The sequence below is a fragment of the Pelodiscus sinensis genome, chromosome 5, assembly GCF_052426305.1.
Source record: "Pelodiscus sinensis isolate ZL-2025 chromosome 5, ASM5242630v1, whole genome shotgun sequence".
In the NCBI taxonomy this organism is placed as follows: domain Eukaryota; kingdom Metazoa; phylum Chordata; order Testudines; family Trionychidae; genus Pelodiscus; species Pelodiscus sinensis.
Window position 1 is genome coordinate 132268373 of NC_143056.1, and position 70874 is coordinate 132339246.

At 45.7% G+C, this 70874-nt stretch overlaps 9 protein-coding genes across 9 annotated transcripts; all 9 read right to left on the minus strand.

Annotated features, from left to right (window-relative positions):
- Window positions 1-3419: 3419 nt before the first annotated feature.
- Window positions 3420-4367, minus strand: LOC102457742 (olfactory receptor 5AR1-like). Its single transcript, XM_006111811.4, has one exon. The coding sequence runs from the start codon at window positions 4356-4358 to the stop codon at window positions 3420-3422; it is 939 nt and encodes a 312-aa protein (XP_006111873.3). The 5' UTR covers window positions 4359-4367.
- A 6622-nt stretch (window positions 4368-10989) lies between these two features.
- LOC112546410 (olfactory receptor-like protein OLF2) lies at window positions 10990-11928 on the minus strand. The gene has a single exon (XM_025186648.3). The coding sequence runs from the start codon at window positions 11926-11928 to the stop codon at window positions 10990-10992; it is 939 nt and encodes a 312-aa protein (XP_025042433.3).
- A 5856-nt stretch (window positions 11929-17784) lies between these two features.
- LOC102457233 (olfactory receptor-like protein OLF2) lies at window positions 17785-18723 on the minus strand. The gene has a single exon (XM_014575524.3). The coding sequence runs from the start codon at window positions 18721-18723 to the stop codon at window positions 17785-17787; it is 939 nt and encodes a 312-aa protein (XP_014431010.3).
- A 5056-nt stretch (window positions 18724-23779) lies between these two features.
- LOC149524404 (olfactory receptor-like protein OLF2) lies at window positions 23780-24718 on the minus strand. The gene has a single exon (XM_089778849.1). It carries the CDS (start codon window positions 24716-24718, stop codon window positions 23780-23782), a length of 939 nt encoding a protein of 312 aa, XP_089634975.1.
- Window positions 24719-33717: 8999 nt separating this feature from the next.
- LOC142829329 (olfactory receptor 5AR1-like) lies at window positions 33718-34656 on the minus strand. The gene has a single exon (XM_075928819.2). The coding sequence runs from the start codon at window positions 34654-34656 to the stop codon at window positions 33718-33720; it is 939 nt and encodes a 312-aa protein (XP_075784934.2).
- Window positions 34657-41830: 7174 nt separating this feature from the next.
- Window positions 41831-42769, minus strand: LOC149524405 (olfactory receptor 5AR1-like). Its single transcript, XM_089778850.1, has one exon. It carries the CDS (start codon window positions 42767-42769, stop codon window positions 41831-41833), a length of 939 nt encoding a protein of 312 aa, XP_089634976.1.
- Window positions 42770-47505: 4736 nt separating this feature from the next.
- Window positions 47506-48444, minus strand: LOC102452339 (olfactory receptor-like protein OLF2). The gene has a single exon (XM_025189875.3). It carries the CDS (start codon window positions 48442-48444, stop codon window positions 47506-47508), a length of 939 nt encoding a protein of 312 aa, XP_025045660.3.
- Window positions 48445-62034: 13590 nt separating this feature from the next.
- LOC142829330 (olfactory receptor-like protein OLF2) lies at window positions 62035-62973 on the minus strand. The gene has a single exon (XM_075928820.2). It carries the CDS (start codon window positions 62971-62973, stop codon window positions 62035-62037), a length of 939 nt encoding a protein of 312 aa, XP_075784935.2.
- Window positions 62974-69816: 6843 nt separating this feature from the next.
- Window positions 69817-70755, minus strand: LOC102451610 (olfactory receptor 8U9-like). The gene has a single exon (XM_006133571.3). It carries the CDS (start codon window positions 70753-70755, stop codon window positions 69817-69819), a length of 939 nt encoding a protein of 312 aa, XP_006133633.3.
- Between the last annotated feature and the right edge of the window lie 119 nt (window positions 70756-70874).

The window sequence follows — 70874 nt, forward strand, 5'->3', positions numbered from 1 at the left end:
GATTTTCTAAATTGCTCAGCATGTGCCCTGTGGGGATTCTCAGGGCTTGTCCGCACTGTGCTAAGTCTGGTGGATGTGGACAGATATACTCAGTGGTGTAACCATCACACGGACACTGACCATTAGACCAGGTCCCCTGCCTGTGTACATGGAGGTCTCTCTATTGGAGTCACTGGCCAGATCCCCAGCTGGTGTAAATCAGGACAGCTCCATTGGAGCCAAAGGACCAGGTCTTCAATGGCTTTGAACCTGAGCACATTTCCAACCATGAGCAGGGAAACAGGCCAATAGTCATGGTGGATTAGATACCACTTAGAAATCCACCCAGCCTTGATTTGATAATTGAGTTGCTCTACCTGTAATTAGAGAGTATGGTTCAAGGTTGTGTATTCTCAGAAAGTCGTACTAAAAATCAGGAATCAATGGAAAATCGGTGTACATTTTGTGTAATTCAAATCTGTGTAATTCAAATTAGCACTGTAGTGTAGACATACCCGTAGTCTCTAAGGTGCCACAGAACTTCTCGTTGTTTACGCAGTTTCAGACCACCCCTCTGATACTGTCTAGATGGGTTCCCCTAGTAACCAGTCTATAGAATCATACTTCTTTTTTTGGACCTTTTATTCTTGCTGGCTGTGTCTACACTGCACCCCTTTTCCGGAAAAGGGATGTAGATGAGACAAGTCGGAATTGCAAATGAAGCGGGGGATTTAAATATCCCCCGCTTCATTTGTATAAACATGGCTGCCGCTTTTTTCCTGCTCGGGGCTTTGCCCGAAAAAAGCGCCAATCTAGACGGGGATCTTTCGGAAAATAAAGCCTTTTCCGAAAGGTCCCTTATTCCTGATTTTAAGAGGAATAAGGGACCTTTTGGAAAAGGCTAATTTTCCGAAAGATCCTTGTCTAGACTGGCGCTTTTTTCCAGCAAAGCCCCGAGCCGGAAAAAAGCGGCAGCCATGTTCATGCAAATGGAGCGGGGAAAATGTAAATCCCCGCTGCATTTGCAATTCCGACTTGTCTAATCTGCATCCCTTTTCCGGAAAAGGGGTGCAGTGTAGACACAGCCCCTATGTTTTATTAACAATGGGGAGACTGAGGCCCAAAAGGGGAGACTGAGGCCATATCAACATCACTGGCTAAATGGAGACTACTAGAATAAACATAGCAATATTTATTAACCTGCATGTTGAAGACATGCTTAGTCAATGGGAGAGCACTTACCCATCAATGGCTGTTCTTCCCTTCCCTTGGACTATGTGTTCCATCACGTATTCTTATTGAGGCTGGTCTACACTGATGGTATCAAGTGATTGAATTTGTACTACTTCTGGTACACAACCTTCCCATTAACACAGCAGGGTGGAGTCTGTTGTAAGTCAAACTGAGTTATATCTGCATGAAGTGATATAACTTACATAGACTTAAAGTATTGGCAGTGCTGGTGGCTGAGAAAGATCCAGGACAAAAAAAAAGGGCAGTGTCCAGAAATGTCTCAAAATGAGGGGTCAGTTCTGAGTCCGGTTCTGATTAATATTGTCATCAGTGCTACAGAGACTGGTCCGATAAAGGATGCAGATGACACCCAGCTGGGAGAAGTTACAAGTGTCCACAAACTGTCGAAATGATCATAGGGAAATAGGATGAAATTCAAGAAGGACAAATGGAAAGTACTTCTCTGGGAAGGAACACACACAAAAAGGAAAATTACTGTTTAGGAAGGAGCAGTGCAGAAAGGAATCTAGGGGTCATAGTGGCTCACAGAGTATATTGAGTCAACACTGTAACACTGATGCAAAAAACAAAGAAAGCAAAAATCTTCCATTCTTGGATGTGTTAGTCGGAGTGCTGTAAGCAAGATAGAAGAAGCAATGCTTTCACTCTATGCCATGCTGATCATGACTGAACTGGTACATTGTGGAAACCTGTGGAAAAATTGGCAAAGTTCAACAAAGGGTAACAAAATTGATTAAAGGTCTGCGAAACATGACCTACGAGGAAAGACTGGAAGTATTGGGTTTACTTTGTATGTAGGGGTAAATTGAGGCAGCCCATGGTATCTTGCTGAGAACTGAGAACTCAAATCTTAAATCTGAGGCCTGGGAATTAACAGCACGGGCACCTACCATGACCCTGGTATCCCTGGCAACCACATTCCAAGAGTGCCTCACTCTGATAAGACTGGTATCAGAGAAACAGTGAGGGAGTTTTCACTGTCCGCTTTATTCTGCGCCAACCCAAGGCAATATCACCCCCCACAGTAGACGCATCATATTTCCGTCCGACATGCTTTTGTTTATGTTAGCTTATTTTGTTTGTTAGAAATAATTACCGGTATTATTGATAAGATGTTTAATTGGTGATGTGCAGAGATGCTGTGTAACCTTTGTAGTTCATTGGCTTATGTGCTCATCATGTTTCCACCACTAGACCTATCAAATCACTTTCACTCCGTCTATCTGTTGCCTATATAATCTAATGTATGTTTTGATTTAACTAGTGCTAACCAGGTTAACCCCTGGGTGGTACTCCACCAGCGGTGGTGTACAATAAATCCTCAGCTTGTTTTCACCTGCACCCAGTGTGTCTGGAATTATTCCCTACAGAAGGTTTGGAGGGGACATGATGAGAAATTTCAAATATGTCAACGGTGTTACAAAGAATAGGGAAAACATTAGTGGTGTAACAAAAGGCAATGGGTTAAGTGGGTTAGGGTTAGGGTTAAGGTAGGTTTAGGTCAGACATTAGGGAAAACATCATCACGGTAACTAAACAGTAGGGAGGTTGTGGAATTTTCTATACTGGGGCAGGTTAGACGACACACCTGTCTCACAGTTGTGGAATCTCCATCATTGGAGATCTGTAAGAGCATGTTCAATGAACACCTGTTCGGGAAAGTCGAGTTAATGCTTGGTGCTGGGCAGTTACCTGGGCTAGATGACCTCTTCCAGTTCTACGATTCTATGAGTCTGGGAGAAAGAAAGAACTCGTAGCGAACCTACTACTGTGGCATAATTATCTGGTGCCTGGATGACTGAACTTGCTTTTTAACAGATGTTGTGGAGAAAACTCACTGTTTCCATACTATTGACTATTCATTTCAGTGAAAACTGCCACACAGCAGGCACCCATACCGTGCCATCTCTTGGGAATGTTACTCCTGCTCTTACTTGTTTTGCTGTGCCCTTAGCTTACAATAAAGCTCATTGCCATGCAAATCACCTTTCTCCTCCTTGCATATGGACAGAAACCAAGTAACAATCTCTACAACCACCCCACAGAGCACATGCAGAGTCGCAGAGTATCAGGAGAGTGTGAAAACGCCCTTTGGTACAGCTATAAACATCACATACTTCATACTTGCAACTACATCATAAAGCCAACTCCAGTGCCACAAACAGTTTGGACTGAGATAAAAGGATTCAAGAATGGGTCAGGAGTTTATTCATGGCTTTCCTCAGGGCGCCCTTCACCTCCTGGTTTCTGAGGCTATAGATGAGAGGGTTCAACATGGGGATCACCAGTGTGTAAAACACAGAAGCTATTTTGTCAGTGTCTATGGAGTAGCTGGAGGTGGGTCGGAGGTACATAAAGAGGAGGGTACCATGAAACATGCCCACTGTAGTCAAGTGGGAAGTGCAGGTGGAGAAGGCTTTTCTCCGGCCCTTAGCAGAGCGGATCCTCAGGATTGTGAAGATGATACAGACATAAGAGAGGACAATGGTCACAATGCTTGTCGCTACAGTATAGCATGCACAGGCAAATATCAAAATCTCAATGATGTGGGTGTCAGAGCAGGACAGAGCCAGCAGTGGGGGACTGTCACAGAAGAAATGATTGATGACGTTGGAGTGGCAGAATGACAGCTGGAATATATAATACGTGCCTGTCGTTGCATCTGCCAATGCCACCCCATACACCCCAGCCACCAGCAGGTTACAAAGCCGGCTGGACATGGTGACCGTATAGAGCAGTGGGTTACAGATGGCCACATAACGGTCATACGCCATCACAGCCAGCAAGAGACATTCAAGATCTGAAAAAGCGATGAAGAAATACATTTGCACAGCGCAGGCAGTGTACGAAATGCTTTTCCTCTCTGCTAAGAAATTCTGCAGCATTTGGGGGGCAATTGTCAAGGAATAGCAGAGATCACAGAAAGACAAATTCCAAAGGAAAAAGTACATGGGGGTGTGGAGTCTTGGGTCGGTCTTGATTAACAAGATCATCCCCCCGTTCCCCACCAGGGTGATAACAAAAATCAGTAGGAACAACACAAACAGGGGGACCTGCAACTCCGGACGATCTGTCAGTCCGGAGAGAATGAACTCGGTCACTTCTGAGTGATTTCCCTCTTCCATCTCCTCTGAGTTGAGAGCAGGCAGCTACAGGGATGTGGGTAGGTGGATGGCTCTATAGAAAAGTCTCTTCTCTCTACTGAAGTAAGTGATGAAAAATGGGTACCAGTATGATCTGAAAGAAAGGCTTGGTCCACAGAGCCAGATGTTCTCATGTGGTCATTCCAGTTGTTCCGTACAATGCACACACTATAGAAATACAATGACACGCAGGTTAACCATACTGCACACACAGACACTCCTCTTCACTAATCCGAGCAGCAAACAGTGAGTTGTGCCTCCACTGTAGGAGAATCAGGTGAAACGATCTCAGTTGGATGAGATTAATGCTTAGATCAAGAAGGGCTGAGATTAATGTGTGTCAATCTCTCTGCTCTCTTTAGGCAAGGGGAGATCTGTGGCTCAGCATCTCAGCTTGGGGTAAAGCTTGTGTGTTGTACTCATGACACTTTTTGGCACCTAAAAATGTCATGTTCTTTAGTCCTTAGGAAAGCCCAGAGAAACCACTTCCTTCAGTGACTCTTTTAATTGCCTGTTTTTCCAAATGCCGAGGTTTTTCCTTCAGTTGGAGGGGTTGGATCCGGGCTCAGGTATTTAGTGTTGAGGATCTTCAATACAATAGATGTGGATCATCATGGTTTCTCTATGGGTGTGTGGCTGTGATGTAGGACAACAGCACAGACCTGCTCAGAAGACACAGACGTAGTGATGTTTTTCCATTGACAGAAACTGCCAGTTTGTTGCATTCAGGATGTTTTATACTGAGATCTGCTATCTATGGAATATTATTCCTGAAGCAACTGGGAATACCCGAGCTCAGAAAGACCCAACACCTCATTAATGAGCTCAGGGAATCAAAGCCACCATCGGGGTAACTCATGACCTGGGGATTAATCTGGCCCATTCTTTACTGCTATTGTTATTAAATGATGCCATTTGTGTCCAAGATATTGAGTTCTAGGCTAGGGATTTTTGGCATCCCACTGAACGATGTTACTGTGCAATCGAGGGGCCATTCCCACAAATTTGTTATGATTGTGCTGCCTAAAGAAGGTTATTTATGTGGTTAAAAATCTGTGGTGTGCTACACAGGCAGTGGTTCTCTCACATTTTACGGGTCATATATTTAAATGGCTAATCTGGTTTTGTCTTGTATTTCTGAGGATGTAGCCTGTGGAGGGACTTGGTTTCTTTGTGTGAACTCTTTGTGGTTTATTTTTTTTCTGTGTGATCTTTTATAAATACACTTGTCAATGTAGCATCTGAAAACTAGAATTGGTTTGTTGGTATCCTCCTGATAAATCATGTAAATACAGTACGTGAGGTGAGAAGAGGAAACTGCATGTTATTATTAACCCACGTTACAAATTGTTGTTATCAAACAGGTCTGTCTGAAACCAATGGCAAATTCTGTATCGAAATAATAAATAGCATCATCGAGGAGGAAGGGAAATAAGGAAGCTCAAAAATATGAGGAAAAAGGAGCCTTAAAGATTTTTTCTCATAGACATTTTGTTTCCTGCTAAAACCAGCTGGTAACGTGTCTGAAAGGGGGGACAGGAGTATAAAAGGAAGGACCGGATATCTGGAGACCCCTTCTCCCTCTCTCTTCACTGACTCTGAAAGGGAAGAGACACAGCAGTCACTGCACCACCACTAACGTACAGAGAAACCAGAGCGGAGTCGCGCAGACAGAGGTAGAAATGGTTTTCTTCTCTGCTAACATGTCTGCTAGCAGCTTGCTGGAGGAAATCTGGGCTATGAAAATAACTCCCAGCTATGGATCTGGGCTCTACCTCTGGCAAGTTCAGGTACAGGGGTATCACGTGCTGCCTTTTAATACAACCACACAGAGCACTAACCTCCAGGTCACAAGGGCTAGTGACACTGAACGGTTAGTTACACCCAACCATACCCCTCTCATTCAGTGCTTCATTGCCCAGGGAAACTGAGGCACACACACAGCGTCACTGCAGAGTAGCACAGGACAGTAGGCCTCACACAGAAAATGACAGGTGCAAATCTTCTGCAGAAGTGGAGGTTCCTAACTATTTTGATAGTGGTGTCATTTATGAAACAATCCATCCCGTTTATTGACGGCAGAGAGAAAGATTTTCAGTGATTACCAATAATGAGACTTAAAGATCAGAATTGGTTACAAAGAATAGAAAGGTAAAATGTCAGTAACACCTCACTGAAGAGCCTACATGAATTCAAAACAAAGATTTGTTTCACCACCTGCTCTTTCTAGGGAGGCCCAGCTCAGCCGTTCCCTTGCTCCCCCCGGAGCAGGGAGCCGGCACTGTTGCTGACGCCTCACTGGCCCACCCTACCCATACTGGAGCATGGAGAAGCTGGAGGCCGGGGGATCTTGTGGGGAACACTTCACAGGAGGCTTCTGGGGGATGCGAGCAACGGGAGGCATGTTACACATGTTCTTCAAAGTAAGAATAAGACCCTCCGGAAAAGGGCGCTTTTTCCGGAGGATCGGGGCCAGTCTAGACGCTCTTTTCCGGCTTTTTTAAAAGCCGGAAAAAAGCGGCGGCCATTTTTATTTAAATGCCGCGGGGGATATTTAAATCCCCCGCGGATTTCCCTACGACGACTCTTGAAATTTACATGCCCCTTACGGAAGAGGGGCCAGTGTAGACGTAGCCATATAGAATCAGGATAAGACAAGCTTTCATTTGAAACCTCGTATTCCCCCTTTGTACCAACTTTTGGGGCAAACACTCCCAGCCCCTCTTGGGTGCAGCAGTGATCTGACTGCTCCCCTTAAAATCCAGTAACGTGACACCCATTTCCCCACTACCCTGGCCAGAGACCCCTGGCCAAAATCCCACCCTAACCCCAGCCTGCTGACCAGACACCGGCCCCCCGGGCAAAATCCCTCTGCTCTATGTCCCCTGCCCGGACACCTCCAACTCCCTGGCCAAAATCCCCTCTGTCCCAAGCTCCCTTCCAAATCCTCCCTACCTCTAGCCCTCTGGACAGACACGCAATCCCCCATCTGCTCCCTGGCCACAATTCCCCGTCCCAGCCAGGCATCCCCGGGACGGGCAGCCTGAACCCTGGCCATACGCTGCACCTTCACTCCCTCCTGCACCCCACCTTCTCCCACCTAGATCCTGCACTCCAACCCCATCCCATTCACTGGCAGCCCTGCCCCACACACTGAACTTCTCATTTGGCCCCATCCCAGAACTTAGGGCTGGCCCATAATATCCACTAACCCCAGAACCCCAGAAGAGTAAATCTGGACCGAGACTTTGAACCTCAGTCCTCCCTGCCCCATCCCCCGCTATGGGTCTAGAGCTGCAGGGGAGTGAGGCCCCCGAATCAAAAAAGGTTCCCTGTTCCTACCATAAATCAAGACAATGTTCAAACCTTGTGTTGGACATTTTCTTTAAATATAGCCTGGCCAACAAGCCCCCAATTGAAGCTTGCCTCCATAAGACTGTAGCATCATAACACTCCTGCTCCACTGCATGCACCAACCCTGAGGCCATCATACAACTGAACCCCCTGCCCGGGACCCCTGACCTCCGTCATCCCCAGTTCCCTGCCATAACACTTCTGCACCTTCACACAGGCCAACTTTGTGCCATGAATCCATCATACACCCAATCTCCTACCCCAGCCCGGACTCCTGAAGCCCACTGCCATAAGATTGACAGGCGACAGCTTGAATGCACACATGGTGTTTGATTTGACGAGTCATGATGTAAACTTCAAAGAAATGTGCAAAAAGATACAGCAGCAGAAGTCCCATTAAATAAAGTCAGTGAGTACAATGTTGCAGTTATGCTCTAATTAATTATGTTAACAATCAATAATATTAAGTTGTACATTTTCAGTCATGCAAATGGGCATTCTTATACGACTCTTTGTTGACCTCTTGCTCTGAATTTTGATGTATTTTGGCTTTTGGTTTGACATGGTTGCCAACCCCTTCTTTAGATGGTGTTGATGCCATGAGCAGGCAGAAAAGGAAGAAGGGGACTCCACTAATGGGCAGAAAGAATTTAAGATTAATTTTTTGCTGTTTTTCCATATGGGCACTGAATTAGTGAATACTTTGATATATTCTGCTTCCAAATAGTTGGAACGAGAAGAGACAATTTCAGTTTGTACGTACTGTAGTTCTTCAGGGACGGCTGGTTAACGTTTATTCCTGAGGTGTCCTCACAGGTCTTTGGCTTCATTTACTATTATAAACAGAAGGCTACTTGTGTGTGTTCCAAGTGATGTGGCCGGTGTGGACTTGTGCACTTAGTCTCCACAGCAGACCCCAAGAGAGCCCCCAAGAACGACAAACCAGATAAGATTCAAAGGCGACAAGCAAGGTTTATTGCAGAGCATAGTTGTCAGTAGACTGTACAGAACCACTACAGACAATATTTGCCACAATGGAATGACTCATTGCCCAGTGCCGCTATGTCATTCAAAGACTGTCTTCCCCATCCCCCCGCCCCTGAAGACACCACATTATCTACAGGTAAAACAAGTCACACCTTACTGCTGATGTATCAGGTTGCTACCCTCTGAAGTTGTCAGGTTACCACCCTCTGATGCTACTTAGATACCACCCATCACCCTGTACCTCGTGGTATGATTAGATCATCTCTATTCATCAGTCATTTTAGACCCTTTCTGGAACCTGAGTCTGTATCTGTGGGGAGTGGGTACTAAGGTCTTTTTAAATAAGATAGTGTTACCACGTGCTTTCCACTTATGACCAGTACCAATTATTGTTTTGCGGGCGGTACCTAGCACCAATTAGTGTTACGTGCTCTCAGCCCTGTTCATGCCAAGTTCTGTGAGCTGGGGCCTGCCTCTTGCTCACAGCTTATCTCTGCTATTTGTTAGCCATGTTTTGCCCATTGTTAACTAGTCCTCAGGCCTCAAACGAGTCCTGTGCTGCGTGGTCGTATGGTTTAGGCCCTCATCTTACTACACATAACAGAAGTGGGTTTTTTGTTTTGCTTTTGTTTTTGCTGTTTCACACAATTCCTGCAGAAGGAAATATTTTAATTTTTCATTCTGAATGTGGAAAATAAAACGGTAGTAGCAAAAACATATGGTAATTTAAAAATGTTGAATTTACAATGCATAGAATTACATGGAAGTTCGGGAGTGAAGTATCTACTTTACTATAAGAATCAACAAATATGGGAACAACATATCAATTCAGTAATGTTGTCTATAGTAGCTAAGATCACCCAGTCTAGGAGTTCTGAGTGTCTCCTCCCTTAACCCTTTCGTTCTAAGATATAGAAAGGGCCTTGAAATCAGTTTGTTAGATTGTGAACATGAGGTACAATGACCCCGAGGCAAGTGATTCTGGAAACGGGTGGATTTCTTCTGGAATACTAATGTATAATTAAAAGCGATGCAGCTTTGGTTGACCTGAAATGATTCATACACATGTTACACATTCTATGATAGCTTTGTCCCGAAACCATGGCAGACATACGCAGAGGATAGGTGAGGATTTAAAGCAGCCAAACTTAGTCAATGGTGGGGAGTATCCTCTCTCTTTAATGCTTTTTCCCCATTAAGAGGAATCTCAGGTCTGACATGGGTGATCAACTTTCACTTCCTGCTTCTGTCTGCTTCTGTCTAGCCCATCAAAGTCTGAACTTCCCATCCCACAAAGACTGTTCCATCATGGATTGTCATCAGGGCTGGTCTACATTGATGTTCTCAGGTGATTGAATTTGCACAGCTTCTGTTATGCAACTCTCCCATTCGCACGGCGTGGGGGGGGAATCTGTTTTAAGTCAAATTGAATAATATCTGTATACAGTGGTGTAACTTAGGGTACGGCTAAGCTGCCACTTTATTTTATTTTTCAATTTGTTGGAAGAGGCCTTTCTGACATTTTGCCAATTATCTGGTGTCTCTATGATTGAACTTTCTTTTTAACTTATTTTTTGGAGAAAACTCATTCTTTCCACGCTATTGTCTATTCAGTTAAGTGCAGACTGTCACAGTCACCCACACTGTGGTCTCTCTTGGGAATATTATTCTTGCTCTTACATATTTTGGTCTAAGCGACGAGGAGTCCTGTGGCACCTTATAGACTAACTGAAGTGTAGGAGCATAAGCTTTCGTGGGCAAAGACCCACTTCGTCAGATGCAGGTAGTAGAAATTTCCACAGGCAGGAATAAATATGCAGGCCAGGATCAGGCTGGAGATGATGAGGTGGATCCAATCAATTGATTGGATCCACTTCATCATCTCCAGCCTGATCCTGGCCTGCATATTTATTCCTGCCTCTGGAAATTTCCATTACCTGCATCTGACGAAGTGGGTCTTTGCCCACGAAAGCTTATGCTCCTACACTTCAGTTAGTCTATAAGGTGCCACAGGACTCCTCGTCGCTTTTGCAGATTCAGACTAACACGGCTACCCCTCTGATATTTTGGGCTGCCGCTCCGCCTTGCATATGGACACAAACCAAGTGACAATCTCTACAATCACCCCACAGAGCACATAAAGAGCCACAGAGCCTCAGGAGGCTGTGAAAACACCCTTTGGTTCAGCTATAAAAATCACACACATCACACTTGCCACTACATCATAGAACCAACCCAAGTGCATGAAAAGTTTGGACTGGGTTAAAAAGATTCAAGAATGGGTCCGAAATTTATTCATGGCTTTCCTCAGGGCGCCCTTCACCTCTGTGTTCCTCAGGCTGTAGACGAGGGGGTTCAACATGGGGATCACCAGCGTGTAGAATACTGAGGTTATTTTGTCTCTGTCCATGGAGTAGCTGGAGGTGGGTCGGAAATACATAAAGAGAAGGATGCCATGAAACATGCCCACTGCAGTCAAGTGGGAAGCGCAGGTGGAAAAGGCTTTGCGCAAACCCTTGACAGAGTGGATCCGCACGACGGTGGAGATGACACAGATATAGGAAAGAAGAATGATCACAACACTGATCACTACAGTGTAGCACATCGAGGCAAACAGCACTATCTCAGTGATGCGGGTGTCAGAGCAGGAGAGCACCAGCAGCGGAGGGGTGTCACAGAAGAAATGATTGATGACGTTGGAGCGGCAGTATGACAGCCGAAATGTATAATACGTTCCTGTCGTTGCATCTGCCAATGCCACCCCATACACTCCAGCCACCAGCAGGTTACAAAGCCGCCTGGACATAGTGACTGTATAGAGCAGTGGGTTAGAGATGGCCACATAACGGTCATACGCCATCACAGCCAGCAAGAAACACTCAACATCTATAAAAAGGTAACAAAAATACAATTGCATAGCACAGGCAGTGCGAGAAATGCTTTTCCTCTTGGCTAAGAAATTCTGCAGTATTTTAGGAGCAATCACTGAGGAATAGCAAAGATCACAGAAAGACAAGTAACTGAGGAAAAAGTACATAGGGGTGTGGAGTCGGGGGTCAGTCTTGATTAATAAGGTCATCCCCCCATTTCCCACCATGGTGACGATATAAATCAATAGGAACACCCCAAAAAGAGGGACCTGCAGCTCTGGACGGTCTGTCAGTCCTGAGAGAATGAACTCAGTCACCTCTGAGTGATTTCCCTCTTCCATCTCCTCTGAGCTGAGACCAGGCTGCTAAAGGTATGTGGGCAGGTGGATGGCTCTGCAAAGCTGTCCCTCTGTGTAACCAAGTAAGTGATGAAAAATGGATGCCACTATGGCCTGAAAGAGGTGCTTAGTCCACAAAGCCAGATATTCACAGAGGATCATTCCAGTTTTCCGCACTGTACAAGTGCAAGGACACACAGGTTAACCATACAACACGCGGGAACACTCCTGTTCACTAATCTGAGCAGCAAACAGTGACTTGTGACTCTGCGGTAAGAGAATCCGGGTGAAACCATCTCAGTCGGATGAGATTATTACTGAGCTCAAGAAGGGCTGAGATTAATGTGTGTCAATCTCCCACTCCTCTTTAAGCAAGGGGAGCTCTGCAGCTCAGAATGTTGGTTTGGTTGAAGCTTGTGTGTTGTGCTAATGACATTTTTGGCACTTAAAAAAGGCACATTCTCTAATCCTTAGGAAAACCCAGAAAAAGCACTTCCTTCATTGAGTTTGTAATTGCCTGTATTTCCCAAACACCAGGGTTTTTCCTTTAGTATGAGGGGTTGTATCTGGGCTCAGATATTTAGTGTGGAGGATCGTCAGTTCAATACCAGCCAATCTCCGTGGTGTATCTGCGGTGGTGTGTCTTTGATGCAGGACAACAGCACGTACCTGCTGAGAAGAGACACACATGGTGGTGTTTCCCCTTCGACAGAAACAGCCAGTTGGGTGCGTCCATGAAGTTTTATACTGAGATCTGCGATCTATGGAACATTAGTCCTGAAGCACCTGGGAATACCCGAGCTCAGAGAGACCCAACACCTCATTAATGAGCTCAGGGAATCAAAGCCACCATTGGGGTAACTCATGACCTGGGGATTAATTTGGCCCATTCTTTACTGCCTTTGTTATTAAATGATGCCATTTGTGTTCAAGATATTGAGTACCAAGCTAGGGATCTATGGCATCCCACTGCTTTCTGTTCCAGAAGGAATACTGTCACATTCCAATGTAATCCGAACGATGTTACTGTGCAATCGAGGGGCCATTCCCACAAATTTGTTATGATCGTGCTGCCTAAAGAAGGTTATATATGTGGTTAAAAATGTGTGGTGTGCTACACAGGCAGTGGTTCTCTCACATTTTACGGGTCATATATTTCAATGGCTAATCTGGTTTTGTCTTGTATTTCTGAGGATGTAGCCTGTGGAGGGACTTGGTTTCTTCGTGTGAATTCTTTGTGGTTTATTTTTTTTTCTGTAAGATCTTTTATAAATACACCTGTCAATGTAGCATCTGAAAACTAGAATTGGTTTGTTGGTATCCTCCTGATAAATCATGTGTAGCAATACAGTACGTGAGGTGAGAAGAGGACACTGCATGCTATTTTTAACCCACGTTACAAATTGTTGTTATCAAACAGGTCTGTCTGAAACCAATAGCAAATTCTGTATCGAAACAATAAATAGCATCATCGAGGAGGAAGGGAAATAAAGGAAGTTCAAAAATATGAGGAAAAAAGAGCCTTAAAGATTTTTTCTCATAGACATTTTGTTTCTTGCTAACCAGTTGGTAAAGTGTCTGAAAGGGGGGACAGGAGTATAAAAGGAAGGACCGAATATCTGGAGCTTCCTAACTATTTTCATAGGAAAACACAGTGGCGTCATTTATGAAACAATCCATCCCGTTTATTGACGGCAGAGAGAAAGATTTGCAGTGATTACCAATAATAAGACTTAAGGATCAGAATTGGTTACAAAGAATAGAAAGGTAAAACGTCAGTAACACTTTACTGAAGAGCCTAAATGAATTCAAAACAAAGATTTGTCTCACCATCCAATTTTCCAGCCTTGGAGGCTGGTTCCTTTCAGTCAGAATCCTCCCCAAGAACAATGTGTCTCTCCATTGCCTTCAGATCGGGGGTCGGCATCCTATGGCTCTCTAGGGAGGCCCAACTCAGCTGTTCCCTTGCTCCCCCCAGAGCAGGGAGCCGGCACTGTTGCTGACGCCTTCCTAGCTCACCCTACCCACACTGGAGCGTGAGCACTGTCTTCTTGGAGGAGCTGAAGGCGGGGGGAGTTTGTGGGGAGCAATAGAAGCAGGAAGCCCCAAGACGCCCCACCAGACTGAGCACGTGGGGAACAAGCAGGGAAAAAAATGTCTCAGTGCGAGAGCAGTTTCCTTCCCTCCGCATGCAGGACAGGAGCCCAAAATGGCTTCATTTCCACTGCCCTTTTATGTCCTCCAGGAAACACTTCACAGGAGGCTTCTGGGGGATGCGAGCAGCAAGAGGCGTGTTACACGGTGCCTGCCATGTGGTGCAAAAACTAATAAGTGGCTCCCACCCACTCATGTCCAGACCCCATCACCCCCTCACTCATTCTATGGCCAGATAGTCTGCCCCCATCCACTTGGCCCAACACTCCCTGGTCGAAATTCCCCATTGTGCTGGACCGGGCCAGGTCTCGGCACCGCTGACGGTGTATGCTCTGGGTGAATTGCTCAAAGTCAGGCTCCTTTCAACCCCCTGACTGGCAGCCCTTCCCAAATAGGCCACAAACCAGCCCCACAGAGCAATTCTGCTGCCTGACTGGCCAACCAGAAGCCTCACGAGCAAAACCCATCTGACACCCCAGCAGTATTCGTGCTCCAGGCAGCCTGGTGAGGGGTTTTAGAACCCAATCTCACTTACCCCGAACAAGTTCTGTCCGGTTCCAAGAAAGCAGCCACAGGTCCCAGGTCAATTTACCTTCTGGATCTTACCCACAAGATCACGCTGAGCCAATCCTTTGGAATCTAAAATCTAAAGGTTTATTACTAACAGAAAGAAAAGTGCGAGAGTGAGGTTGATAAGGTATCATACGTTACATGCATCGAATCTCTCAGTTCTCGATGCAGGCTTGCAGCGGAGATGTTATAGCTGCTGGCTTAAAAGTCCTTGGTGCACATCCTATGTCAGGATGGGTCCACAGTTATTTCTGGCTCATAGTTCCTTGCGAAGCAGCATCTGGGATTAAGAGTGAATCTGAAGACCAAAATGGAGCATGCCACATGGCATCTTTATACCTCCTTTCCAGTCTCTTCTTAGCTGCAGGAGGTCACTTGTCCCGTGGCCTATCCCTGTGTTCCCTGCTGGGAGCCCTTAAGTATCGGTCACCATTCTTGAGGTGTGTCCATGACCTATAGAGGTCTCATTAGCATGTCTATAGGCCGAGCTTCCTTGCCCATTGCTCAACCACATACAGAGAAACATTCAGTATCCACACAGAGGACATACTTATAACTTCACACACAAACATTATACAATTACGTGACTAGCATATATAGAATCAGGATAAGACAAGCTTTCATTTGAAACCTCGTATTCCCCCTTTGTACCAACTTTTGGGGGAAACACTCCCAGCCCCTCTTGGGTGCAGCAGTGATCTGACTGCTCCCCTTAAAATCCAGGAACGTGACACCCATTTCCCCACTACCCTGGCCAGAGACTCCTGGCCAAAATCCCACCCTAACCCCAGCGTGCTGACCAGTCACCTCCAGCCACTGGCCCCCTGGGCAAAATCCCTCTGCTCTATGTCCCCTACACAGACACCTCCAACTCCCTGGCCAAAATCCCCTCTGTCCCAAGCTCCCTTCCAAATCCTCCCTACCTGTAGCCCTCTGGCCAGAAACACAATCCCCCATCTGCTCCCTGGCCACAATTCCCCCTCCCAGCCAGGCATCCCCGGGACAGGCAGCCTGCACCCTCGCCACACGCTGCACCTTCACTCCCTCCTGCACCCCACCTTCTCCCACCTAGATGCTGCACTCCAACCCCATCCCATTCACTGGCAGCTCGGCCCTACTCACTGAATTTCTCATTTTTGGCCCCATCCCAGAGCTTAGGGCGGGCCCACAATATCCACTAACCCCAGAACCCCAGATGAGTAAATCTGGATTGAGACTTTGAACCTTAGTCCTTCCTGCCCCACCCTCCGCTATAGATCTGGAGCTCCAGTGGAGTGAGGTATAACAGTTGGTGGGCACATCATTGAGGAGTGGGGTTTTTTTTGGAGGGTTGTTTTTGATTCTCACTTATGTGCTCCCCGTCTGACTTTTCTAAGGTCAGAGGCCCCCGAACCAAAAGTTCCCTTTTCCTACCATAAATCAAGACAATGTTGAAACCTTTTGTGTTGGACATTTTATTTAAATAAAGCCTGGCCAACAAGCCCCCAATTGAGGCTCACGTCCATATGACTTAGCATCATAACACTCCTGCCCCACTGCACACAGCAACCCTAAGTCCATCATTAACCTGAACCCCCTGCCCGGGGCTCCTGACCTCCTTCATCCCCAGTTCCCTGTCATAACACTTCTGCACCTTCACACATGCCAACTTGGTGCCATGAGTCCATCATACACCCAATCTCCTACCCCAACCAGGACTCCTGAAGCCCCCTGCTATAAGATTGAAAAAAGACAACCTGAATGCACACATGGTGTTGGATTTGACCAGTTATGATGTAAACTTCAAAGAAATGGCAAAAAGATACAGCAGCAGAAATCCCATTAAATAAAGTCAGTGAGTACAATGTTGCAGTTATGCTCTAATTAATTATGTTAACAATCAATAATATTAAGTTGTATATTTTCAGTCATGCAAATGGGCATTCTTATATGGCTCTTTGTTGACTTCTTGCTCTGAATTTTGATGTAGCTTGGCTTTTGGTTTGAAAAGATTGCCAACCCCTGCTTTAGATGGCGTTGATGCCATGAGCAGGGAGAAAATGAGGAAGGGGACCTTTGGAGTATCTACTTTACTCTGAGAATCAACAAATATGGGAACACCTTATCAATTCAGTAATGTTGTCTATAGTAGCTAAGATCACCTAGTCTAGGAGTTCTGAGTGTCTACTTCCTTAGCCCTTTGGTTCTAAAATATAGAAAGGGCCTTGAAATCAATTCTTTAGATTGTGAACATGAGGTACAATGATCCCGAGGCAAGTGATTCTGGAAATGGGTGAATTTCTGCTGAAATACTTATGTATAACTAAAAGCAATGCAGCTTTAGTTGACCTGAAATGATTCATACACATGTTACACATCCTATGATAGCTTTGTCCCGAAATCATGGCATACATATGCAGAGGATAGGTGAGGATTTAAAGCAAGCAAACTTAGTCAATGGTGGTATCCTCTCTCTTGAATGTTTTTTCCCCGTTATGAGGATGCTCACCTCTGTCTCCTTCTGTCTAGCCCATCAAAGTCTGAACTTCCCATCCCACAAAGACTGTTTCATCATGGATTGTCATCAGGGCTGGTCTACATTGATGCTCTCGGATGAATGAATTTGCACAGTTTCTGTTATGAAACTCTTCCATTCGCACGGCGTGGGGGGGAATCTGATTTAAGTCAAATTGAATAATATCTGTATATAGTGCTGTAACTTAGGGTACGGCTAAGCCGCCACTTTATTTTATTTTTCATTTTGTTGGAAGAGGCCTTTCTGACATTTTGCCAGTTATCTGCTCTCTGTATGATTGAACTTTCTTCTTAACTGATTTTTTTGGAGAAAACTCACTCTTTCCATGCTATTGTCTATTCAGTTCAGAGCAGACTGTCACAGTCACCCACACTGTGGTCTCTCTTGGGAATCTTACTCTTGCTCTTACATATTTTGGGCTGCCGCTCCTCCTTGCATATGGACACAAACCAAGTGACAATATCTACAATCACCCCACAGAGCACATAAAGAGCCACAGAGCCTCAGGAGGCTGTGAAAACACCCTTTGGTTCAGCTATAAAAATCACACACATCAAACTTGCAACTACATCATAGAACCAACCCATGTGCATGAAAAGATTGGACTGAGTTAAAAAGATTCAAGAATGGGTCTGAAATTTATTCCTGACTTTCCTCAGGGCGCCCTTCACCTCTGTGTTCCTCAGGCTGTAGACGAAGGGATTTAACATGGGGATCACCAGCGTGTAGAATACTGAGGTTATTTTGTCTGTGTCCATGGAATAGCTGGAGGTGGGACGTAAATACATAAAGAGGAGGGTGCCATGAAACATGCCCACTGCAGTCAAGTGGGAAGCGCAGGTGGAAAAGGCTTTGCGCAAACCCTTGACAGAGTGGATCCGCACGACGGTGGAGATGACACAGACATAGGAGAGGAGAATGATCACAACACTGATCACTACAGTGTAGCACATGGAGGCAAACATCAAAATCTCACTGATGCGGGTGTCAGAGCAGGACAGCGCCAGCAGTGGGGGCTGGTCACAGTAGAAATGATTAATGACGTTGGAGTGGCAGAATGACAGCTGGAATGTGTAATACGTGCCTGTCGTTGCATCTGCCAATGCCACCCCATACACCCCAGCCACCAGCAGGTTACAAAGCCTCCTGGACATAGTGACCGTATACAGCAGTGGGTTGGAGATGGCCACATAACGGTCATACGCCATCACAGCCAGCAAGAAACACTCAACATCTTGAAAAACATAACATAAATACATTTGCACAGCACAGGCGGTGTAAGAAATGCTTTTCCTCTTGGCTAAGAAATTCTGCAGCATTTTAGGGGCAATCGCAGTAGAATAGCAAAGATCACAGAAAGACAAATAACCGAGGAAAAAGTACATGGGGGTGTGGAGTCGGGAGTCAGTCTTGATTAAAAAGATCATCCCCCCATTTCCCACCACGGTGACAATATAAATCAGTAGGAACACCCCGAAAAGAGGGACCTGCAGCTCCGGACGATCTGTGAGTCCTGTGAGAATGAACTCAGTCACCTCTGAGTGATTTCCCTCTTCCATCTCCTCTGAGCTGAGATCGGGCAGCTAAAGGTCTGTGGGCAGGTGGATGGCTCTGCAAAGCTGTCCCTCTGTGTAACCAAGTAAGTGATGAAAAACGGATGCCACTATGACCTGAAAGAGGTTCTTAGTCCACAAATCCAGATGTTCACAGAGGATCATTCCAGTTGTTCGCACTGTACAAGTGCAAGGACACACAGGTTAACCATACAACACGTGGGAACACTCCTGTTCACTAATCTGAGCAGCAAACAGTGACTTGTGACTCTGCGGTAAGAGAATCCGGGTGAAACCATCTAAATCGGATGAGATTATTACTTAGCTCAAGAAGGGATGAGATTAATGTGTGTCAATCTCCCACTCCTCTTTAAGCAAGGGGAGCTCTGTGGCTCAGAATCTCTGTTTGGGTGAAGCTTGTGTGTTGTGCTAATGACATTTTTTGGCACTTAAAAATGGCACATTCTCTAATCCTTAGGAAACCCCAGACATGGGGGTTTTTCCTTTAGTTTTAGGGGTTGTATCTGGGCTCAGGTATTTAGTGAGGAGGATCGTCAGTTCAATATCTGCCAATCAACCCGGTGTCTCTGTGGTGGTGTGGCTTTGATGCAGGACAACAGCACGTACCTGCTGAGAAGAGACATACGTGGTGGTGTTTCCCCTTCGACAGTAACAGCCATTTGGGAGCGTCCATGAAGTTTTATACTGAGATCTGCGATCTATGGAGCATTAGTCCTGAAGCACCTGGGTATACCTGAGCTCAGAAAGACCGAACATCTCATTAATGAGCTCAGGGAATCAAAGCCACCATTGGGGTAACTCATGTCCTGGGGATTAATTTGGCCCATTCTTTACTGCTATTGTTATTACATGATTCCGTTTGTGTCCAAGATATTGGGTACTAGGCTAGGGATCTATGGCATCCCACTGCTTTCTGTTCCAGAAGGAATACTGTCACATTCCAATGTAATCCGAACGATGTTACTGTACAATCGAGGGGCCATTCCCACAAATATGTTATGAGTGTTCTGCCTAACGAAGGTTATATATGTGGTTAAAATGTGTGGTGTCCTACACAGGCAGTGGTTCTCTCACATTTTACGGGTCATATATTTCAATGGCTAATCTGGTTTTGTCTTGTATTTCTGAAGATGTAGCCTGTGCAGGGACTTGGTTTCTTTGTGTGAATTCTTTTGTGTTTTTTTTTCTGTGAAATCTTTTATAAATACACCTGTCAATGTAGCATCTGAAAACTAGAATTGGTTTGTTGGTATCCTCATGTGTAGGAATACAGTATGCGAGGTGAGAAGAGGACACTGCATGTTATTATTAACCCACGTTATAAAATGTTGTTATCAGACAGGTCTGTCTGAAACCAATGGTAAGTTCTACATGGAAATAATAAATAGCATCATCGAGGAGGAAGGGAAATAAGGAAGCTCAAAAATATGAGGAAAAAGGAGCCTTAAAGATTTTTTCTCATAGACATTCTGTTTCCCCCTAACCAGCTGGTAAAGTGTCTGAAAGGGGGGACAGGAGTATAAAAGGAAGGACCGGATATCTGGAGACCCCTTCTCCCTCTCTCTACACTGACTCTTAAAGGGCAGAGACACAGCAGTCACTGCACCACCACTAACGTACAGAGAAACCAGAGCGGAGTCGCGCAGACAGAGGTAGAAATGGTTTTCTTCTCTGCTAACATGTCTGCTATCAGCTTGCAGGAGGAAATCTGGGCTATGAAAGTAACTCCCAGCTATGGATCTGGGCTCTACCTCTGGCAGGTTCAGGTACAGGGGTATCACGCGCTGACATTCAATACAACCACCCAGAGCACTAACTTCCAGGTCTCAAGGCCTAGTGATGCTGAAAAGTGAGTTACACCCAACCGTACCCTTCTCAGGCAGTGCTTCAGTGCCCAGGGAAACTGAGGCACACACACACAGCATCACTGCAGAGCAGCACAGGACAGTAGGCCTCACACACAGCACAAGAAAGCAACCCGTGAATTTCAAAACCAGAGTGGCTACAAGAGTAGACAAAATCCCCAGTACGTCACAGTCCTTGTATTGTCCAGCACCCTCCTGGACAACACCAGCTCATATAAAGTCTGTCATGTTATTGACAGAAAATAACAGGTGCAAATCTACTGCTGAAGTGGAGGTTCCTAACTATAAACACAGTGGCGTCATTTATGAAACAATCCATCCCATTTTTGACTGCAGAGAGAACGATTTTCAGTGATTACCAATAATAAGACTCAGAGATCAGAATTGGTTACAAAGAATAGAAAGGTAAAACATCAGTAACACCTCGCTGAAGAGCCTAAATGAATTCAAAACAAAGATTTGTCTCACCACCTGCTTTTCCAGCCTTGCAGGCTGGTGCCTTTCAGCCAGAATTCTCCCAAAGAACAATGTGCCTCTTCATTGCCTTCAGATCGGGGGTCGGCATCCTATGGCTCTCTAGGGAGGCCCAGCTCAGCCGTTCCCTTGCTCCCTCCGGAGCAGAGAACCGGCACTACTGCTGACGCCTTACTGGCCACCCTGCCCAGACTGGAGTGTGGAGGAGCTGGAGGCCGGGGGATCTTGTGGGGAACACTTCACAGGAGGCTTCTGGGGGATGCGAGCAGTGGGAGGCGTGTTACACAGTGCCTGCTATGTGGTGCAAAAACCAATAAGTGGCCCCCACCCACTCATGTCCAGACCCCATCACCCCCTCACTCACTCTATGGTCAGATAGTCTACTCCCATCCACTTGGCCCAACACTCCCTGGTCAAAATTCCCCATTGAGATGGACCGGGCCAAGTCTGGGCACCGCTGAGGGCATCCGCTCTGGGAGAATTGCTCAAAGTCAGGCTCCTTTCAACCCCCTGACTGGCAGCCCTTCCCAAATAGGCCACAAACCAGCCTCACAGAGCACTTCTGCTGCCTGACTGGCCACCCAGAAGCCTCACGAGCAAAACCCATCTGACACCCCAGCAGTATCCATGCTCCAGACAGCCCCGGGCCTCATACAAGACAGCTTGAATGCACACAGGTTGTTTGATTTGATCTGTTATGATGTAAACTTCAAAGAAATGTGCAAAAAGATACAGCAGCAGAAGTCCCATTAAATAAAGTCAGTGAGTACAATGTTGCAGTTATGCTCTAATTAATTATGTTAACAATCAATAATATGAAGTTGTATATTTTCAGTCATGCAAATGGGCATTCTTATATGGCTCTTTGTTGACCTCTTGCTCTGAATTTTGATGTATTTGGGCTTTTGGTTTGACAAGGATGCCAACCCCTGCTTTAGATGGTGTTGATGCCATGGGCAGAAAGAATTTAAGATCCATTTTTTTCTATTTTTCCATATGGGCACTGAATTACTGAATACTTTGATATATACTGCTTCCAAATAGGTGGAATGAGAAGAGACAATTTCACTTTGTACGTACTGTAGTTTTTCAGGGAGGGCTGGTTAAGGTTTATTCCCGAGGTGTCCTCACAGGTCTTTGGCTTCATTTACTATTAGAAACAGAGGGCTACTTGTGTGTGTTCTAGGTGATGTGGCCGGTGTGGACTTGTGCACTTAGTCTCCGCAGCAGACCCCAAGAGAGCCCCCAGAGAGGGCAAACCAGATAAGAATCGAAGGCGACAAGGCTGGTTTATTGTAGAGCAAATTACAGTCATAGCTGTCAGTAGACAACTGAACTGAACCACTTCAGAAAATATTTGCCACAATGGATTGACTCAATCAGTGAGAGGTCCCAGTGCCGCTATGTCATTCAAAGGCTGTCCCCCTCCTCTCTCCGAAGAGACCACGTTATCTACAGGTAAAACAAGTCAAAGCTTATTGCTGGTGTATCAGGTTGGTACCCTCTGAAGTTGTCAGGTTACCACCCTCTGATGCTACTTAGATACCACCCATCACCCTGTACCTTGTGGTATGTTTAGACCATCTCTATTCATCAGTCATTTTAGACCCTTTCTGGAACCTGAGTCTGTATCTGTCAGGAGTGGGTACCAAGATCTTTTTAAATGAGCCAGTATTACCATGTGCTTTCCACTTATGACCAGTACCAATTATTGTTTTGCAGTCGGTACCTAGTACCAATTAGTGTTTCGTGCTCTCAGCCCTGTTCGTGCCAAGTTCTGTGAGCTGGGGCCTGCCTCTTGCTCACAGCTTAGCTCTGCTTTATGTCAACCATGTTTTGCCCATTGTTAACTAGGCCTCAGGCCTCAAGCCAGGCCTGTGCTGCGTGGTCGTATGTTTTAGGCCCTCATCTTAATACACATACCAGAAGTGGGTTTTTTTGTTTTGTTTTTGTTTTTGCTGTTTCACACAATTCCTGCGCTCTAAAGAAAATATGCTAATTTTTCATTCTGAATGTGGAAAATAAAACAGTAGTAGCAAAAACATATGGTCATTTAAAAATGTTGTATTTACAGTGCATGGAATTACATGGAAGTTCGGGAGTGAAGTATCTACAAAGACTGTTCCATCATGGGCTGGTCTACACTGATGCTCTCAGGTGATTGAATTTGCAAAGCTTCTGTTATGCAACTCTCCCATTCACACGGCGTGGGGGGGAATCTGCTTTAAGTCAAATTGAATAATATCTGCATAAAGTGGTGTAACTTAGGGTACGGCTAAGCTGACACTTTATTTTATTTTTTTTTCATTTTGTTGGAAGAGGCTTTTCTGACATTTTGCCAATTATCTGGTGTCTATGATTGAACTTTCTTTTTAACTGATTTTTTTGGAGAAAACTCACTCTTTCCACGCTCTTGTCAATTCAGTTCAGTGCAGACTGTCACAGTCACCCACACTGTGGTCTCTCTTGGGAATCTTACTCTTGCTCTTACATATTTTGGGCTGCCGCTCCTCCTTGCATATGGACACAAACCAAGTGACAATCTATACAACCACCCCACAGAGCACATAAAGAGCCACAGAGCCTCAGGAGGCTGTGAAAACACCCTTTGGTTCAGCTATAAAAATCACACACATCACACTTGCCACTACATCATAGAACCAACCCAAGTGCATGAAAAGTTTGGACTGAGTTAAAAAGATTCAAGAATGGGTCCGAAATTTATTCATGGCTTTCCTCAGGGCGCCCTTCACCTCTGTGTTCCTCAGGCTGTAGACGAGGGGGTTCAACATGGGGATCACCAGCGTGTAGAATACTGAGGTTATTTTGTCACTGTCCATGGAGTAGCTGGAGGTGGGTCGGAAATACATAAAGAGGAGGGTGCCATAAAACATGGCCACTGCAGTCAAGTGGGAAGCGCAGGTGGAAAAGGCTTTGCGCAAACCCTTGACAGAATGGATCCTCATGACAGTGGAGATGACACAGACATAGGAGAGGAGAATGGTCCCAACACTGATCCCTACAGTGTAGCACATGGAGACAAACATCAAAATCTCACTGATGAGGGTGTCAGAGCAGGACAGCACAAGCAGCGGGGGCAGGTCACAGAAGAAATGATTGATGACGTTGGAGTGGCAGAATGACAGCCGGAATGTGTAATACGTGCCTGTCGTTGCATCTGCCAATGCCACCCCATACACCCCAGCCACCAGCAGGTTACAATGCCGCTTGGACATAGTGACCGTATAGAGCAGTGGGTTGGAGATGGCCACATAACGATCATACGCCATCACAGCCAGCAAGAAACACTCAACAACTTGAAAAACATAACATAAATACATTTGCACAGCACAGCCGGTGTAAGAAATGCTTTTCCTCTTGGCTAAGAAATTCTGCAGCATTTTAGGGGCAATCGCAGTGGAATAGCAAAGATCACAGAAAGACAAATAACCGAGGAAATAGTACATGGGGGTGTAGAGTCGAGGGTCAGTCTTGATTAAAAAGATCATCCCCCCATTTCCCACCACGGTGACAATATAAATCAGTAGGAACACCCCAAAAAGAGGGACCTGTAGCTCTGGACGATCTGTGAGTCCTGTGAGAATGAACTCAGTCACCTCTGAGTGATTTCCCTCTTCCATCTCCTCTGACCTGAGATCAGGCAGCTAAAGGTATGCGGGCAGCTGGATGGCTCTGCAAAGCTGTCCCTCTGTGTAACCAAGTAAGTGATGAAAAACGGATGCCACTATGGCCTGAAAGAGGTGCTTAGTCCACAAAGCCAGATGTTCACAGAGGATCATTCCAGTTGTCCGCACTGTACAAGTACAAGGACACACAGGTTAACCACACAACACGCGGTAACACTCCTGTTCACTAATCTGAGCAGCAAACAGTGACTTGCGACTCTGCGGTAAAAGAATACAGGTGAAACCCTCTCCGTCGGATGAGATTATTACTTAGCACAGCACACAAGCTTCACCCAAACCGAGATTCTGAGCCACAGAGCTCCCCTTGCTTAAAGAGGAGTGGGAGATTGACACACATTAATCTCAGCCCTTCTTGAGCTAATTACATTTTTGGGCACTTAAAAATGGCACATTCTCTAATCCTTAGGAAACCCCAGAAAAAACACTTCCTTCATTGAGTTTGTAATTGCCTGCCTTTCCCAAACACCTGGGTTTTTCCTTTAGTTTGAGGGGTTGTATCTGGGCTCAGGTATTTAGTGCGGAGGATCATCAGTTCAATACCTGCCAATCTCCCTGGTGTGTCCGCGGTGGTGTGGCTTTGATGCAGGACGACAGCACGTACCTGCTAAGAAGAGACACACGAGGTGGTGTTTCCCCTTTGACAGAAACAGCCAGTTGGGTGCGTCCATGAAGTTTTATACTGAGAGCTGCCATCTATGGAACATTAGTCCTGAAGCACCTGGGAATACCCGAGCTCAGAGAGACCCAACACCTCATTAATGAGCTCAGGGAATCAAAGACACCCGGGGGGTAACTCATGTCCTGGGGATTAATTTGGCCCATTCTTTCCTGCCATTGTTATTAAATGATGCCATTTGTGTCCAAGATATTGAGTACCAGGCTAGGGATCTATGGCATCCCACTCCTCTCTGTTCCAGAAGGAAAACTGTCACATTCCAATGTAATCCGAACGATGTTACTGTGCAATCGAGGGGCCATTCCCACAAATTTGTTATGATCGTGCTGCCTATAGAAGGTTATATATGTGGTTAAAATGTGTGGTGTGCTACACCGGCAGTGGTTCTCTCACATTTTAGGGGTCATATATTTCAATGGCTAATCTGGTTTTGTCTTGTATTTCTGAGGATGTAGCCTGTGGAGGGACTTGGTTTCTTCGTGTGAATTCTTTGTGGTTTATTTTTTTTTCTGTGAGATCTTTTAAAAATACACCTGTCAATGTAGCATCTGAAAACTAGAATTGGTTTGTTGGTATCCTCCTGATAAATCATGTGTAGCAATACAGTACGTGAGGTGAGAAAAGGACACTGCATGCTCGAGCCAGCCACCTGATGCCCCCCAGCGCTCCCCCTCTTCCCGGGACCAGGCTGGCGGCTCCCGGGAGCTTGCCCAGGACTGCAAGAGGCGGGCACCCGCCTGGTCCAGTGCAGACCTCGTGGACCTCGTCCACAACCTCCGCACTAGGCACAGGAAAGTGGCCGTCTAGGGCAGGAGAGCTGCCAGCCTGGCCACCCAGGAGCAGGTGTGCATGAAAATCAAGGGGATCCACTGAGACCCCTGACCCTGAGCCCTGAGCTTAGAATGGCCGTCCTGGGTCAGACCAAAGGTCCATCTAGCCCAGTAGCCTGTCTGCCGACAGCGGCCAACCCTAGGGACCCTGGAGGGGATGGACCAAAGACAGTGACCAAGCCATTTGTCTCATGCCATCCCTCTCCAGCCTTCCACAAACTTCGGGCAAGGACACCAATCCTACCCCTTGGCTAATACCACTCCATGGACCCAACCTCCATGAATTGATCTCACTTCTCTTTAAACTCTGTTCTAGTTCTAGCCTTCACAGCCTCCTGCAGCAAGGAGTTCCACAGGTTGACTCTTTGCTTTGTGAAGAACAACTTTCTGTTATTAGTTTGAAGCCTGCTACCCATTCCTTTCTTTTGGTGTCCTCTAGTCCTTCTATTATGGGAACTAATGAAGAACTTTTCTGTATGCACCCTCTCCACCCCACTCTTACTTTTGGAGACCTCTATCATATCCCCCCTCCATCTCCTCTTTTCTAAGCTGAAAAGTCCCAGTCTCTTTAGCCTCTCTTTATATAGGACCTGTTCCCAACCCCTGATCATTGTAGTTGCCCTCCCCTCTCCCACCCTCTCTCTTCCCCTCTCCCACCTCCTTTTCCCAGTCTCCCCCAGTTTTGTTCAATAAAGAGAGATTCTATTTGTGAACATAATTGTCCTTTATTTTGTACATCAGGAAGGGGGGCTAGGGAGGGGTAAGTGGAAAGAGGTGAGGGAGGAATGGGGTACAAGCCCCCGATGGGGAGGACTGGGCTGGCTCTGCGGGCTTCTGGGGGTGGAAGCTCTCCTGCAGCCCCCCAATTGCCCCCTCTCCCCAGATGGCAGCCTGCGGCAAGTGCAGCCGGTCTGATGGCCGAGTGCTGTGATGTGCCCAGTGTGGGTACTCCGGGCAATCCAAGCCAGGACTGCTTTGCAAGCGGGGCACCCCTGAGAGCTGTCTGTCCGGGGTGGGGGACGGGTCCCTTTAAGCACAACCCTCGGCTAGCCTGAGCCAGCAGCTCCACGCTCTAAGTCCTCATCTGATGCCCTGCCGGCACTGCTTCCGGCCATCCTTAACCTCTGTTCAGGGTCCACTCTGTGTGGACATGCTAGTTCGAATTAGCAAAACGCTAATTCGAACTAGTTTTTTAGTCTGGATGCATTAGTTCGAATTAGCTTAGTTCGAATTAACTAATTCGACCTAAGTTAGTTCAAATTAGCGCTGTAGTGTAGATGTACCCATAGACATTCTGTTTCCTGCTAACCAGCTGGCAAAGTGTCTGAAAGGGGGGACAGGAGTATAAAAGGAAGGACCGGATATCTGGAGACCCCTTCTCCCTCTTTCTTCACTGACTCTTAAAGGGAAGAGACACAGCAGTCACTGCACCACCAGTAACGTACAGAGAAACCAGAGCGGAGTCGCGCAGACAGAGGTAGAAATGGTTTTCTTCTCTGCTAACATGTCTGCTAGCAGCTTGCGGGAGGAAATCTGGGCTATGAAAATAATTCCCAGCTAAGGGTCTGGGCTGTACCTCTGGCAGGTTCAGGTACAGGGGTATCACGTGCTGCCTTTCAATACAACCACACAGACCACTAACCTCCAGGTCACAAGGCCTAGTGATGCTGCACGGTGAGTTACACTCAACCGTACCCTTCTCATGCAGATAGTGCTTCAGTGCCCAGGGAAACTGAGGCACACACACACAGCGTCACTGCAGAGCAACACAGGACAGTAGGCCTCACACACAGCACAAGAAAGCAACCTGTGAATTTCAAAACCAGAGTGAAAAGCATGGCTACAAGAGTAGACAGAATCCCCACTACGTCAAAATCCTCGTATTGTCCACCACCCTCCTGGACAGCACCTGCTCATGTTAAGTCGGTCATGTTATAGACAGAAAATGACAGGTGCAAATCTTCTGCTGAAGTAGCAAAACACAGTGAAACAATCCATCCCGTTTATTGATGGCAGAGAGAAAGATTTTCAGTGATTACCAATAAGGAGACGTAAAGATCAGAATTGGTTACAAAGAATAGAGAGGTAAAATGTCAGTAACACCTCACTGAAGAGCCTAAACGAATTCAAAACAAAGATTTGTCTCATCACCCGCTTTTCCAGCCTTGCAGGCTGGTTCCTTTCAGTCAGAATCCTCCCCAAGAATAATGTGTCTCTCCATTGCCTTCAGATTGGGGGTCGGCATCCTATGGCTCTCTGGGGAGGCCCAGCTCAGCCGTTCCCTTGCTCCCCCCAGAGCAGGGAGCCGGCACTGTTGCTGACGCCTTCCTGGCCCACCCTACCCACACTGGAGCGTGAGCACTGGCTTCCTGGAGGAGCTGAAGGCGGGGGGAATTTGTGGGGAGCAATAGAAGCAGGCAGCCTCAAGGCTCCCCACCAGACTGATCACGTGGGGAACAAGCAGGGAAAAAAATGTCCCATTGTGAGAGCGGTTTCCTTCCCTCCGCTTGCAGGACAGGAGCCCAAAATGGCTTCATTTGCACTGCCCTTTTATGTCCTCCAGGAAACACTTTACAGGAGGCTTCTGGGGGATGTGAGCAACGGGAGGCGTGTTACACGGTGCCTGCCATGTGGTGCAAAAACCAATAAGTGGCCCCCACCCACTCATGTCCAGACCCCGTCCCCCCCTCACTCACCCTATGGCCAGATAGTCTGCCCCCATCCACTTGGCCCAACACTCCCAGGTCAAAATTCCCCATTGTGATGGACCGGGCCAGGTCTGGGCACGGCTGAGGGCATCCGCTCTGGGAGAATTGCTCAAAGTCAGGGCTCCTTTCAGCCCCCTGACTGGCAGCGCTTCCCAAATAGGCCACAAACCAGCCTCACAGAGCTCTTCTGCTGCCTGACTGGACACTCAGAAGCCTCACGAGCAAAACCCATCTGATAACCCAGCAGTATCCGTGCTCCAGATGGCCCCGGGCCTTATACATAGGTGAGGGGTTTTAGAACCCAATCTCACTTACCCCGAACAAGTTCTGTCCGGTTCCAAGAAACCAGCCACAGGTCCCAGGTCAATTTACCTTCTGAAACTTACCCACAAGATCACGCTGAGCCAATCCTTTGGAATCTAAAATCTAAAGGTTTATTACTAACAAGAAAAAAAGGAGCGAGAGTGAGGTTGATAAAGTATCATATGTTACATGCATCGAACCTCCCAGTTCTTGATGCAAGTTCGCAGCAGAGATGTTATAGCTGCTGGCTTAAAAGTCCTTGGTGCACATCCTATGTCAGGATGGGTCCACAGTTCTTTCTGGCTCATAGGGTATGTCTACACTACCCCGCTAGTTCGAACTAGCGGGGTAATGTATGCATACCGAACTTGCTAATAAAGCCCTGGATTTGAATTTCATTAGCATAAAGCCGGTGCCGCCATTTTTAAAAGCCGGCTAGTGCGAACCCCGTGCCGCGCGGCTACACGCGGCACGGGCTAGATAGTTCGAACTAGCTAGCCATTCCGAACTATCTGTACACCTCGTTCCAGTGATCTGACTGCTCCCCTTAAAATCCAGTAACGTGACACCCATGTCCCCACTGCCCTGGCCAGAGACCCCTGGCCAAAATCCCACCCTAACCCCAGCCTGCTGACCAGACACCTCCTGCCCCCGGCATCCTGGGCAAAATCCCCTGCCCCCTGCCAAGACGCCTCCAACTCCGTGGCCAAAATCCCCTCTGTCCCAAGCTCTCTTCCAAATCCTCCCTACCTCTACCCCACTGGCCAGACACAAAATCCCCCATCTGCTCTCTGGCCACAATTCCCCCTCCTAGCCAGGCACCCCTGGGACAGGCAGCCTGCACCCTGGCCACACGCTGCACCTTCACTCCCTCCTGCACCCCACCTTCTCCCACCTAGATCCTGCACTCCAATCCCATCCCATTCACTGGCAGCCCTGCGCTACACACTGAACTTCTCATTTTTGGCCCCATCCCAGAGCTTAGGGCGGGCCCACAATATCCACTAACCCCAGAACCCCAGAAGAGTAAATCTGGACTGAGACTTTGAACCTCAGTCCTCCCTGCCCCACCCCCCGCTATGGGTCTGGAGCTCCAGGGGAGTGAGGTGTTACAGTTGCTGGGCACATCATTGAGGAGTGGGGTTTTTTTTTGGAGGGGTTGTTTTTGATTCTCACTTGTGTGGTCCCCGACTGACTATTCTAGGGTCAGAGGCCCCCGAACCAAAAAAGGTTCCCCGTTCCTACCATCAATCAAGACAATGTTGAAACCTTTTGTGTTGGACATTTTATTTAAATAAAGCCTGGCCAACAAGCCATCAATTTACGCTCACCTCCATATGACTGTAGCATCATAACACTCCTGCCCCACTGCACACACCAACCCTGAGTCCATCATACACCTGAACCCCTTGTCCAGGGCCCCTGACCTCCCTCATCCCCAGTTTCCTGCCATAAAACTTCTGCACCTTCACACATAACAACTTTGTGCCATGAGTCCATCATACACCCAATCTCCTGCCCCAACCCAGACTCCTGAAGCCCCTGCCATAAGATTGACAGAAGACAGCCTGAATGCACACATGGGGTTGGATTTGACCAGTTATGATGTAAACTTCAAAGAAATGTGCAAAAAGATACAGCAGCAGAAATCCCATTAAATAAAGTCAGTGAGTACAATGTTGCAGTTATGCTCTAATTAATTATTATGTTAACTATCAATAATATTAAGTTGTACATTTTCAGTCATGCAAATGGGCATTCTTATACGACTCTTTGTTGATCTCTTGCTCTGAATTTTGATGTATTTTGGCTTTTTAGATAGTGTTGATGCCACGAGCAGGGAGAAAAGGAGGAAGGGGACCTTTGGAGTACCAGCCTTCTCCACTCATGGGCAGAAAGAATTTAAGATCAATTTTTTTCTATTTTTCCATACGGGCACTGAATTAGTGAATACTTTGATATATACTGCTTTGAAATAGTTGGAACGAGAAGAGACAATTTCAGTTTGTACGTACTGTAGTTCTTCAGGGACGGCTGGTTAAGGTTTATTCCTGAGGAATCCTCACAGGTCTTTGGCTTCATTTACTATTATAAACAGAAGGCTACTTGTGTGTGTTCCAAGTGATGTGGCCGGTGTGGTCTTGTGCACTTAGTCTCCACAGCAGACCCCAAGAGAGCCCCCAAAGAAGACAAACCAGATAAGATTCAAAGGCGACAAGCCAGGTTTATTGTAGAGCAAATTACAGTCATAGCTGTCAGTAGACTGTACAGAACCACTACAGGCAATATTTACCACGATGGAATGACTCAATCGGTGAGAGGTCCCAGTGCCGCTATGTCATACAAAGGCTGTCCCCTCCCCCCCCCGAAGAGACCACGTTATCTACAGGTAAAACAAGTCACACCTTATTGCTGATGTATCAGGTTGCTACCCTCTGAAGTTGTCAGGTTACCACCCTCTGATGCTACTTAGATACCACCCATCACCCTGTACCTCGTGGTATGATTAGATCATCTCTATTCATCAGTCATTTTAGACCCTTTCTGGAACGTGAGTCTGTATCTGTGGGGAGTGGGTACCAAGGTCTTTTTAAATGAGCTAGTGATTCCATGTCCTTTCTACTTATGACCAGCACCAATTATTGTTCTGCAGTAGGTACCTAGCACCAATTAGTGTTACGTGCTCTCAGCTCTGTTCATGCCAAGTTCTGTGAGCTGGGGCCAGGCTCTGGTTCACAGCTTAGCTCTGCTCTATGTTAGCCATGTTTTTCCCATTGTTAACTAGTCCTCAGGCCTCAAACCAGGCCTGTGCTAGATGGTCTTATGTTTTAGGCTCTCATCTTACTACACATACCAGAAGTGGGTTTTTTTGTTTTGTTTTTGTTTTTGCTGTTTCATACAATTCCTTCACTCTGAAGGAAATACATTAATTTTTCATTCTGACTGTGGAAAATAAAACAGTAGTAGCAAAAACGTATGGTCATTTTAAAATGTTGTATTTACAGTGCATGGAATTACATGGAAGTTCGGGAGTGAAGTATCTACTTTACTGTAAGAATCAACAAATATGGGAACAGCTTCTCAATTCAGTAATGTTGTCTATAGTAGCTAAAATCACCCACTCTAGGGCTGTGTCTAGACTGCAGGCTTCTTTCGAAAGAGCCTCTTTCGGAAGATCGCGTCTAGACTGCAGGCGGATCTTTCGATAGAGGAAATCCGCTTTTTCGAAAGAGAGCACCCAGCGAGTCTGGATGCTCTCTTTCGAAGACGGCCTCTTTACATTGAAGAACGCCTTCCTTCGAAAGAGGAACTTTCGAAGGAAGGCGTTCTTCCTCGTGAAACGAGGTTTACCGCCATCGAAAGAAAAGCCGCGTTCTTTCGAAATAATTTCGAAAGAACGCGGCTTGAGTCTGGATGCAGGGGAAGTTCTTTCGAAAAAAGGGTACTTTTTTCGAAAGAACCCCTGAGTGTGGACACGGCCTAGGAGTTCTGAGTGTCTCCTCCCTTAGCCTTTTTGTTCTAAGATATAAAAAGGGCCTTGAAATCAATTCTTTAGATTATGAACATGAGGAACAATGACCCCAAGGCAAATGATTCTGGAAATGGGTGAATTTCTTCTGGAATACTAATGTATAATTAAAAGCGATGCAGCTTTGGTTGACCTGAAATGATTCATAGACATGTTACACATTCTATGATAGCTTTGTCCCGAAAGCATGGCATACATATGCAGAGTATAGGTGAGGATTTAAAGCAGCTAAACTTAGTCAATGGTGGGGAGTATCTACTCTATTTAATGTTTTCCCCCCGTTATAAGGATGCTCACCTCTGACGTGGGTGATCAACGTTCACTTCCTGCTTCTGTCTCCTTCTGTCTAGCCCATCAAAGTCTGAACTTCCCATCCCACAAAGACTGTTCCATCATGGATTGTCATCAGGGCTGGTCTACACTGATGCTCTCAGGTGATAATTGAATAATATCTGCATAAAGTGGTGTAACTTAGGGTACGGCTAAGCTGCCACTTTATTTTATTTTTCAATTTGTTGGAAGAGGCCTTTCTGACATTTTGCCAATTATCTGGTGTCTCTATGATTGAACTTTCTTTTTAACTGATTTTTTTGAGAAACCTCTCTCTTTCCATGCTATTGTCTATTCAGTTAAGTGCAGACTGTCACAGTCACCCACACTGTGGTCTCTCTTGGGAATGTTACTCTTGCTCTTACATATTTTGGTCTGCCACTCCTCCTTGCATATGGATACAAACCAAGTAACAATCTCTACCACTACAACACAGAGCCTCAGGAGGTTGTGAAAACACCCTTTGGTTCAGCTATAAAAATCACACACATCACACTTGCCACTACATCATAGAACCAACCCACGTGTATGAAAAGTGTGGACTGAGTTAAAAAGATTCAGGAATGGGTCATAAATTTATACATCGCTTTCCTCAGGGCGCCCTTCACCTCTGTGTTCCTCAGGCTATAGATAAAGGGATTCAACATAGGGATCACCAGCGTGTAGAATACTGAGAATATTTTGTCAGTGTTCATGGAGTAGCTGGAGGAGGGACGGAAATACGTAAAGAGGGCGGTGCTATAAAACATGCCCACTGCAGTCAAGTGGGAAGCGCAGGTGGAGAAGGCTTTGCGCAAGCCCTCGCCAGAGCGGATCCGCAGGATGGTGGAGATGATACAGACATAGGAGAGTAGAATGATCACAACACTGATCGATACAGTGTAGCTCGCGGAGGCAAACATCAAAATCTCAGTGATGCGGGTGTCAGAGCAGGACAGTGCCAGCAGTGGGGGCTGGTCACAGTAGAAATGATTGATGACGTTCAAGCGGCAGAATGACAGCCGGAATGTGTAATACGTGCCTGTCGTTGCATCCGCCAATGCCACCCCATACACCCCAGCCACTAGCAGGTTACAAAGGCGTGTGGACATAGTGACCGTATAGAGCAGTGGGTTGGAGATGGCCACATAACGGTCATACGCCATCCCAGCCAGCAAGAAACACTCAACATCTATAAAAAGGTACCATAAAAAAAATTGCACAGCACAGGCACTGTGAGAAATGCTTTTCTTCTTGGCTAAGAAAATCTGCAGCATTTTAGGGGCAATCGCAGTGGAATAGCAAAGATCACAGAAAGACAAATTACTGAGGAAAAAGTACATGGGGGTGTGGAGTCGGGGGTCAGTCTTGATTAAAAAGATCATCCCCCCATTTCCCACAATAGTGACAATATAAATCAGTAGGAACACCCCAAAAAGAGGGACCTGCAGCTCCGGACGATCTGTGAGTCCTGTGAGAATGAACTCAGTCACCTCTGAGTGATTTCCCTCTTCCATCTCCTCTGAGCTGAGATCAGGCAGCTAAAGGTATGTGGGAAGGTGGATGTCTCTGCAAAGCTTTCCGTCTGTGTTACGAAGTAAGTGATGAAAAATGGATGCCACTATGACCTGAAAGAGGTGCTTAGTCCACAAAGCCAGATGTTCACAGAGGATCATTCCAGTTGTCCGCACTGTACAAGTACAAGGACACACAGGTTAACCATACAACACGCGGGAACACTCCTGTTCACTAATGTGAGCAGCAAACAGTGACTTGTGACTCCGCTGTAAGACAATCCGGGTGAAACCATCTCAGTCGGATGAGATTATTACTTAACTCAAGAATGGCTGAGATTAATGTGTGTCAATCTCCCACTCCTCTTTAAGCAAGGCGAGCTCTGTGGCTCGGAATCTCGGTTTGGGTGAAGCTTGTGTGTTGTGCTAATGACATTTTTGGGCACTTAAAAATGGCACATTCTGTAATCCTTAGGAAATCCCAGAAAAAACACTTCCTTCATTGAGTTTGTAATTGCCTGCCTTTCCCAAACACCGGGGTTTTTCCTTTAGTTTGAGGGGTTGTATCTGGGCTGAGGTATTTAGTGCGGAGGACCGTCAGTTCAATATCTGCCAATCTCCCAGGTGTCTCTGCAGTTTCGTGGCTTTGATGCAGGACAACAGCACTTACCTGCTGAGAAGAGACACGCGTGGTGGTGTTTCCCCTTCGACAGAAACAGCCAGTTGGGAGCGTCCATGAAGTTTTATACTGACGTCTGCCATCTATGGAACATTAGTCCTGAAGCACCTGGGAATACCTGAGTTCAGAGAGACACAACACCTCATTAATGAGCTCAGGGAATCAAAGCCACCATGGGTGTAACTCATGACCTGGGGATTAATTTGGCCCATTCGTTACTGCTATTGTTATTAAATGATGCCATTTGTGTCCAAGATATTCAGTTCTAGGCTAGGGATCTATGGCATCCCACTCCTTTCTGTTCCAGAAGGAATACCGTCACATTCCAATGTAATCTGAACGATGTTACTGGACAATCGAGGGGCCATTCCCACAAATATGTTATGAGTGTTCTGCCTAAAGAAGGTTATATATGTGGTTAAAAATGTGTGGTGTGCTACACAGGCAGTGGTTCTCTCACATTTTAGGGGTCATATATTTCAATGGCTAATCTGGTTTTGTCTTGTATTTCTGAGGTTGTAGCCTGTGCAGGGACTTGGTTTTTTCGTGTGAATTCTTTTGTGTTTTTTTTTCTGTGAGAACCTTTAAAAATACACCTGTCAATGTAGCATCTGAAAACTAGAATTGGTTTGTTGGTATCCTCCTGATAAATCATGAGTAGCAATACAGTATGTGAGGTGAGACGAGGACACTGCATGCTATTATTAACCCACGTGACAAACCGTTTTTAGAAAACAGGTCGGAAACCAATGGCAAATTCTGTATTGAAATAATAAATAGCATCATCGAGGAGGAAGGGAAATAAAGGAAGTTCAAAAATATGAGGAAAAAGGAGCCTTAAAGATTTTTTGTCCTAGACATTCTGTTTCCTGCTAACCAGCTGGTAAAATGTCTGAAAGGGGGGACAGGAGTATAAAAGGAAGGACCGGATATCTGGAGACCCCTTCTCCCTCTTTCTTCACTGACTCTTAAAGGGAAGAGACACAGCAGTCACTGCACCACCAGTAACGTACAGAGAAACCAGAGTGGAGTTGCGCAGACAGAGGTAGAAATGGTTTTCTTCTCTGCTAACATGTCTGCTAGCAGCTTGCTGGAGGAAATCTGGGCTATGAAAATAACTCCCAGCTAAGGGTCTGGGCTCTACCTCTGGCAGGTTCAGGTACAGGGGTATCACATGCTGACATTCAATACAACCACCCAGAGCACTAACCTCCAGGTCACAAGGCCTAGTGATGCTGAACGGTGAGTTACACCCAACCGTACCCTTCTCAGGCAGTGCTTCAGTGCCCAGGGAAACTGAGGCACGCACACACAGCGTCACTGCAGAGCAGCACAGAACAGTAGGCTGTACACACAGCACAAGAAAGCAACCTGTGAATTTCAAAACCAGAGTGAACAGCATGGCTACAAGAGTAGACAAAATCCCCAGTACGTCACAGTCCTTGTATTGTCCAGCACCCTCCTGGACAACACCAGCTCATGTAAAGTCTGTCATGTTATTGACAGAAAATAACAGGTGCAAATCTACTGCTGAAGTGGAGGTTTCTAACTATAAACACAGTGGCGTCATTTATGAAACAATCCATCCCGTTTTTGACTGCAGAGAGAACGATTTTCAGTGATTACCAATAATGAGACATAGAGATCAGAATTAGTTACAAAGAATAGAAAGGTAAAACATCAGTAACACCTCGCTGAAGAGCCTAAATGAATTCAAAACAAAGATTTGTCTCACCACCTGCTTTTCCAGCCTTGCAGGCTGGTGCCTTTCAGCCAGAATTCTCCCAAAGAACAATGTGCCTCTCCATTGTCTTCAGACCAGGGGTCGGCATCCTATGGCTCTCTAGGGAGGCCCAGCTCAGCCGTTCCCTTGCTCCCTCTGGAGCAGGGAACCGGCACTGTTGCTGACGCCTTACTGGCCCACCCTGCCCAGACTGGAGTGTGGAGGAGCTGGAGGCCGGGGGAACTTGTGGGGAACACTTCACAGGAGGCTTCTGGGGGATGCGAGCAGCGGGAGGCTTGTTACATGGTGCCTGCTATGTGGTGCAAAATCCAATCAGTGGCCCCCACCCACTCATATCCAGACCCCGTCACCCCCTCACTCACACTATGGCCAAATAGTCTGCCCCCATCCACTTGGCCCAACACTCCTTGATCAAAATTCCCCATTGAGATGGACCGGGCCAGGTCTGGGCACCGCTGAGGGCGTCCGTTCTGGGAGAATTGCCCAAAGTCAGGCTCCTTTCAGCCCCCTGACTGGCAGCGCTTCCCAAATAGGCCACAAACCAGCCCCACAGAGCTCTTCTGCTGCCTGACTGGCCAGCCAGAAGCCTCACGAGCAAAACCCATCTGACACCCCAGCAGAAACATTCAGTATCCACTCAGAGTACATGCTTATAACTTCACACACAAACATTATACCATTACATGACTAGCATATATAGAATCAGGATAAGACAAGCTTTCATTTGACACCTCGCATTGCCCCCTTTGTACCAACTTTTGGGGCAGACCTCCCCACCCCTCATGGGTGCAGCAGTGATCTGACTGCTCCCCTTAAAATCCAGTAACGTGACACCCATGTCCCCACTATCCTGGCCAGAAACCCCAGGCCAAAATCCCACCCTAACCTCAGCCTGCTGACCAGACACCTCCTGCCCCCGGCGTCCTGGGCTAAATCGCCTACCCCCTGCCCAGACACCTCCAATTCCCTGGCCAAAATCCCCTCTGTCCCAAGCTCCCTTCCAAATCCTCCCTACCTCTAGCCATCTGGCCAGACACACAAACCCCCATCTGCTCCCTGGCCACAATTCCTCCTCTCAGCCAGGCACCCCCGGGACAGGCAGCCTGCACCCTGGCCACACGCTGCACCTTCACTCCCTTCTGCACCCCACCTTCTCCCACCTAGATCCTGCACTCCAACCCCATCCCATTCACTGGCAGCTCGGCCCTACTCACTGAACTTCTCATTTTTGGCCCCATCCCAGAGCTTAGGGCTGGCCCACAATATCCACTAACCCCAGAACCCTAGAAGAGTAAATCTGGGCCGAGACTTTGAACCTCAGTCCTCCCTGCCCCACCCCCCGCTATGGATCTGGAGCTTCAGGGGAGTGAGGTGATACAGTTGGTGGGCACATCATTGAGGAGTGGGGGTTTTTTTTTGGAGGGGTTGTTTTAGATTCTTACTTGTGTGGTCCCCGACTGACTTTTCTAGGGTCAGAGGGCACCAAACCAAAAAAGGTTCCCTGTTCCTACCATAAATCAAGACAATGTTGAAACCTTTTGTGTTGGACATTTAATTTAAACAAAGCCTGGCCAACAAGCCCCCAATTGAGGCTCACCTCCATATGACTGTAGCATCATAACACTCCTGCCTCACTGCACACACCAACCCTGAGTCCATCATACACCTGAACCTCCTGCCCGGGGCCCCTGACCTCCCTCGTCCCCAGTTCCCTGCCATAACACTTCTGCACCTTCACACATAACAACTTTGTGCCATGAGTCCATCATACACCCAATCTCCTGCCCCAGCCCGGACGCCTGAAGCCCCCTGCCATAAGATTGACAGAAGACAGCTTGAATGCACACATGGCCTTTGATTTGACGAGTTATAATGTAAACTTCAAAGAAATGTGCAAGAAGATACAGCAGCAGAAGTCCCATTAAATAAAGTCAGCGAGTACAATGTTGCAGTTATGCTCTAATTAATTATGTTAACAATCAATAATATTAAGTTGTATATTTTCAGTCATGCAAATGGGCATTCTTATACGGCTCTTCGTTGACCTCTTGGTCTGAATTTTGATGTATTTTGGCTTTTTGTTTGACAAGGTTTCCATCCCCTGTTTTAGATGGTGTTGATGCCACGAGCAGGGAGAAAAGGAGGAAGGGGACCTTTGGAGTACCAGCCTTCTCCACTCATGGGCAGAAAGAATTTAAGATCCATTTTTTTCTATTTTTCCATATGGGCACTGAATTAGTGAATACTTTGATATATACTGCTTCCAAATAGTTGGAACGAGAAGAGACAATTTCAGTTTGTACGTACTCTAGTTCTTCAGGGAGGGCTGGTTAAGGTTTATTCCCCAGGGCTACGTCTACACTGGCCCCTTTTCCGGAAGGGGCATGTAAATTTCACTAGTCGTCGTAGGGAAATCCACGGGGGATTTAAATATCCCCCGCGGCATTTAAATAAAAATGTCCGACGCTTCAAAGTAAGAATAAGAGCCTCCGGAAAAGGGCACTTTTTCCGGAGGATCGGGGCCAGTCTAGATGCTCTTTTCCGGCTTTTTTAAAAGCAGGAAAAAAGCGGCGGACATTTTTATTTAAATGCCGCGGGGGATATTTAAATCCCCCGCGGATTTCCCTACGACGACTAGTGAAATTTACATGCCCCTTCCAGAAAAGGGGCCAGTGTAGACGTAGCCCAGGTGTCCTCACTGGTCTTTGGCTTCTTTTACTATTATAAACAGAAGGCTACTTGTGTGTGTTCCAAGTGATGTGGGCAGTGTGGACTTGTGCACTTAGTCTCCACAGCAGACCCCAAGAGAGCCCCCAAAGACGACAAACCAGATAAGATTCAAAGGCGACAAGCCTGGTTTATTGTAGAGCAAATTACAGTCATAGTTGTCAGTAGACTGTACAGAACCACTACAGACAATATTTGCCACAATGGAATGACTCAATTGGTCAGAGGTCCCAGTGCCGCTATGTCATACAAAGGCTGTCCCCTCCTCCCCCGAAGAGACCACGTTATCTACAGGTAAAACAAGTCACACCTTATTGCTGATGTATCAGATTGCTACCCTCTGAAGTTGTCAGATTACCACCCTCTGATGCTACTTAGATACCACCCATCACCCTGTACCTCGTGGTATGATTAGATCATCTCTATTCATCAGTCATTTTAGACCCCTTCTGGAACCTGAGTCTGTATCTGTGGGGAGTGGGTACCAAGGTCTTTTTAAATGAGCTAGTGATTCCATGTGCTTTCTACTTATGACCAGCACCAATTATTGTTCTGCAGTAGGTACCTAGCACCAATTAGTGTTACGTGCTCTCAGCCCTGTTCATGCCAAGTTCTGTGAGCTGGGGCCAGGCTCTGGTTCACAGCTTAGCTCTGTTCCATGTTAGCCATGTTTTTTCCCATTGTTAACTAGTCCTCAGACCTCAAACCAGGCCTGTGCTAGATAGTCTTATGTTTTAGGCCCTCATCTTACTACACATACCAGAAGTGGGTTTTTTTGTTTTGTTTTTGTTTTTGCTGTCTCATACAATTCCTTCACTCTGAAGGAAATATATTAATTTTTCATTCTGAATGTGGAAAATAAAACAGTAGTAGCAAAAACGTATGGTCATTTAAAAATGTTGAATTTACAGTGCATGGAATTACATGGAACTTCGGGAGTGAAGCATCTACTTTTCTGTAAGAATCAACAAATATGGGAACACCTTATCAATTCAGTAATGTTGTCTATAGTAGCTAAGATCACCCAGTCTAGGAGTTCTGAGTGTCTCCTCCCTTAACCCTTTCGTTCTAAGATATAGAAAGGGCCTTGAAATCAATTCTTTAGATTGTGAACATGAGGTACAATGACTCCGAGGCAAGTGATTCTGGAAATGGGTGAATTTCTTCTGGAATACTAATGTATAATTAAAAGTGATGCAGCTTTGGTTGACCTGAAATGATTCATACACATGTTACACATTCTATGATAGCTTTGTCCCGAAACCATGGCATACATATGCAGAGGATAGGTGAGGATTTAAAGCAGCCAAACTTAGTCAATGGTGGGGAATATCCTCTCTCTTTAATGCTTTTCCCCCGTTATAAGGATGCTCACCTCTGACGTGGATGATCAAATTTCACTTCCTGCTTCTCTCTCCTTCTGTCTAGCCCATCAAAGTCTGAACTTCCTATCCCACAAAGACTGTTCCATCATGGATTGTCATGAGGGCTGGTCTACACTGATGCTCTCAGGTGATTGAATTTGCACAGCTTCTGTCATGCAACCCTCCCATTTGCACGGCGTGGGGGGAATCTCTTTTAAGTCAAATTGAATAATATCTGCATAAAGTGGTGTAACTTAGGGTACGGCTAAGCTGCCACTTTATTTTATTTTTCATTTTGTTGGAAGAGGCCTTTCTGACATTTTGTCAATTATCTGGTGTCTGTATGATTAAATTTTCTTTTTAACTGATTTTTTGGAGAAAACTCACTCTTTCCATGCTATTGTCTATTCAGTTCAGTGCAGACTGTCACAGTCACCCACACTGTGGTCCCTCTTGGGAACGTTACTCTTGCTCTTACATATTTTGGTCTGCCACTCCTCCTTGCATATGGACACAAACCAAGTGACAATCTCTACAACCACAACACAGAGCTTCAGGAGGTTGTGAAAACACCCTTTGGTTCAGCTATAAAAATCACACATATCACACTACATCATAGAACCAACCCACGTGTATGAAAAGTTTGGACTGAGTTAAAAAGACTCAAGAATGGGTCATAAATTTATACATCGCTTTCCTCAGGGCACCCTTCACCTCTGTGTTCCTCAGGCTATAGACAAAGGGATTCAACATAGGGATCACCAGCGTGTAGAATACTGAGAATATTTTGTCAGTGTCCATGGAGTAGCTGGAGGTGGGTCGGAAATACGTAAAGAGGATGGTGCTATAAAACATGCCCACTGCAGTCAAGTGGGAAGCGCAGGTGGAGAAGGTTTTGCGCAAGCCCTCGCCAGAGCGGATCCGCAGGATGGTGGAGATGATACAGACATAGGAGAGTAGAATGATCACAACGCTGATCGATACAGTGTAGCTCGCGGAGGCAAACATCAAAATCTCAGTGATGCGGGTGTCAGAGCAGGACAGTGCCAGCAGTGGGGGCTGGTCACAGTAGAAATGATTGATGACGTTGGAGTGGCAGAATGACAGCCGGAATGTGTAATACATGCCTGTCGTTGCATCCACCAATGCCACCCCATACACCCCAGCCACTAGCAGGTTACAAAGCCGTGTGGACATAGTGACCGTATAGAGCAGTGGGTTGGAGATGGCCACATAACGGTCATATGCCATCCCAGCCAGCAAGAAACACTCAACATCTATAAAAAAGTACCATAAAAAAAATTGCACAGCACAGGCAGTGCGAGAAATGCTTTTCTTCTTGGCTAAGAAAATCTGCAGCATTTTAGGGGCAATCGCAGTGGAATAGCAAAAATCACAGAAAGACAAATTACTGAGGAAAAAGTACATGGGGGTGTGGAGTCGGGGGTCAGTCTTGATTAAAAAGATCATCCCCCCATTTCCCACAATAGTGACAATATAAATCAGTAGGAACACCCCAAAAAGAGGGACCTGCAGCTCCGGACGATCTGTGAGTCCTGTGAGAATGAACTCAGTCACCTCTGAGTGATTTCCCTCTTCCATCTCCTCTGACCTGAGATCAGGCAGCTAAAGGTATGTGGGCAGGTGGATGACTCGGCAAAGCTTTCCGTCTGTGTTACGAAGTAAGTGATGAAAAACGGATGCCACTATGACCTGAAAGAGGCGCTTAGTCCACAAAGCCAGATGTTCACAGAGGATCATTCCAGTTGTCCGCACTGTACAAGTACAAGGACACACAGGTTAACCATACAACACGCGGGAACACTCCTGTTCACTAACGTGAGCAGCAAACAGTGACTTGTGACTCCGCTGTAAGACAATCCGGGTGAAACCATCTCAGTCGGATGAGATTATTACTTAACTCAAGAATGGCTGAGATTAATGTGTGTCAATCTCCCACTCCTCTTTAAGCAAGGCGAGCTCTGTGGCTCGGAATCTCGGTTTGGGTGAAGCTTGTGTGTTGTGCTAATGACATTTTTGGGCACTTAAAAATGGCACATTCTGTAATCCTTAGGAAATCCCAGAAAAAACACTTCATTCATTGAGTTTGTAATTGCCTGCCTTTCCCAAACACCAGGGTTTTTCCTTTAGTTTGAGTGGTTGTATCTGGGCTCAGGAATTTAGTGCGGAGGATCGTAAGTTCAATACCTGCCAATCTCCCAGGTGTCTCTGCAGTTTCGTGGCTTTGATGCAGGACAACAGCACTTACCTGCTGAGAAGAGACACGCGTGGTGGTGTTTCCCCTTCGACAGAAACAGCTAGTTGGGAGCGTCCATGAAGTTTTATACTGAGAACTGCCATCTATGGAACATTAGTCCTGAAGCACCTGGGAATACCTGAGTTCAGAGAGACACAACACCTCATTAATGACCTCAGGGAATCAAAGCCACCATGGGCGTAACTCATGACCTGGGGATTAATTTGGCCCATTCGTTACTGCTATTGTTATTAAATGATGCCATTTGTGTCCAAGATATTCAGTTCTAGGCTAGGGATCTATGGCATCCCACTCCTTTCTGTTCCAGAAGGAATACCGTCACATTCCAATGTAATCTGAACGATGTTACTGGACAATCGAGGGGCCATTCCCACAAATATGTTATGAGTGTTCTGCCTAAAGAAGGTTATATATGAGGTTAAAAATGTGTGGTGTGCTACACAGGCAGTGGTTCTCTCACATTTTAGGGGTCATATATTTCAATGGCTAATCTGGTTTTGTCTTGTATTTCTGAGGTTGTAGCCTGTGCAGAGACTTGGTTTTTTTCGTGTGAATTCTTTTGGTTTTTTTTTTCTGTGAGAACCTTTAAAAATACACCTGTCAATGTAGCATCTGAAAACTAGAATTGGTTTGTTGGTATCCTCCTGATAAATCATGAGTAGCAATACAGTATGTGAGGTGAGACGAGGACACTGCATGCTATTATTAACCCACGTGACAAACCGTTTTTAGAAAACAGGTCTGAAACCAATGGCAAATTCTGTATTGAAATAATAAATAGCATCATCGAGGAGGAAGGGAAATAAAGGAAGTTCAAAAATATGAGGAAAAAGGAGCCTTAAAGATTTTTTGTCCTAGACATTCCGTTTCCTGCTAACCAGCTGGTTAAATGTCTGAAAGGGGGGACAGGAGTATAAAAGGAAGGACCGGATATCTGGAGACCCCTTCTCCCTCTTTCTTCACTGACTCTTAAAGGGAAGAGACACAGCAGTCACTGCACCACCACTAACGTACAGAGAAACCAGAGTGGAGTCGCGCAGACAGAGGTAGAAATGGTTTTCTTCTCTGCAAACATGTCTGCTAGCAGCTTGCTGGAGGAAATCTGGGCTATGAAAATAACTCCCAGCTAAGGGTCTGGGCTCTACCTCTGGCAGGTTCAGGTACAGGGGTATCATATGCTGACATTCAGTACAACCACACAGAGCACTAACCTCCAGGTCTGAAGGCCTAGTGATGCTGAACGGTTAGTTACACCCAACCATACCCCTCTCATACTATGCTTTAGTGCCCAGGGAAACTGAGGCACACATACACAGCGTCACTGCAGAGCAGCACAGAACAGTAGGCCGCACACACAGCACAAGAAAGCAAACTGTGAATTTCAAAACCAGAGTGAACAGCATGGCTACAAGAGTAGACAAAATCCCCAGTACGTCAAAGTCCTTGTATTGTCCAGCACCCTCCTGGACAACACCAGCTCATGTAAAGTCATGTTATTGACGGAAAATGACAGCTGCAAATCTTCTGCTGAAGTGGAGGTTCCTAACTATTTTCATAGCAAAACAGAGTAGCATCATTTATGAAACAATCCAACCCCTTTTATTGACTGCAGAGAGAAAGATTTGCAGTAATTACCAATAATAAGACTTAAAGATCAGAATTAGTTACAAAGAATAGAAAGGTAAAACGTCAGTAACACCTCGCTGAAGAGCCTAAATGAATTCAAAACAAAGATTTGTCTCACCACCTGCTTTTCCAAGCTTTGCAGGCAAGTCCCTTTCAGCCAGAATCCTCCCCAGGAACAATGTGCCTCTCCATTGTCTTCAGATTGGGGGTCGGCATCCTATGGCTCTCTAGGGAGGCCCAGCTCAGCCGTTCCCTTACTCCCCCCGGAGAAGGGAGCCGGCACTACTGCTGACGCCTTCCTGGCCCACCCTGCCCACACTGGAGCGTGGAGGAGCTGGAGGCCGGGGGAACTTGTGGGGAACACTTCACAGGAGGTGTCTGGGGGATGCGAGCAGCGGGAGGCATGTTACACGGTGCCTACCATGTGGTGCAAAACCAATAAGTGGCCCCCACCCACTCATATCCAGACCCCGTTACTCCCTCACTCACTCTATGGTCAGATAGTCTGCCCCCATCCACTTGGCCCAACACTCCCTGGTCAAAATTTCCCATTGTGATGGACGGGCCAGGTCTGGGCACCGCTGAGGGCATCCTCTCTGGGCAAATTGCTCAAAGTCAGGGCTCCTTTCAGCCCCCTGACTGGAAGCCCTTCCCAAATAGGCCACAAACCACCCCACAGAGCTCTTCTACTGCCTGACTGGCCAGCCAGAAGCCTCACGAGCAAAACCCATCTGACACCCCAGCAGTATCCGTGCTCCAGACGGCCCCAGCCTCATACAGAGATGAGCTGTTTTAGAACCCAATCTCACTTACCCCGAACAAGGTCTGTCTGGTTCCAAGAAAGCAGCCACAGGTCCCAGGTCAATTTACCTTCTGGATCTTACCCACAAGATCACACTGAGCCAATCCTTTCGAATCTAAAATCTAAAGGTTTATTACTAACAGAAAGAAAAGTGCGAGAGTAAAAGCGCCCCTGACATAAGATTGACAGAAGATAACCTGAATGCACACATGGTGTTGGATTTGACCAGATATGATGTAAACCACAAAGAAATGTGCAAAAAGATACAGCAGTAGAAATCCCATTAAAGTCAGTGAGTACAATGTTGCAGTTATGCTCTAATTAATTATAATGTTAACTATCAATAATATGAAGTTGTATATTTTCAGTCATGCAAATGGGCATTCTTATATGGCTCTTTGTTGACTTCTTGCTCTGAATTTTGATATAGCTTGGCTTTTGGTTTGAAAAGATTGCCAACCCCTGCTTTAGATGGTGTTGATGCCATGAGCAGCTTGAAAAGCAGGAAGGGGACCTTTGGAGTATCTACTTTACTGTGAGAATCAACAAATATGAGAACACATTATCAATTCAATAATGTTGTCTATAGTAGCTAAGATCACCCAGTCTAGGAGTTCTGAGTGTCTCCTCCCTTAGCGCTTTCATTCTAAGATATAGAAAGGGCCTTGAAATCAATTCTTTAGATTGTGAACATGAGGTACAATGACTCCGAGGCAAGTGATTCTGGAAATGGGTGAATTTCTTCTGGAATAATAATGTATAATTAAAATTGATGCAGCTTTGGTTGACCTGAAATGATTCATACACATGTTACACATTCTATGATAGCTTTGTCTCAAAATCATGGCATACATATGCAGAGTATAGGTGAGGATTTAAAGCAGCCAAACTTAGTCAATGGTGGGGAGTATCCTCTCTCTCAAATGTTTTTTCCCCGTTATAAGGATGCTCACCTCTGACGTGGGTGATCAACTTTCACTTCCTGCTTCTGTCTCCTTCTGTCTAGTCCATCACTGTCTGAAATTTCCATCTCACAAAGATTGTTCCACCATGGATTGTCATCAGGGCTGGTCTACACTAATGCTCTTAGGTGATTGAATTTGCACAGCTTCTGTTATGCGACTCTCCCATACGCACGGTGTGGGGTGGAATCTGTTTTAAGTCACATTGAATAATATCTGTATATAGTGCTGTAACTTAGGGTACGGCTAAACTGCCACTTTATTTTATTTTTCATTTTGTTGGGAGAGGACTTTCTGACATTTTGCCAATTATCTGGTGTCTCTATTATTGAACTTTCTTTTTAACTGATTTTTTGGAGAAAACTCACTCTTTCCACGCTATTGTCTATTCAGTTCAGTGCAGACTGTCACAGTCACCCGCACTGTGGTCTCTCTTGGGAATGTTACTCTTGCTCTTACATATTTTGGTCTGCCGCTCCTCCTTGCATATGGACACAAACCAAGTGACAATCTCTACAACCACCCCACAGAGCACATAAAGAGCCACAGAGCCTCAGGAGGCTGTGAAAACACCCTTTGGTTCATCTATAAAAGTAACACGCATCACACTTGCAACTACATCATAGAATCAACCCAAGTGCATGAAAAGTTTGGACTGAGTTAAAAAGATTCAAGAATGGGTCCGAAATTTATTCATGGCTTTCCTCAGGGCGCCCTTCACCTCTGTGTTCCTCAGGCTGTAGACGAGGGGGTTCAACATGGGGATCACCAGCGTATAAAACACTGAGGTGATTTTGTCACTGTCCATGGAGTAGCTGGAGGTGGGTCGGAAATACATAAAGAGGAGGGTTCCATGAAACATGCCCACTGCAGTCAAGTGGGAAGCGCAGGTGGAAAAGGCTTTGCGCAAACCCTTGGCAGAATGGATCCTCACGACGGTGGAGATGACACAGACATAGGAGAGGAGAATGATCACAACACTGATTACTACAGTGTAGCACATGGAGGCAAACAGAACTATCTCAGTGATGCGGGTGTCAGAGCAGGACAGCACCAGCAGTGGGGGCATGTCACAGCAGAAATGATTGATGACGTTGGAGCGGCAGAATGACAGCCGAAATGTATAATACGTGCCTGTCGTTGCATCTGCCAATGCCACCCCATACACTCCAGCCACCAGCAGGTTACAAAGCCTCCTGGACATAGTGACAGTATAGAGCAGTGGGTTAGAGATGGCCACATAACGGTCATACGCCATCACAGCCAGCAAGAAACACTCAACATCTTGAAAAAGGTAACATAAATACAATTGCATAGCACAGGCAGTACGAGAAATGCTTTTCCTCTTGGCTAAGAAATTCTGCAGCATTTTAGGAGCAACCACTGTGGAATAGCAAAGATCACAGAAAGACAAGTAACTGAGGAAAAAGTACATGGGGGTGTGGAGTTGTGGGTCAGTCTTGATTAAAAAGATCATCCCCCCATTTCCCACCACGGTGACAATATAAATCAGTAGGAACACCCCAAAAAGAGGGACCTGCAGCTCTGGACGATCTGTCAGTCCTGTGAGAATGAACTCAGTCATCTCTGAGTGATTTCCCTCTTCCATCTCCTCTGAACTGAGATCAGGCAGCTAAAGGTATGTGGGCAGGTGGATGGCTCTGCAAAGCTGTCCCTCTGTGTAACGAAGTAAGTGATGAAAAATGGATGCCACTATGACCTGAAAGAGGTGCTTAGTCCACAAAGCCAGATGTTCACAGAGGATCAGTCCAGTTGTGCGCACTATAAAAATTCAAGGACACACAGGTTAACCATACAACACGGGGGAACACTCCTGTTCACTAATCTGAGCAGCGAACAGTGACTTGCAACTCCACGGTAAGAGAATCCGGGTGAAACCATCTCAGTCGGATGAGATTATTACTTATCTCAAGAAGGGATGAGATTAATGTGTGTCAATCTCCCACTCCTCTTTAAGCAAGGGGAGCTCTGTGGCTCAGAATCTCGGTTTGGTTGAAGCTTGTGTGCTGTGCTAATGACATTTTTGGCACTTAAAAATGGCACATTCTCTAATCCTTAGGAAACCCCAGAAGAAGCACTTCCTTCATTGAGTTTGTAATTGCCTGCCTTTCCCAAACACCGGGGTTTTTCCTTTAGTTTGAGGGGTTGTATTGGGGCTCAGGTATTTAGTGCTGAGGATCATCAGTTCAATACCTGCCGATCACCCTGGTGTCTCTGTGGTGGTGTGGCTTTGATGCAGGACAAGAGCACGTACCTGATGAGAAGAGACATACGTGGTGATGTTTCCTCTTCGACAGAAAGATCTAGTTAGGAGCGTCCATGAAGTTTTATACTGAGATCTGCGATCTATGGAACATTATTCCTGAATCACCTGGGAATACCTGAGCTCAGAGAGACTCAACACCTCTTTAATGAGCTGAGGGAACCAAAGCGACCATTGGGGTATCCCATGCCTTGGGGATTAATTTGCTCCATACTTTCCTCCTATTGTTATTAAATGATGTAATATGAGTCTGAGTTATCAAGTACAAGTCTAGGGATCTATGGCATCCCACTACTTTCCATTGCACAAGGATACTAAGTAAATCTGAACAAAAATGGAAAGTGTGTTTTTGACACCATACATAGTTGTTCAGCTCAGAGGGGTCCCTGTGTTACCACATCCCCCCATACTCTCGCTTGGGCCTGGCTTCCAGACTGAACTGCATACCCTATGCTGCATGATGGTCTCCGTTCTTGCTGAACTGCCCTGGATCATCACCAGTGTCCCACAGCCATGGTTTGAGGAGGAGGTGAGTTTGATAAATTAGTGCAAAGCTGATACTTTCCAAGGAAAAGATAACTCCATAAGGGTATGTCTACACTACCCCGCTAGTTCGAACTAGCGGGGATAATGTAGTCATCCGCAATTGCAAATGAAGCCCGGGATTTGAATTTCCCGGGCTTCATTTGCATAAAGCTGGCCGCCGCCATTTTTAAATGCCAGCTAGTTCGAATCTCGTGCCGTGCGGCTACACGCGGCACGGAGTAGCTAGTTCGGATTAGGCTTCTAATCCGAACTACCTATACTCCTCGTGGAATGAGGGCTGCCTTAGACCTGCTACATTTCTCAGCTTGTGCCTGCTGAGGATGCTCAGAGCTTCCCTGATCTATGCTGGGTCTGGTGGATATGGATAGACAAGCTCAATCATGTAACCATTTCATGGAGAATGCGCATTAGACCAGATCCCCTGCTGTCTCTCCATTGGAGTCATTGGCCAGATCCGCAGTCATTATAACTCAGAAGAGCTCCTTTGTAGCCAAAGAGCCTGCTCTTCAAGTGGTGTGAACCTGAGCATGTTTTCAATCATCAGTAGGGAAACAGGCCAGGTGACATGTGGAGTTCATATCACTTATCCCTTCCAGTCATGGCCGGATGGGTTTTTATTTGAGATGTTCTACCTGTAATTAGTGCGTGAGGTTCCATGTTACATATTCTCAGGAGGTCGTACAAAAAAGCAGGAACGTACAGTAAATCTGTGTATCTTGACTCATAGATGCCAGTGGTCCAAAACAAGCATGGGGGAACCTCGGGCCTGGAGGTTGCATGCAGCCTTCGGATTGCCTGGATTCATCCCTGGACATTCAGGGACCCCAGCATTGGGGAGCTTTCAGAGGTGATTAATCCCTCATCTGCTTGCTTGGGACCTGGAGGACACAAAATCTACTAGGCTGGGCCACCATAGGCTACGATGTAAGGGGACTATGAGAAGAGTGTCTTTCTCCTCAGTTGGGGCCACAGCGAGGTGTGTCTGTTTTTATCCTAACTTGTGTGTGGCCCCCAACTGATTTTTCTGCAGGCCAGCAGCTCCTGACCCGAAGAAGGTTTCCCACCCTGCTCTAGAATCTCAGGGTATGTCTACACTACCCTCCTAGTTCGAACTAGGAGGGTAATGTAGGCATACCGCACTTGCAAATGAAGCCGGGATTTGAATTTCCTGGGCTTCATTTGCATAAGCGGAGAGCCGCCATTTTTAAAACCCCGCTGGTTCGAACCCCGTGCAGTGCTGCTACACGGGGCACGAACTAGGTAGTTCGAACTAGGCTTCCTAGTTCGAACTACTGTTACTCCTCGTGAAACTGAACCAATTTAATTAAAGGGACATAGTGCTGTGTGGCTGCTGTTCAGAGGGTCCCAAGTCTGGAGTGGCAATTGGGACACTAAGGAAGGGTCCTATAATTAGATAGTGGTAAAAGGGATCTAAAGTACTTAGTGTCCCAACTGGAGAGGACGCTGACAAGACAAAAACATTGCCTCCAGGTGGGATACCCTGAGGTACGGCCTGATAGCAGGACAGAAATTCTTTAAAGCCTAAAGACACCCAATCAGAAGTGGTGTTTGAGAGGTGTGGGTTTCCTGTTGTTACAGCCCAACAAATGCCAGTGGGGTTTCAGAGAGGGGAATATTTACTCTTTTAGACTCCTCCCCTTGCTGAAGGGTTGTGTTCTTCCCTTACAGAACAAGAGCAGAGGGACTTCCAACTTAGCAATTTCACTCATGCAACAGCCCTGGTTCTGTTGAATTTGACCTCTCTCCTACACACCCTTGGAAGGGCTATTTTATGAACTGTCTGGGGTTTGGAGATAGATCCAGACCTCACAAAGATCAGACCAGAATTCAACAAGACTCTAATCTAGGTGAATTCCTCTTGGCATACTCCCTAGCTGGATCCCCAGGGCACATACCTATTGGGAGGTAGATTAAACATGCCATGTGCCATTGCTGTTTGTTTCTTTGTAGATGGGAAGAGTAGGAGTGATGAGATTCATGGCAATGAGATACCTGCACATTCCCATGGATTTCAAAGGGTGTTGTGGTGCAATCAAGGGGCCGTTTCCACAAATTAGTTATGATTGTGCGGCCTAGACAAGGTTATGGTGGTGGCTACAACTTTTTGGTGTGCTACACAGGCAGTGGTCCTCTCACATTTTATGTGTCTTTTATGCCAATGCCTGATGTGTTTTTTCTTGGATTTCAGTCCATAGCCTGTGGAGGTGCTTGATTTCTTTGTGTGAAGTCTTTGTGGTTTATTTTTTTCTTTTGAGGTCTTTTAACAATACACCTGCATATGTATGTTCTGAAAACTCATAATTTATGTATTGGTATGATCCTGATCATTCATGTGTGGAACTACGATATGTGAGGTTAGAAGAGGACAGGAGATGTATTAACTTATGTCACAAACGGTTGTTGGCAAACAGGTCTTTCTGATACAAGTAACGTATGCGGTGGTGAATTCCGTATCAAAGCAGCAAACAGCATCAGAGAGGAGAAAGGGCAATAAAAGGAAGCTCAAAAATATGAGGAAATAGGAGACCAAAACATCTTTACACATAGACATTTTATCTCCTGGGGGAACAGGACTATAAATGGAAGCAATGGGTAACCTGAAGCCCCCCTCTCCCTGTCTCTTCACTGCCTCTGAAGGGAAGGAGAAACAGCAGTCACTGCACCACCACTAATATACTGAGAAAACAGAGTGAAGTCACACAGTGCTAAAATGGCTTTCTTCTCTACTAACATGTCCTTGGGGGAGGACATCTGGGCTATAAAAATAACTCACAGCAAAGGCTTTGGGTTCCGTCTCTGGCAGGTTCAGGTAAAAGGTTATCACATGTTGCCTTTGACTACAATAACAGAGCACCTACTTGTAGATCACAGGGCCTACCAATGCCCAATAGAATGCGTCCTGTAATGTCCAGCACCCTCCTGGACAACACCAGTGCATGCAACGTCTGTCTTTTTATTGACAGTAAATAACAGGCACAAATCCTGTTCCCAGGTAGAGGTTCCTAAATATTTTGATACCAAAACACAGTGGCTGCAATAAAACAAACCAACACGTGCATTGACTACAGAAAGAAAAATGTTCAGTGAATAGCAATAATGAGACACAAAGATCAGAATTGGTTACAAAGAAATAAAAGGTGAAATGTCAGTAACAACCTCACTTAAGAACCTAAATGAATTCAAAGCAAAGATTTGCTTCACCACCTGCTTTTCCACCCTCCCCCCCACGTTACTGTTTTCTGATCCAGGGAGCAAGCTGATATTCAGCTCTGAAAAAGGCAATTAAAAGGATCTCAGAGTTGTTCTACCTAATTAAATAGCCATTGGAATGAATAGGTGAAGTTGAGCATCTCACTGTCTGGATGGGTTTCCCTAGTAACCAGTCTACAGAATTGTTCTCTTTTTATTTTGACTCTCTAATTCTTCTGGGTTATGTCTAGACTGCATCCCTTTTGCGAAAAAGGGATGCAGATGAGACACATCACAATTGCAAATGAAGCGGGGATTTAAATCTCCCCCACTTTATTTGCATGAACATGGCTGCCGCTTTCTTCTGGCTCGGGGCTTTGCCGGCAAAAAGCACCAGTCTAGATGGGGATTTTTCGGAAAATAAAGCCTTTTCCGAAAGATCCCTTATTCCTCTTAAAATCAGGAATAAGGGATCTTTTGGAAAAGGCTTTATTTTCCAAAAGATCCCCATGTAGACTGGCGCTTTTTGCCGGCAAAGCCCCAAGCCGGAAAAAAGCGGCAGCCATGTTTATGCAAATGAAGTGGAGAAGATATAAATCTCCGCTTCATTTGCAATTGCACTGTGTCTAATTTGCATCCCTTTAACAGAAAAGGGATGCAGTCTAGACACAGCCCTAGTGTTTTATTCACAATGAAAGAGCTCCAGCAGAGGAGACTGGGGACAGAGCTACATCAGTGGTTACATTGAGACTACTGTGATAAATGAAACAGCATGTCTTCAACCTGCAGGTTAAATTAGCACTAAGTCAATGGAAGAGCACTTGCCCATCAACATCTGTACTTCCCTTCCCTCAAAGACTGTTCCATCATGGAGTCCCTTCAGGGCTGGTCTACACTGATGGTGTCAGGTGATTAAATTTGCACAGCTTAGGTTATGTAACTTTCCCATTAACAGAGCATGGGGTGAAATCTGTTGTAAGTCAAACTGAGTAATATTTGCATGAAGTGGTTTAACATTGGGTATGGCTACAGTGCCACTTTTTTTTCTTTTTCTTGGAATAGGTATTTCTGACCCTTAGCCCATCTAATTGGGCCAAGTGTTGGATAACCCCCCTTTTTTTGAAGTCTCCATATTCCTTGTAGAACAAGAAATATCGGCGCTTCCAGAAAAGTCAATTTGATCTTCTACAAAAAAAAAAAAAAAAAAAAAAAAAAAAAAAAAGGGCAACTGTATCCCTGGATGTGGAACAATTTTTCTGGGATACCTCCAGTACCCTGGAAAAACACTTCTAATCTAACCATACCATCAGATAGACTTACAGCAGTAGCACTGATGGTTGTTGAGAAAGATCCAAGACAGGGCACTGTACAGAACTGTCTCGCAGTGAAGGATCATTTCTGAGCCTGATTCTGTTTAATGCCAGCATCAGCGGTATAGAAAATGGCATAGAGAGTGCCCTGATAAAGGTAGCAGATGACACTCAGCTGGGAAAAGTTGAAGTTGAAGCAAAGGCTTTACATTGTAGCGAGGAACATTTACGTTGGCCATTAAGAAACCGTTCACCAATGTCACATTAGATAAGCAATAGAATAAATGGCCCAGGGATAAGCAATAGAATAAATGGCCCAGGGAATCTCCATCACTGGAGATCTGTAAGAGCAGGTGAGACAAACACATGCTGGGAAAGGTCAAGTTAGTGCTTCTTCCTGCCCTGAATGCATGTAGCTGGACTAGATGACCTCTTCCAGTTCTATGATTCTACAAATCTAGGAGAGAACAAGAACTCGTAGCAAACCTGCTAAGGTGGCATATTATCTGGTGTCTATATAATGAAACTGATTTCATGGAGAGAATTCACCGTTTCCACACTATTGTCTATTCATTTCAGCACAGATTGTCACAGACAACCACACCATGCTCTCTCTTGGGAATGTTACTCTTGTTCTTACATGTTTTGCTCTGCCCTTATCTTACAATAAAGCTTCTTGTGATGGAAATCATAGTTCTCCACTTTGAGTATGGACACAAACCAAATGACAGCCTCTACAATCACGCCACAGAGTGGCTGTCGTTGCATCCACCAATCCTACCCAGTACAGCCCAGCCACTAGTAGGTTACAAAGGCGTGTGGACATAGTGACCGTATAGAGCAGTGGGTTGGAGATGGCCACATAACGGTCATATGCCATTGCAACCAGCAAGAAACACTCAACATCGGTGAAATCATCTCAGTCGTATGAGATTCCGAGCCGCAGACCTCACTTTGCTTAAAGAGGGGTGGGTGATTAACACTCACTATACTTAAGCCCTTCTTGTTCTAAGCAGTAATCTCATACGACTGAGATGATTTCACCGATTCTCTTACAGCGGAGTTATGAGTCACTGTTTGCTGCTCAGATTAGTGAACAGGAGTGTTCATCTGTGTGGTATAGTTAACCTGTGTGTCCTTGTACTTGTACAGTGTGAACAACTGGAATGATCCTCTGTGAACATCTGGCTTTGTGGAGTAAGCGCCTTTTTCAGGTAATAGTGGCATTCATTTTTCATCACTTACTTGGTTACACAGAGGGACAGCTTTGCAGAACCATCCACCTGCCCACATATCTTTAGCTGCCTGATCTCAGTTGTTGAAATACAGCTGAGCCCTGCCTGCCCAACCTCTCACATGGAGATTTTCCAGCGGCTGCCACTTGGCACTGCCCAGCAGCCCTGTTAAGGTAGAAAAAAAGAGAATGTGGATTCTCCTGTGTTTTCTAGTGATGTCGTACAGGCCGACAGGGCCTCGTTAGACTTTTTACATTGCTCACCTTCTGCCCACTGAGGATGCTTAGAGCGTGCCTGAACTGTGCTGGGTCTGGTGGATGTGGATAGGCAAACTCAATGGTGTAACCATCACATGGACACTGCCCATTAGACCAGTTCCCCTGCTGTCTCTGCATTGGCGTCATTGGCCAGATCTTCAGTCAGTGCAACTCAGAAGAGCTCGGTTGGAGAGCCAACCAGGTCTTCAACTGGTGTGAACCTGAGCATGTTTTCAAACATGAACTGGGAAACAGGCCAAGCGACATGGTGGATTTAGTACCGCTTGCCCCTTCCAATCAAGGCTGGCTGGGTTTGTATTTGAGATATTTTACTTGTAATTTGTGGGTGAGGTTCCATGTTGTGTCTTCTCAGAAGATCATACTAAAAATCAGGAATGTACAGTAAATCTGTGTATCTTGACATAGACTCGTAGGGTATGTCTAGACTGCATCCCTTTGTCGGCAGAGGGATGCAGATTAGGGAGGTCAACATTGCAAACGAAGCAGGGATTTTAATATCCCATGCCTAATTTGCATAAAAATGGCAGCCGCGTTATGCCAACTCAGCACTTTGTCAGCAAAAAGCAGCACTGTAGAGGGTGATATGTCGAGAAAGAAAGCCTTTTTTGACAGATCTTGGAAACCTCCTTGCAGGAGGCATAAGGGATCTGTCAAAAAAGTTTTTTTTTCTCAACAGATCCCCTCTAGACTGCCTCTTTTTGTGGACAAATGGCTGAGTCGGCAAAATGCGGGGGCCATTTTTATGCAAATTAGGCATGGGAGGGTTAAATCCCTGCCTCATTTGCAATGTTGACCTGCCGACAGAGGGATGCAATCTAGACATGCCCATAGAGGTCAGTGGTCCAGAACAGGCATGGGGAACCACCGGCCTGGGACCCTCATGCAGCCCTCGAATTGCCTGGATTTAGTCCTGGACACTCAGGGACCCCAGCATTTGGTATCTCACACAGATGCTAAATCCCCCATCTGCTTGCTTGGGGCCTGGAGCACAGAAAATCTCTTAGGCTATGATGTAGAAGGGGAATACAAGGAGAGTGGCTTTCTCCGTCTCAATTGGGGCCACAGTGAGAAGTGGTTTTTAAAATTTTTTATCCTAACTTGTGTGTTCCCCTATTGATTTTTCTTTGGGCCAGTGACTCCCGACCCAAGGAAGGTTTCCCACCCTGGTCTAGAATCTCACATGGTGTAAATCAGCGTCGTGCCTTTGAACTCCTGTCTGGGTGAAACGAACTTTAGCACCACGGACAGCTCAGTGCTGGCAGAACTGGGGGAGCGAGCAGGCGCTCTTGGGTAGCTGCTCGGCCTCAAAATACCTTTCCCCTGAGGTAAAGGTGAAGCATCAGTGAAGTCTGGGGACATGGTGCAGTACCCCAGGAAACTGAAGCAGTTTAATTAAAGGGACATGGTGTGGTGCAGCTACTGTTCAGAGGGTCCCTAGGCTGGAGTGACAGTTGGGTCACTGAAGTAGAGTCCTATAATTAAATCAATGGAGATTGCCTAACTCCTAGAACTAGAAGAGACCTTGAATGCAGTCTGCTGCTTTCACAGCAGGACCAAACACCATCCCTGACAAATTTCTGCCCCAAATGGCCTCCTCAAGGATTGAGCTCTGGCATCCGTGACAAAGTAATTGCCCTTTTTTTCCAATCAAAAAGGTTTTTTATCCTTTAGCTCATTTGGTAGGATCTCAGGCAGAGATTTTTAGTGCTGATGTTATTGAGCTCCATACCTGCTGATCACCGTGGTGTCTGTATGGGTGTGTGACTGAAAAGAGAAAGAAACTGCCTGTTGGGAGACGGTGGGAAGTTTTATACTGAGATCTGTGAACTGTGGGACAAGCTTGCTGAAGCAAGTGGGAATACCAACTCTCAGGAGGTCATCACACCTATTTAATGTGCTCAGGAAACCAAAGACACCTTCAGAGTAACTCAGGCCCTGGAGATTAATTTGTCCCACTTTTGTCTCCCGTGTTATTCAATGAGTCTTTCAACAAAGGGAGGGTTTGTTTTTTAGTTTGGGATCAATGCTTTTGGTCAACATTTTGGCTCACAGATGTCACTGGGATCCCTCAGACACCACATTGCAACATTCTCTTCCATGGCTCTGGCACATTTATTTTCTCTGTGGCTCAGCTCTTCATCTGAAAATTGGAAATGATACTGCTCCTCCTAACGTGGAATTAGAGACAATACATACAATAAAGATAATGAGGTCTCGGAGGCACTGCATTGTTGAGAGCCATGTAAGGAGCTACATATATTTATGAACCCTGCAATAAGGCAGGCAAGTCCAATTACTCCCAATCAGACATGGCCAAAAGGTGGTAGAAAGAATTCAAGATCCCCATTTTCTTATTTGTCCAGATCTAGCACAAACTAGTAAATGCTTTTGGAAACATTTCTTCCACACAGTTGAAATGAGAAAAAGCACTTACACATTGTACAGAACAAAAGATTTTTTTTTATTTCACACAATTCCTGTATTCTGAAAGAAATATGTTAATTTTTCATCAATGAATGTGAAAAATAAAAAGATAGTTACAAAACCACATGGTCATTTAAAAATGTATTTATGGTGAATATAGAGACTCAGGAGTGAAGTAAGTATCTACCTTTACGATAAGCTTCAACAAGTATGGGGGCACTTTATCAATTCATTAATGTTGCCTACAGAAGCTAAGATCACCCAGTCTGTCAGTTCTTTGGGTCCACTCCCTTGGATTTCAAGTCCATTTCTATATCTTGTAACTAAAGAGCTAAGTCTCAGTAACCCATGTTTCTGATTGTCAACATGAGGCGCAACAACCTCATGATGCAAAAGACTCTAGAAATGGGTGAATTGTTATGAGGAAATAATGTACTGTTAAAAGCAATGCAGTTTGGGTTGACCTCAAACTTTTCATAGTTGGATTATAAATTCTACACTAGCTTTGTCTCCAAACCATGAGTGGAGGAGGGGAGAAGATTTAGGTCACAAAGCAGCCAAAGGTAGGAGATGTGTGTGTGTGTGGGGGGGGGACGTGGTTGCATCCTCTCTTTGGTTTTTTTCCCCCAATATTGGGATGTTCACCTCTGAGGAGGGAGATCAAGATTCACTTCCTGCTTCTGTCGAGTGCTTGGCAAAGATGTGCGCTTGGGTTTCCTGTATTTCCTGAAAGAATTCCAGCTAGGGAATAATCTGCTATTCAGCTCTGAGATGCTCTTAACCTCTTCTTACAAAGTTGTTCTACCTAATTAAGTGGCCCTTGGAATAAAGACATGAAACTGAGCATCTCATTGTCTAGATGAACAACGAGAAGTCCCGGGCACCTTATAGACTAAGGCTGTGTCTACATTGGCACCCTTTTCCGGAAAGGGGATGCTAATGAGACACTTTGGAATTGCAAATGCCCCGGGGATTTAAATTTTCCCCTCTTTATTTGCATGAACATGGCTGCCGCTTTTTTCCGGCTCGGGGCTTTGCCGGAGAAAAGCGCCAGTCTAGACGGGATCTTGCGGAAAATAAACCCTTTTCCGGAAGATCCCTTATTCCTACTTTCAAGCCCCGAGCCGGAAAAAAGAGGCAGCCATGTTCGTGCAAATGCTGTGGGGAAAATTTAAATCCCCGGGGCATTTGCAATTCCGAAGTGTCTCATTAGCATCCCTTTTCCGGAAAAGGGTGCCAATGTAGACACAGCGTAATAGATTTATTGGAGCATAAGTTTTCATGAAGAAAGATTCAGTTCATCTCATGCATCTGATAAAGTGGGTATTTGCCCATAAAAATCTTATGCTCCAATAAATCTGTTAATCTATAAGTTGCCATAGGATTTCTCGTTGTTTATGAAGATTCAGACTAACATGGCTACCCCTCTGATACTGTCTAGATGGGTTTCCCTAGTAACTGGTCTATAGAATCATTCTCCTTTTTTTCGCCCTTTTATTCTTCCTGTGTTTTATTAACAATGTAATAGCTCCGAAAGGGGAGCTTGAGGCCATATCAATACCACTGGCTAAATCAAAACTGCTGGAATAAACAAAGCAATATTTATTAACCAGCTTGTCGAAGATGTTCTTAGTCAATGGGAGAGCACTTACACATCAACGGCTGTATTTCCCTTCCGATGGATTCTGTGTTCCATCATGGATTTTTATCGAGCCTGATCTACACGGATGGCGTCAAGTGATTGAATTTGTACTACTTTTGTTACACAACTTTCCCACAGCATAGGGTGGAGTCTCTTGTAAGTCAAACTGAGTTATATCTGCATGAAGTGATATAAATTAGATCGACTTACAGTATAGGAAGTGATGGTGGCTGAGAAAGATCCAGGGCAGAGTAAAGGGCAGTGTCCAGAAACGTCTCATAGGGAGGGATCAGTTTTAAGTCCTGTCCTGTTTAATATCGTTATCAGTGCTACAGAGAATGGCCCGATAAAGGATGCAGATGACACCAAGCTGGGAGAAGTTACAAGTGTCTTTAAGGGAAATTAAATGAGAATTAAAAATAATGTGGAAAAACTGTTGAAATGGTCATAGGAAAATAGGATGAAATTCAAAAAGGACAAAAAGAAAACACTTCCTTGGGAAAGAACACACAAAAAAAGGAAAATTACTGTTTAGGAAGGAGCAGTGCAGAAAGGAATCTAGGGGTCATAGTGGCCCACAGAGTATATTGAGTCAACATTATAACACCGATGAAAAAAACAAACAGATAAAACAAAAAACCCTCCATCTTTGGATGTGTTAGTCGGAGTGCTGTAAGCAAGATACAAGAGGCAATGCTTTCACTCTACTTCATGGTGATCATGACTGAACTGGAGTAGTGTGTCCACTTCTGGGCACCACGTTCAGGAAAGCTGTGGAAAAAGTTCAACAATGGGTAAGAAAATTGATTAAAGGCCTACAAAACATGACCTATGAGGAAAGACTGGAAGTATTGGGTTTACTTGGTATGAAGAAGGGAATGCTTGGAGGGGACATGATAAGAAATTTCAAACATGTCAATGGTGTTACAAAGAATAGGGAAAAAAATTCTTCATTTCTGATGGTAGAACAAAAGGCAATGGGTTAAATTGTAGTAAGGTAGGGTTAGGTTGGACATTAGGAAAAACACCATCATGGTAACTAAACACTGGCGAGGTTGTGGAATTTTTATTACTGGGGCAGGTTAGACAAACACTTGCCTCACAGTTGTGGGATCTCCATCATTGGAGATCTGTAAAAGCATGTTAGAAAACACAGTCGTTTTGTCAGGAGACGCTTTTCCAACTTTTGGCCAGTCTAGTTGGGCCAAGTGTCGGATAAACCCTCTCTTTCGGAATCTCCCGTATTCCTCATAAAATGAGGAATACAGGGGCTTCTGAAAGACCCCGTTTGCTCTTCCAGAAAACAAAAGGAAGAGCAAATGCATCCCTAGACATGGAAAAGTTTTTCTGGGATACCTCCAATATCCCGGAAAAACACTTGTAGTCTAACCATATCCTTAGATAGACTTACAGCAGTAGCATTGACAGTCACTAAGAAAGATCCAATACAGAATAAAAGGGCACTGTACAGAAAAGTCTCACAGTGAGGGATCAGTTCTCAGTCCGGTTCTGTTTAATATCGGCATCAGTCCTACAGAAAATGGCATAGAGAGTGTCCTGATAAAGGTTGCAGATGACACTCAGCAGGGAGAAGTTGAAGTTGAAGCAATGGGTTTAAATTGTAGGAAGGGATGTTTAGGTTGACTATTAGAAAAACCTTCAACAATGTTACAGTTGCTAAGCACTGGAATAAATGGCCTTGGTATGTTGTGGATTCTCTGTCACTGGAGAGCTGTAAGAGCAGGTGAGACAAACACATGCTGGGAAAGGTTGAGTTAGTGCTTTCTCCTGCCCTGAATGCATGTACCTGGACTAGATGACCTCTTCCAGTTCTATAATTCCATGAATCTAGGGGAGAACAAGAACTCGTAGCGAACCTGTTAATTATCTGGTGTCTGTATGACTGAACTTTCTTTGTAACTGATTCTGGGGACAAAACTCACTGTTTCCATGCCATTGTCTATTCAGTTCAGTACAGACTGTCACAGACAGCCACACCGTGCTCTCTCTTGGGAATGTTACTCTTGTTCTTACATGTTTTGCTGTGCCCTTAGCTTACAATGAATCTCCTTGTGATTGAAGTAATAGTTCTCCTCCTTGCGTATGGACACAAACCAAGTGACAATCTCTATAATCAATGCACAGGGCAGATGAAGAGCCGCAGACCTCAGGAGGGTGTGAAAACGCCCTTTGGTTCAGCAATAAATACCACACACTTCACACTTGCAACTACATCTTAAAACCAACCGTTTGACCTGAGTTACAAAGATTCAGGAACTGGTCTGGAGTTTATTCATTGCTTTCCTCATGGCGCCCTTCACCTCTGTGTTCCTCAGGCTGTAGATGAGGGGGTTCAACATGGGGATCACCAGCATGTAGAACACTGAGATTATTTTGTCCATGTCTATGGAATAGCTGGAGACAGGTCGGAAATACATAAAGAGGAGGGTGCCATGAAACATGCCCACTGCAGTCAAGTGGGAAGCGCAGGTAGAGAAGGTCTTGCGCAAGCCGTTGGCAGAGCGGATCCGCAAGATGGTGGAGATGATACAGACATAGGAGAGGAGAATGATCACAACACTGATCGATACAGTGTAGCACATGGAGGCAAACATCAAAATCTCATTGATGCGGGTGTCAGAGCAGGAGAGCGCCAGCAGTGGAGGGAAGTCACAGCAGAAATGATTGATGACGTTGGAGCGGCAGAATGACAGCCGGAATGTATAATACGTGGCTGTCGTTGCATCCGCCAATGCCGCCCCATACACCCCAGCCACCAGCAGGTTGCAAAGCCTCCTGGACATAGTGACCGTATAGAGCAGTGGGTTGGAGATGGCCACATAACGGTCATACGCCATCACAGCCAGCAAGAAACACTCAACATCTTGCAAAAGGTACCATAAAAAAAATTGCACAGCACAGGCAGTGCGAGAAATGCTTTTCCTCTTGGCTAAGAAATTCTGCAGCATTTTAGGGGCAATTGCTGTGGAATAGCAAAGATCACAGAAAGACAAGTAACTGAGGAAAAAGTACATGGGGGTGTGGAGTCGGGGGTCAGTCTTGATTAAGAAGATCATCCCCCCATTTCCCACCACGGTGACAATGTAAATCAGTAGGAACAACACAAACAGGGGGACCTGCAGATCCGGACGATCTGTCAGTCCTGAGAGAATGAACTCAGTCACCACCGAGTGATTTCCCTCTTCCATGTCCTCTGATCTGGAGATCAGGTAGGTACAGGGTTGTGGGTAGGAGGATGGCTCTGCAAACTTGTCCCTTCTATGTAACGATGTAAATGATGAAAAATGGATGCCACTATGATCTGAAAGAAGGGCTTAATCCACAGAGCCCGATGTCCATGGTTGATTATTCCAGTTGTTCCATACCATGCACACACTCTACAAATACAAGGATACACAGGTTAACTACACTACACACAGGAACACTCCTGTTCACTAATCTGAGCAGCAAACAGTGACTTGTGACTACGCTGTAAGAGAATCAGGGTGAAACCATCTCAGTCGGATGAGATTATTGCTTATCTCAAGAAGGGCTGAGATTAATGTGTGTCAGTCTCCCTTCCCTCTTTAAGCAAGGGGAGCTCTGCGACTTGGAATCTCGGTTTGGGTGAAGCTTGTATATTCTGCTAATGACAGTTTTTGGCACTGAAAATGGCACGTTCCCTAATCTATAGGAAAGCCCAGAGAAAGCACTTCCTCCAGTGAGTTTGTAATTGCCTATGTTTCCCAAACACAGAGATTTTTCATTTAGTTGGAGGAGTTGAGTCTGGTCTCAGGTATATACTGCTGAGGATCTTCAGTTCAATACCAGCTTATCACCCTGGTGTCTCTGCAGTTTCGTGGCTGTGATGCAGGACAACAGCACTTACCTGCTGAGAAGAGACACATATGGTGGTGTTTCCTCTTGGACAGAAACTGCCAGTTGGGAGTATCAATGAAGTTTTATACTGAGATCTGCGCTCTATGGAACATTATTCCTGAAGCACCTGGGAATACCTGAGTTCAGAGAGACCCAACACCTCATTAATGAGCTCAGGGAACCAAAGCCACCATGGGGATAATTCATGCCCTGGGGATTAATTTGACCCACTCCTTCTGCCTAGTGTTATTTAATGATGTAATATAAGTCAGAGTTATTCAATACGGGTCTAGGGATCTATGGCATCCCATGCCTTTCCGTTCCACAAGGATACTAAGTAAATCTGAACAAAAAGGAAAGTGTGTTTTATTGTTTGTAGAGACCAAACTTAGTTGTTCAGCTGAGAAATACCAGAAGGGTCCCTGTGATACCACATTCCCCCATCCTCTGGCTTGGGCCAGGGTCCCAGACTGCACAGCGTGATGGTCTCCCCTCTTGCTGAACTGCCCTGGAACATCACCAGTGTTCCACAGCCGTGGCGTGGGGAGTAGGCGAGCTTGATAAATTGGTAGAAAGTTGATACTTTGAATGGAAACGATGACTCCAGGAGAGAGGGGAAAATTCAATTCCTGCACCCTTCAGTGCTAGGGTCTGTCCTGTACAGGATTCTTCCTGCATCTCATCTAGTGAGATGGGCTACTTATGACAGTGGTCACTCCTAGGCATTGCACATAGCAATTCTCTTCCGTCACTTCCCAGGGTTTGGCAGTTGCTGAAATACAGCTGAGCCCTGCCTGCCCAACCTCTCACATGGCGATTTGCCCAGCGGCTGCCACTTGGTCCTGCCCAGAAACCTTGTTAAGGTAGAAAAAAAAGAGACTGTGGATTCTCTTGTGTTTTGTAGCGATGTCACACAGGCTGACAGGGTCTCCTTAGACTTTCTACATTGTTCTGCTTTTGCACACTAAGGCTGCTCAGAGCTTGCCTGAACTGCGCTCGGTCTGGTGGACGTGGATAGAGAAGCTCAATGGTGTAACCATCCCATAGAGAATGCCCATTAGACCAGATCCCCTGCTTTGTCCATGGATGTCTCTCCTTTTGGAGTCGTTGGCTAGATCCCCAGTCGATGTAACTCAGGACGGCTTCATTGTAACCAAAGGCCAAGGTCTTCAACTGGTGTGAACCTGAGCATGTTTTCAACCATGAGCAGGGAAACGGGCCAAGAGACATGGTGGATTTAATACCACGTACAATCAAGGCTGGATGGGTTTTTATTTGAGATGTGCTACCTGTAAATAGTGCGTGAGGTTCCATGTTGTGTCTTCTCAGAAAGTCATACTAAAAATCAGGAATGTACAGTAAATCTGTGTATCTTGACTCAGAGATGTTAGTGGTCCAGAACAGGCATGGGGAACCTCCTGCCCGGGGGCTGCCTGTGGGCCTCGTATTGCCTAGATTCAGCCCCAGACACTCAGGGACCCCAGTACTGGGGAGCTCGCAGAGGTGCTAAATCCCCCATCTGTTCGCTTGTGGCCTGGAGCAAACAAAATCTGTTAGGCTGAGCCCCCATAGGCTATGATGTACAAGGGGAATATGAGGAGAGTGTCTTTCTCCTTCTAAATTGGGGCCACGGTGAGTGGTTGTCATGACCATGAGGGTTAGACCATATTTGGGGTCGGGAAGGAATTTTCCTTCAGGGTAGATTGGCAGAGACCCTGGAGGTTTTTCGCCTTCCTCTGTAGCATTGGGCGCAGATCACAGCTGGAGGATTCTCTGCATCTTGGGACCTTCAAAGTATTTGAAGGCTTCAATATCTGTGCTATAGGTGAGAGGATTATTCTAAGAGGGGTGGGTGAGATTCTGTGGCCTGCACTGTGCAGGGGGTCAGACTAGATGATCATAATGGTCCCTTCTGATCTTAAAGTCTATGAGTATGTCTACACTACCCTCCTAGTTCGAACTAGGAGGGTAATGTAGGCATACTGCACTTGCAAATGAAGCCCGGGATTTGAATTTCCCGGGCTTCATTTGCATAAGCGGGGAGCCGCCATTTTTAAATCCCCGCTGCTTCGAACCACGAGGTGTACCGGTAGTTTGGAATAGGAACCTAGTTCGAGCCCCGTGTAGCCGCGCTACACGGGGTTCGAAGCAGCGGGGATTTAAAAATGGCGGCTCCCCACTTATGCAAATGAAGCCCGGGAAATTCAAATCCCGGGCTTCATTTGCAAGTGCGGTATGCCTACATTACCCCGCTAGTTCGAACTAGCGGGGTAGTGTAGACATACCCTATGAGTCTATGAGGTTAGGCAGCAGCCTGGGGATTAAGGGGTTAACTATGTCCCTTACCTAAGTCAGGTAGACTCAGCCATTAGGAATGCAAGTAGGAATTTCAAACTGGGACAAAGGAATTTGTGGGTTTTTTCTCTTCTTTGTCCCTGACACGTTTTTCTCTCCAGCTGCTGAGGGAGACAGACATGTCTCCCGCTCCAAGAAAAGACTCTTCCCTATCTGTAAGGAGGGTAAGGTTTAGATAAAGCCATTAGGTTTTATTGTTTTATAGAGTGGGAAATGGGATCTGATGTCTGTGCATTTTAAAAAAAAGGGCATTTCCTCTCATTTGTAATTAAGCTCTTGGCCCATGGTAGGATTCCCCCCATGAGTATATTAATTTGTATTTTTTTCATTTAGTCATTATGCTTGCAACAGGAATATTGTGGTGACAATTCAAGTTCTTTCTCTTTTCATTTTATTAACCTGGTTCTGGTTAATTTTTGTAGCCTGGTTTTTACTTTAGGGGTGCAATTTCCCAAACGATCTCTGCCCTGCTTTTTTCTTATAATTACCTGGTTGGTGGCAGTGGATTTTTATCCCCAAAAACTAGGTTTTTAAGATTTTGGGTGGAAGTTTTGTACCACAGCCTGGACAGAAAGACAGAAAATGGCGATCGGGGCATTTTTGCGGAAAACCACGTTTAGATTGGCCACAGACGTTTTTTGGGGAAAAGTACTTTTTGTGGAAAAGCATCCTGCCAATGTAGACATGATTTTTCCGAAAATGCTTTTAACGGAAAACTTTTCCGTTAAAAGCATTTTCGGAAAATCATGCCAGTGTAGACGTAGCCATAAGGTTTTAGGGTACTTTGGCATGGTAAATGCAGGAGTGGGTGCCTGCAGAGTGGAGAAGAAGCCTTGACAAATGTGGGTTTTTTTTTTGTTTTGTTTTGTTTTTTGCTCCTAACTTGTGTGTGGTCCCTGACTGAATTCGGCTCCCGACCCAAAGAATCCCACCATGCTCTAGAATTTCACATGGTGCAAATCAGCGTAGTACCTTTGAACTCCTGGCTGACTAAAACAAACTTTAGCACAACGGACGGCTCAGTGCTGGCAGAACTGGGGAGGGAGCAGGTGCTCCTGGCTGGTTGCTGGGCCTCCAACTATCTTTCCCCTGGGATAAAGGGGAAGCATCAGTGAAGTCTGGGCACATGGTGTAGTAGCCCAGGAAACTGAAGCAGTTTAGTTAAAGGGACATAGTGCTGTGTGCCTGCTGTTCCTAGCGTCCCTGGGCTGGAGTGGCGGTTGGGTCACTGAGCAAGAGGCCTCCAATTAGACAGTGGTAAAAGGGATCTGAAGTGCTTAGTGGCCCAACTACACAGCAAGGGGTCAGAAGGGACCTGGAAAGGCAAAAACATTGTCTTCAGGTAGAAATCTCTGGGTGATGGCCTGATAGCAGGGTAGGGACTCTTTAAAGCCTAGAGACACCCAACCAGAAGGGGTGTTCGGGAGAGGTGAGTGTCTTGTTGTTACAGCCCAATAATTAAGTAAATGGGTCCATTGGAGACTGTGCTAGGAGCAACCACTTGTCCTGATACAGCAATCTGGTCATCCTAGGGAAGAGAAAATTCTCTTCATGCATCTGCCTTCTAGGAATGTCACACGGGGCAGTACGGCTTCACTGAAACCTTCTTCATCCCACAACAAATGGCAGTGACGGTTCAGAGAGGGGAATATTTACTTGTTTAAATCTCTTTCCAGAAGGGCTGTGATCTTCCCTTACAGAACAAGAGCAGAAGGACTTCCAATTTAGCAACTTTCACTGGTGGAGGAACCCTGACTCTGCTGAATTTGACACACTTAGAAGGGCTTTTTTATGAACTGCCTGGAAATTGGAGTATAGAGCCAGACCTCAGAGATTGGACAAGAATTGAACAAGATTCTAATCCAGGTTAATTCCTGTGCACACCATAGCTGGATCCCTGGGGCATTTGCCAATTGGGAGGTGGATTAAACATGCCATACACCGTTGCAATGGGTTTCGTTGGAAATGGGAAGGGTGGGAGGTTATGGGTGTGGCTACAACGTTTTGGTGTGAGACACAGGCAGTGGTCCTCTCACATTTTATGTGTCATATATGTCAATGCCTGATGTGTTTTTGTCTTGTATTTCAAAGGGCATAGCCTGTGGAGGTGCTTGATTTCTTTCTGTGAAGTCTTTGTGGGTTTTTTTCTTTTGAGGTATTTTAACAATATACCTAGAAATGTATTTTCTGAAAACTCATAATTAGTGTATTGGTATTATCCCGATAAATCATGTGTGGCAATACGATATGTGAAGTTAGAAGAGGAAAGGGTTTGCTATTAACTCATGTTACAAACAGATATGGGCAAACAGGCCTATCTGAAACCAAGCAATGCATGCTGTGGTGTATTCTCTATCAAAGCAGTAAATAGCATCATCGAGGAGAAAGGGAAATAAAAGAAAACTCAAAAATATGAGGTAAAAGGCGACATAAAGATGCTTTCACATAGATATTTTGTCTCCTAGTAACCTGCTGGTAATGTGTCTCAAAGCGGGGACAGGACTATAAATAGAAGAACTGGGTATCCCAAAGCCCCCTCTCCCTCTCTCTTTACTGCTTCTGCAGGGACAGAGAAACAGCAGTCTCTGCCCCACCACTAACGTATGGAGAAACCAGAGTAGAGTCTCACAGACAGAGGAGGAGATGGCTTTCTTCTCTGCTAACATGACTGCTACCATATTGGGGTAGGACATCTGGGCTATGAAAATAACTCACAGCTAAGGCTCTGGGTTCTACCTCTGGAAGGTTCAGGTACAAGGGCATCACATGCTGCCTTTCAATAAAACAACACAGAGCAGCTATCTGTAGGTCACAAGGCCTAGAGATGCTGAATGGGATGGGTGTCTGGTACTGTCCAGCACCCTCCTGTACAACATCAGCTTCTTTAAAGTCTGTCAGAATATGACAGGCACAAATCCTGTTCCCAGGTAGAAATTCCTAAATATTTTGAGATCAAAACACAGTGGCTTCAATAAAATAATCCAACACATTTATTGACTTCAGAAAGAAAGATTTTCAGTGAATACCCGTAATGAGACATAAAGATCTGAATTGGTTACCAAGAAATAAAAGATAAAATGTCAGTAACACCTCACGTAAGAGCCTAAATGAATTCAAAGCAAAAATTTATCTCACCACCTGCTTTTCCAGTCTTAGAGGCTGCATGCCGTTAATCCTTTTAGCCCAAATCCTCCCCCAGTCCCATGTGGAAAATAAAGCGATAGTTGCAATAACATATAGTCATTTTTAAATGTTGTATTTACAGTGCATGGAATTACATGGAAGCTTGGGAATGAAGTATCGATCTACCTTTACTGTGAGCATCAGCAAATATGGGAGCACCTTATCAATTCATTAAGGTTGCCTATAGAAGCTAAGATCACCCAGTCTGGGAATTTTGAGGGTCCAATCCTGTAGCCCTTTATTTCCAAAATATAGAAAGGGCCTTGAAATCAGTGACTCCAGAACCCATTTTTCAGATTGCCAACATTAGGGAAGACTGACAGAAGTGGGTTCATTTAGTTGGGAAAAGAGAAGGCTATGCAGACTAGGTTATGTTACCCTGGAAATGTTACCCTGGCTTTTACTTGTTTTGCTGTTCCTTAACTTACAGTAAAACCTATTGTGATGTAAATGACCTTTCTCCTCTTTGTGTATGGACAAAAACAATTTCTATAACTACCACATCGAGCACAGAAAGAGCTAAAGAGTTGCAGGAGGGCATGCAAAACTCCCTTTGATTCAACCACAGAAATCGCACTCTTCACACTTGCATCTACATCATAAAACCAACCTATTGCAAAGAGGGTTAAAAAGATTCAAGAAGTGCTTATGAGTTCATTCATGGCTTTTCTCAGGGCACCCTTCACCTCCCTGTTCCTCAGGCTGTAGATGAGGGGGTTCAACATGGGGATCACCAGCGTGTAGAACACTGAGGCTATTTTGTCGGTGCCCAAGGAATAGCTGGAGGTGGGTCGGAAATACATGGAAAGGAGGGTACCATGAAACATGACCACCGCAGTCAGGTGACAAGTGCAGGTAGAGAAGGTTTTGCGTCGTCCTTCAGCAGAGCTGATCTTCAGGATGGTGGAGATGATACAGACGTAAGAGAGGAGGATGGTCACAACGCTGCTCACTATAATGTAGCATGTGGATGCGAACATCACAATTTCACTGCTGCTGGTGTCAGAGCACGAGAGAGCCAGCAGTGGGAGCATGTCGCAGTAGAAATGATTGATGATGTTGGAGTGGCAGAATGACAGCCGGAATATAAAATATGTATTAATTACTGAGTCCACCAACCCCATAGCATAGCAGGCAGCCACCAGCAGGTTACAATGCTGCCTGGACATGGTGACTGTATAGTGCAGTGGGTTACAGATGGCCACATAACGGTCATAGGCCATCACAGCCAGCAAGAGACACTCAGTGTCTTGAAAAGTGATATCGAAGTACATTTGCACAGCGCAGGCAGTGTAAGAAATGCTGCTCCTCTCGGCTAAGAAATTCTGCAGCATCTTTGGGGCAATAACAAAGGAATAGCAGAAATCACAGAAAGACAAATTCCTGAGGAAAAAGTACATGGGGGTGTGGAGTCGGGGGTCAATCATGATTAACAAAACCATCCCTCCATTTCCTGCCATGGTAACAACACAAATGAGCAGGAACAAAAAAAACAAGGGGAGCTGCAGCTCCGGACGATCTGTCAGTCCTGAGAGAATGAACTCAGTGACCATCGAGTGATTTCCCTCTTCCATCTCTTCTGTGCCAAGATGAGGCAGCTACAGTGACATGGGCAGGGGATGGCTAACACAGCCAGGTGTTCCATACAGTGTACACACTGTACATATACAAGGACACATAGGTCAATGATGCC

Excerpts from the sequence above, each read along its gene's own strand:
- LOC102451610 (XM_006133571.3), bottom strand. The coding sequence starts at position 70,755 with ATGGAAGAGGGAAATCACTCGATGGTCACTGAGTTCATTCTCTCAGGA.
- LOC142829329 (XM_075928819.2), bottom strand. The coding sequence starts at position 34,656 with ATGGAAGAGGGAAATCACTCAGAGGTGACTGAGTTCATTCTCACAGGA.
- LOC102457233 (XM_014575524.3), bottom strand. The coding sequence starts at position 18,723 with ATGGAAGAGGGAAATCACTCAGAGGTGACTGAGTTCATTCTCACAGGA.
- LOC102452339 (XM_025189875.3), bottom strand. The coding sequence starts at position 48,444 with ATGGAAGAGGGAAATCACTCAGAGATGACTGAGTTCATTCTCACAGGA.
- LOC102457742 (XM_006111811.4), bottom strand. The coding sequence starts at position 4,358 with ATGGAAGAGGGAAATCACTCAGAAGTGACCGAGTTCATTCTCTCCGGA.
- LOC142829330 (XM_075928820.2), bottom strand. The coding sequence starts at position 62,973 with ATGGAAGAGGGAAATCACTCGGTGGTGACTGAGTTCATTCTCTCAGGA.
- LOC112546410 (XM_025186648.3), bottom strand. The coding sequence starts at position 11,928 with ATGGAAGAGGGAAATCACTCAGAGGTGACTGAGTTCATTCTCTCAGGA.
- LOC149524405 (XM_089778850.1), bottom strand. The coding sequence starts at position 42,769 with ATGGAAGAGGGAAATCACTCAGAGGTGACTGAGTTCATTCTCACAGGA.
- LOC149524404 (XM_089778849.1), bottom strand. The coding sequence starts at position 24,718 with ATGGAAGAGGGAAATCACTCAGAGGTGACTGAGTTCATTCTCACAGGA.